General features: G+C 41.1%; 2 protein-coding genes and 1 long non-coding RNA gene across 3 annotated transcripts; 1 reads left to right on the forward strand and 2 right to left on the reverse strand.

Annotated features, from left to right (window-relative positions):
- Positions 1-21,414: 21,414 nt before the first annotated feature.
- Positions 21,415-22,765, reverse strand: LOC130545430 (amine sulfotransferase-like). The gene is made up of 4 exons (XM_057319917.1): positions 22,477-22,765; positions 22,175-22,266; positions 21,834-21,905; positions 21,415-21,640 (listed from the first exon to the last, which is right to left on the reverse strand). Exons 1-4 carry the CDS (start codon positions 22,700-22,702, stop codon positions 21,611-21,613), a joined length of 420 nt encoding a protein of 139 aa, XP_057175900.1. The 5' UTR covers positions 22,703-22,765; the 3' UTR covers positions 21,415-21,610.
- Positions 22,766-31,090: 8,325 nt separating this feature from the next.
- Positions 31,091-31,446, forward strand: LOC130571906 (uncharacterized). Its single transcript, XR_008965135.1, has 3 exons — positions 31,091-31,136; positions 31,212-31,277; positions 31,366-31,446. It is a non-coding gene; the product is annotated as an uncharacterized LOC130571906 (long non-coding RNA).
- Positions 31,447-43,761: 12,315 nt separating this feature from the next.
- LOC130571829 (60 kDa lysophospholipase-like) lies at positions 43,762-46,518 on the reverse strand. Its single transcript, XM_057363074.1, has 4 exons — positions 46,295-46,518; positions 45,994-46,181; positions 45,436-45,519; positions 43,762-43,816 (listed from the first exon to the last, which is right to left on the reverse strand). Exons 2-4 carry the CDS (start codon positions 46,179-46,181, stop codon positions 43,762-43,764), a joined length of 327 nt encoding a protein of 108 aa, XP_057219057.1. The 5' UTR covers positions 46,295-46,518.
- Between the last annotated feature and the right edge of the window lie 19,408 nt (positions 46,519-65,926).

A 65,926-nucleotide genomic window follows, 5' to 3' on the forward strand; every position in this document is an offset into this window, starting at 1 on the left:
TCATATGTTCAGTCACAAAACGCCATCAGGGTCCGGTGTCGCTCCTCGCTGTGGCCCCTCGACACACATGACAAGAGTGTCCCATATGGTACGTGCATTGCTTTTACCCAGAGCAACGTGATGCAGGAGCTTCACGTCCAAAGTCAATCGAGTTGTCACTTAAGATTCCACACGTTTACTTGCAGTGTTAATTGCATTTTCAATAAGCCAGTGTGCATGTGTGCTGTGCTGCGTCTTTTTGCGCTTTCCTGTAGTTTCTTGAAAAGCGTTATCCTCCCTTAGTGTTGAGCAATTGTCAAAATTAGTCCTTAGCCCGGGGCATGAAAAATCTCTCTGCCCAAATGTTTTTTTTTGGGTTGTTAGTTTGCAATCACGTTAACGTCTCAGACATGGGCAATTTGTTCTGCTGTTCTCTCCATCTACGTGGTTCATCATTCCACAAGTACAACCCTACTCCTGCACGTAAACATGGATGAACTTCACTCGTGCTTCATTGACAGCCCAAACAAACCCGGTTTCGAGCGGTTGCCTTTCGGTATGTCACTTGGGGGACCGCGACGCAAGTGCCTGTGAGGTTTCAGGCCCGTCGGACCCTCCAGCGGCCTTGCGGGAAAGTTCCTCAACCAATTTATATGTATAGGCCACGTGTATTAAGTTGGTGAACAACCCACGTATTAGCAAAACTGTGCCTTTATATTCATTTAAATGCATCAACAACCACGTTATTCAGTTAGTGCACTTCATTAGACACACATATGTTAGCAACAACATGTAGAATGCTCAGTTTGTCCTCGAATGCTTATTTGAATGGATTTTCCATATCGGTTTCATGGATGTGGCCCCGACAGGGTCAACCGATCCGAAACCGGGACGCATGCGATCGTCTATTGCCCACCAGTCGTGCGGAAAAGTCGGGTGACTTTACGGCTTTGTTTAGGGGTCAAAAGCTCAAATTAGGGAGAGCAGTTCACAAATAGTTTAATGAAAACGCATTGGCATAGATGGTAGGGGGAAGCCCTTCCGTAGGGAAACGATAGGCCATAGGGTCTCGATATTCTAGATTATTTTTGTCTAGAAGCCCCCGAGAAAGAGACATTATTTTGGAAGAATTTGAGGCTCTCAGTCCCTGGGGGCCACATGGCTTTTCTCACTTTGGTGAACAGTCCTGTCCTCCCTCAAGAACCTCCTTTGAAGTCTAGTGGAGAGTATCCAAATCTGTCCTGGTTTAGATGAAGGTGTTGTGAATAGGACATTTGGCCAGACTTGTTGGTGCCTGGTCGTAGTCCTGCTGAGAGGTTACTGTGTTTTACGATCACAGATGGTAAACTTTGATCCTACCATACACCACAACGCAGTGCTGTCCGCAAATGTCCGACATAAAATTCTGAACTCGTCTGGTCGAATACCACGTATCCGAGCTGTTGGTTATTAGAAAGTTTTTGATGGTGCGGGGAAAACGTTCATCGTCGGGCGGATTCCCGAAAGTGTCGAAAAAACACGCGGATCCCTCTCGACCTAAATAAACAGCTAACCAGTGATCGCCCGGTAGCTCCGAAGCGTGAGTGTTGATTATAGCCATCGCCGGTAAGGTCCATATCGGTCTTTCGGGTAGTTGATCGCATGCGAGAATGCCGAGAAAATGAGCGTTACGCAAAATTTTGTCCATGATTGTCGTGAGCTGTAAAGTGTTCATTTTATAGATCAATAATGATCGACCAGGATCTGTCTGCGATTTGAAACTTGAATGATCGAATCGAACACCGCGTAAACGATTAGCATAATGGTGTTCGCTAGCGCCTTTTTGAACCGCACTTCTAGTCTTAGGTTCCCGGACTTGACGAGCGACAGGTGCTGTCCACACTCTTCTTCGGGTGTTAGGTTAAATGCGAACAGGCTGTAGCCATTCAGAAACTCGCCTCTATCGAATGCGATCCCGTGGTTTTTCAGATGTCTCCCTGTAGACATCACCAGCTGGTAATATTTGCGTGCCGCGGCTCCTGAATCTAAATCCGGTTGTAGCGGCTTGGCGGGCACTTGTTGACCGTCGACGTAGATGGCCAGGAACTCCATGTCGTAATGATTGAAAGTGAATGGGTTTTTATCGTACGCTCCGCTAAAGGCGTCATTATAGACCATCCCCAGAATGATTGATTTCGGCAGCGTTCCTAAAAAAAAGTTTTATTGATTCGAAACACGGGATCATGTAGGTATAGGCAGGGTTTTGAGGCATACTCTGTCTATAGGGTACTTTGCAGTAGCGGTGAGCAGAGCCTGGGCATGCCCCAGCCTCACTGACGGCGACACGCTGACTTTCTTGACAAATAGGGATGCCGAGACGATTTTTACTTTGTAGGCCACATCGTCGCTTCTCATCAGACAGAATTTGTTTTTGGCTCTGATCAAACGTATTTTAACGTCGACACCGTTTAACAGTAATTTTTCTTGAAAGAAAATGTCGCTGTGAATAGGTGCTAGTAGATCTACCACCTTGCCACCCCTAGTGTAGCTCGCCCTTTTCATCAGACCCATGTTTTCGGCTAACGGGTCATCGTCGTCCATGTTTCCGGCCATGTCCTTGTGAAACAGGCCTGATGTGAAAATCGTTTCCAACGCATCTTTACTGTAGTTCATAAGACACTCGATGATGCAGCGATAAGGTTAGGTGCTCGAACTCTGTGATATCAAACGGTCTCTAAGACTCACGTCGACTTGTGAAAATATGGAGGCTCCGGGATAGTTTATCAGACCTACCAACACGTGGTCAGGTATGTTGCCGCCGTTAGGTTTTGTTATTTTAAGTCTGAGAAAAAGTTACGTATTATTTAAGTCCAACTAATCTTCTCCGGTCCCTGCGATAAAAAACTCCAATGGCGCAGAGTCTGATATAGCGGAAAAAGGCGGTACTTCTAAAAAGGTGTTTTTTTCGAGAGCAGTCTGCGTCGGTGGAACTGTAAATAAATCCTCCTCGGACTTGATACATTCCCCGGACATGCTGTGTAGTAATGCCATGTTAGAATATGGTCTTTACGGATCTCTTAGCCGACTTGCTTCGCTTAACAGGTTTATAATGCTTTCTTCGTGCTACTGAACGTTTCTTCAGGCCGCTATTTGTTTTCTTTATAGAATAACCAAGCCTCCTTACCCCCAGCAGTTTAGTCATGCGTTTACGAGCCATGACCATCAGACCCGATCCATCATGAGCTCTCGACAGGGCAGTGGTAACAACATCTGACACGATGTTTTTAGCAGCCATTTTTAGGTGAGGCTTAGCGATGCTGAATCCTTTTTTTAACAGGGGTACGGCCATTCTGAACAGACCTCTGAAAAGACCTCCTAGGCCTGCACTGTACATAACCCCTCCTCCTGCATATCCTGGCATTCCTCCGACTGCCTGATTACGGTAATAGTCGATGTAATCGTTCGTATTCATCGCGTGGTGGTTACAATAATTCATTTTTAAAATTTCAGTGCAGAAATTTCAAGGTATCGGTCGTCGTTCAATTCTATGTCGACGTCTGTGAAGACCGGCACGTAATGACGATGTCGGTAACCAACATGTGCTTATGTTAGTTCATTTTCAGAGAACGGATTGTTTCGACGGCTTAAAATGTAATTTTACAATGACTTTTCCGTGTGAAAATGGTACTTCGAGGTTTTGGTCATCCTTCAATATCACGTCGATGTCCGTGATGACAGACTTGTTGACAGGCACGTAATGAGGCTTCTCATAACGAATCATAATCGCTTCCTTATCTTTACCCGAAACATGAACACATCTCAAAAGGGGGACATACGAATCGCCCACCATNATGTCAACGCAGAAAATTCAAGGGATCGGTCGTCGTTCAATTCTATGTCGACGTCTGTGAAGACCGGAGCGTAATGAGGATGTCGGTAACCAACACGTGCTTATGTTAGTTCATTTTCAGAGAACGGATTGTTTCGACGGCTTAAAGTGTAATTTTACAATGACCTTTCCGTGCGTAAATGGTACTTCGAGGTTTTGGTCATCCTTCAATAGCACGTCGATGTCCGTGATGACAGACTTGTTGACAGCCACGTAATGAGGCTTCTCATAACGAATAGTAATCGATTCCTTATCTTTACCAGAAACATGAACACACCTCAAAAGGGGGACATACGAATCGCCCACCGTTTGGTATTCGATAATGTTGGTGTAAACATAGACCATATAGAATCCTGCGTGGATATCGGCTTGATGAGGGGCGTACGTGACAACATCTCTTTCAAAATCAGCTTTTTCATTGTAGTTGATTAGTCCCAAAGCATCGTCAGGTCGCACTCTAAGATATTGGCTAGCTTGCCGTAGAACGATATTGAAATGTTAGGCTTCGCTCTCAGAAAGACTTTGTTTGTCAAGCGGTCGTGGCCCAAGGCCACCGACGGGGCTAGTACTTCGTTCATCACTTGAATCACAGCCTGAACATTAGCGTAGTACCAGGGGTTTATACTGAACGCCTTTGAAACAAATAAGCTGGATAAGTAACCACTTTTTGCATGGCGGTTGGGATTCGGGGTAAAGTCTTTATTAAAAAAGGGGTAAAAATCTTTTTTCCGTCGGCAGCGCTGGTGGGCTGGATGTGTAACGTAAAACCACCATCTTCCCGATTAAAGCTGTACCAGCTCCTAGGATATTCGATCTCGCACAATCCTACGTGCCATCGGCCTTTCAAGTTGATAGAAGAGGCTAGTTTGGTTCTGTAACTAGATATCCGATTTTCAGGGTAGACAGACAAAGAAGCATTGCACGGGAGTGTAACGTAGAACTCCTCGTCGTCCATGTTAGTCGTTGACTCGAATGACATAGGAAATGATTCTAGGAGGGTTTTAAGGTGCTTGCAAGTCCACCAGAACTTTTTTGTCTACATAGCTGTTAAATTTCGAGGGCCACACCACCCATTTGACTAAAACGAGCGTATTTCGGCCCTGTTTTTTCTGTCCTAAAATATTTTCCACTTTAAACGTCTTTGCTCGCGATTATTTTTTGTAACTCTTCCTCGTAAAAAACTCTGACAATGATTTCTCCGTCGTAATCGGACAGTCTGTAGACCGGTGGCTGTTGTGGTATGCAGACCGCTACGGTGAAAAATTCTTCCGTGTAGTTCTGCTCGTAACCTTTGGCGAACACCCCTCTCACTTTAGAAATCCTCACAACGTCACCGACTTTAAATTTAAATGATCGCGCATCGTTCTTTGTACCGCCTTGTACCAAAGCCTCATTTTCTCTGCACACGTCGATCGGCCGCATTCTAATACTCCGGTGAAAACTGCTGTTGTAACCTTGCGTGATGTCTTGTAAAACATCTATGTATCGTCGCGAATTAGTGGCCGTTAAAAATCTCCACATGCGACTTTTTAACGTTCTGTTAAAACGCTCGACAACGCTCGCTTTCAAATCGGTAGCCGTAGCAAAATGATAAATGTTGTGCTTTTTCATCAAATCTTGAAAATGTTTATTAAAGAATTATTTCCCCAAATCTGTCTGTAATTTGCGCGGTACGCGTACCTCGTCGAGTATAGATTCAAAGGATTTAGTAACCTCAGGCCCGCTCTTATTCTTTAGCATGCGCGTCCAAGTGTACTTGCTAAATACATCTATGCACGTTAGTAAAAATATATGATTATCGTTTTCCGCGGAATAGGCGACATGTCGACAAGATCCGCCTGGAACTGAGTATCCATACCGTACACTACGACTCTATTCCGTTTGTATTTTATAGGAGCCGTTCTATGCAGCGTGTAAGCGTCCTCGCCCGATAGCCATTCCGTAACCTGTTGTTCGCTCAGGCGGACACCGGTGTCCTTTAGAACGGCGTCTTTTAATCGTTTTTTACCCCCTAACGCTCCAGGGTTGGACGGTGTGTAATAAGCTTCCTTCATGAGCTCTGCCATGTTAGCGTTGTCTCTCTCCATAAAAGAATGAATAGCAAAATGTATACGTTTTAAGATTTTATTTAAAAAATGAATAGCGATACATGACATAGAAGAGGATAAACAATCGGTTACTAAAATAAGGCATAATAAAACAATGGTTACATAGGTGCTAAAATAAATCATAATAAAACAATGGTTACATAGGTGCTAAAATAAGTCATAATAAAACAATAGTTACATAGACGCTAAAATAAGTCATGATTAAAAATGGTTACATAGGTACTAAAATAAGTCATGATTACATGATATGAACACACATGATTACATGATGATCACACATGTGATAAAGCCTTATATATTATCCAGCGAGCACAGAAAATATACGCAGGACATTAGGCTCTTGTCGAGAATGTAGTCGACCAGGGTTTCAACAATTTTACCAATGTTGTGTTTCTCATTTTTCGAAATCAGGGCCACGCACAGCTCTGTTACGTACGTGCACATGCACATGATCTCTTTAACATCTAGCTCGTCGCTGCATTCAGACACTACGTCCAAAACTTTTCTGACGCTCACGCAGATAGGCTCTTGACCAATCATGCAGAAGCCGATCATTTCGCCCCACGAATTTGACAGTCCTTTCACCATGATCATATTTTTCTTGAGATTTGACAGACGAACGCTATCCGCAGAGCAGTCGTTTTCTGAATCGCAAGAAGCGTTGATTAACTTAAGCATCAGGTCCACCATCTGTCTTTTGTAATGCTGTTTAAAAATGGGAGCTATGATCTTTTGGCCGCTGCAGCCGCTTCCCATCTTGTCTTGTTCAGGCTTTGCTTGCATCTGTGCTGACGTTTCGGGCGGTATGCCTGGAGGCACCGGCGTCTTTGTCCGATTCCGTTTGGGAATACCAGGTATTGACGACGTCGCAGAAAACCTTGTCGGTGTCGCTGTTCAGAAGACTCTGTCGGATCTCTTCTAGCTTTGCGACGATGTATGGCTCGTCTTTCAGTTCGTAGTAAATAGCACTCGCTGCTCCTTGTATCGCGCGAGTATCTGCCTTAAGCCCGCAGCGTTGTAGTGCGGATGCGGCGAGGTGGTAAAGTTTGTCTTTAAACAGCTTGTGGCTGAACTCTAAAAAGTGCGAGGCAAAATAGTACGATGTAGGTTCAAACAGACAGGAATGCTGCATCTGGCTCGGGTGATCTATTTCGCACCCCAGACACTCTTCTTTGAGCTTGACATTGATGATGTGCTGTAGTACCACGGTGACCACGCCTTTAATGACGTTGTAGCCGAGGTCCATGAAGAATCCATCTGTGATATCGATCGGAGTATCGCCCACTTCCATTAGGGAACCGGACGATTCTGCAGGATCGTCCGTCTGTATGTGGTGTACCGCATTGTCATCGCGAGCGTCAGGAACGGTGTGGAGAGAATAGTCGCTGATGTTTTCTGAAGCGTAGTCTTGAGACATTATTGAGGGAGAGGCTCTGTCTACTGATTTTTATAATGGCTATAGTAAATGGGAGAGGACGGTCCGACGGCCCACTGGCTGCGCGCGCACTTCTCGGGGTGGAACAGCTGTACTTTAACTCTGGAATCAGTGCTCGAATTGAGGGGGGACTGGGGGGATCCCAGGGTCATTTATCTCGCCGTCAATCTGTAATAAAATATCAATAAATGCATCTAATCTGAATGACACACAGTCATTTGATGCATGGTTATCGACTTCATTGGCTAAATGCTGTAACTCTCTAGCTAATTGTGCGCCCGCCATAGTTACTTTAGATTCGATTTAGATTCAATTTTATTGTCATTGCACATGTACGAAGGTACAAGGCAACGAAATGTGACCTCTGCATTTAACCCATCCAGAGAGTAGTGAACACACGTACCCCCGGAGCAGTGGGCGGCTATCACTGCAGCGCCCGGGGAGCAAGTAGGGGTAAGGTGCCTTGCTCAAGGGCACCTCAGTTGTTACCCGCCGGCCCTGGGAATCGAACCGGCAACCTTCTGGTCACGAGTCCAACTCTCTAACCATTAGGCCACAACTGCCCCTAAAAACTTAGAAGTTAGTCCAAAACAAGTCAAGAGTAATCAATCAAACGCTTCAATCTACGCTGAACCAATAGTAGGCAAGACCAACCCATCTAATTATCATACAAGACACAGAAAAGTAAGAATAAATTCAAGAATAAATAAATAAAAGTGGAAATAAATACATGCGATAATAAATAAATATAAAAATAAATAAACGTATAAATAAATAAATGTAAAAATAAAAGGAAATGATAAATAAAATAATCTAAAAATAAAATAATAATAATAATTAAAAATAATTAAAAAATGGACACAAAAAATAATAAATCAATTTAAAAAATGAAAAGAAAAGTTAAAGCTAAGATCAATAATAGCTACAAACGAATTATTTTGTTTTATCAAACCATTCATTCCTTAACGAAACCCGATTCCAAAAAAGTTGGGACACTGTACAAATTGTGAATAAAAACAGAATGCAATGATGTGGAAGTTTCAAATTTCAATATTTTATTCAGAATACAACATAGATGACATATCAAATGTTTAAACTGAGAGAATGTATCATTTTAAGGGAAAAATAAGTTGATTTTAAATTTCATGGCATCAACACATCTCAAAAAAGTTGGGACAAGGCCATGTTTACCACTGTGTGGCATCCCCTCTTCTTTTTATAACAGTCTGCAAACGTCTGGGGACTGAGGAGACAAGTTGCTCAAGTTTAGGAATAGGAATGTTGTCCCATTCTTGTCTAATACAGGCTTCTAGTTGCTCGACTGTCTTAGGTCTTCTTTGTCGCATCTTCCTCTTTATGATGCGCCAAATGTTTTCTATGGGTGAAAGATCTGGACTGCAGGCTGGCCATTTCAGTACCCGGATCCTTCTTCTACGCAGCCTGATGTTGTAATTGATGCAGTATGTGGTCTGGCATTGTCATGTTGGAAAATGCAAGGTCTTCCCTGAAAGAGACGACGTCTGGATGGGAGCATATGTTGTTCTAGAACTTGGATATACCTTTCAGCATTGATGGTGCCTTTCCAGATGTGTAAGCTGCCCATGCCACACGCACTCATGCAACCCCATACCATCAGAGATGCAGGCTTCTGAACTGAGCGCTGATAACAACTTGGGTTGTCCTTGTCCTCTTTAGTCCGGATGACATGGCGTCCCAGTTTTCCAAAAAGAACTTCAAATTTTGATTCGTCTGACCACAGAACAGTTTTCCACTTTGCCACAGTCCATTTTAAATGAGCCTTGGCCCAGAGAAAACGCCTGCGCTTCTGGATCATGTTTAGATATGGCTTCTTTTTTGACCTATAGAGTTTAAGCCGGCAACGGCGAATGGCACGGTGGATTGTGTTCACCGACAATGTTTTCTGGAAGTATTCCTGAGCCCATGTTGTGATTTACCATTACAGTAGCATTCCTGTATGTGATGCAGTGCCGTCTAAGGGCCCGAAGATCACGGGCATCCAGTATGGTTTTCCGGCCTTGACCCTTACGCACAGAGATTGTTCCAGATTCTCTGAATCTTTGGATGATATTATGCACTGTAGATGATGATAACTTCAAACTCTTTGCAATTTTTCTCTGAGAAACTCCTTTCTGATATTGCTCCATATTTTTCGCCGCAGCATTGGGGGAATTGGTGATCCTCTGCCCATCTTGACTTCTGAGAGACACTGCCACTCTGAGAGGCTCTTTTTATACCCAATCATGTTGCCAATTGACCTAATAAGTTGCAAATTGGTCCTCCAGCTGTTCCTTATATGTACATTTAACTTTTCCGGCCTCTTATTGCTACCTGTCCCAACTTTTTTGGAATGTGTAGCTCTCATAAAATCCAAAATGAGCCAATATTTGGCATGACATTTCAAAATGTCTCACTTTCAACATTTGATATGTTATCTATATTCTATTGTGAATAAAATATAAGTTTATGAGATTCGTAAATTATTGCAATTCCTTTTTTATTCACAATTTGTACAGTGTCCCAACTTTTTTGGAATCGGGTTTGTATTTATTTTCATATTATTACATTTATTCTTTTATATATTCATTTATTTATACATTTATTTATTTATAATTTTTGCAGGTTTAGTCCTCCATACTCTTCGCCATCTTTCAACGTTTGATAATGTCTCTGACGAGATATGCTATTACTTAACGTGACAAGATTCGGCTTTCAGATGTAATCTAATCATGCATTAGCAAACAATACAATACTGAATCATACCTTAACGACACACGATTTTAAGGAATTACGTGAAAATATTGAATGACTGATTTTCGAACTATATTGCGCACCACCCGTGTTAAGCGAAGAGCCCCCTATCGGTCTTTGTCAGACACGTGGGTTAATTTTGTGCATCACCCTGAAGTAGAATGAGTCTGTCGAAACAGAGAGTTTTCTTTTAAAATCTGTCTAAACTTGTAAAAAACGTTGCGTATAAGAGACATTTCATGGGCTTATAAATAAAAAACTCTGCTTTGAATTGTCCTGATATTGCATGTGGGACATTATGAGGTGGTGCTTTATCACCCTGAAGTAGAATGAGTCTGTGGAAACAGAGAGATTTCTTTTCAAATCTTTCTAAACTTGTAAAAAACCTAGCGTATAAGAGACATTTCATGACCTTATAAATAAAAAACTCTGCTTTATATTGTCCTGATATTGAATGTGGGACATTATGAGGGGGTGCTTTATCGCCCAGAAGTTGAATGAGTCTGTGGAAACAGAGAGATTTCTTTTAAAATCTGTCTAAACTTGTAAAAAACGTAGCGTATAAGACATTTCATGGGCTTATAAATAAAAAAACTCTGCTTTGAATTGTGCTGATATTGCATGTGGGACATTATGAGGCTGCTTTATCACCCTGAAGTAGAATGAGTCTGTGGAAACAGAGAGATTTCTTTTAAAATCTGCCCAAACTTGTAAAAAAATGTAGCGTATAAGACATTTCATGGGCTTATAAATAAAAAACTCTGCTTTATATTGTCCTGATATTGAATGTGGGACATTATGAGGTGGTGCTTTATCACCCTGAAGTAGAATGACTCTGGAAACAGGGATTTGCTTTTAGCATATGTCTAATAGAATTTATAGACACACAGCATACAAGATATTTTAAAGCAACTGGACAGCAAGACTTAAGCAACCACCAGAATAGTTAGCAACAGTTTAAAAATCACCCATAACTCCATAGCAACAGTTTACAAATCACCCATAACTCCATAGGAACAGGTAATAACAATTTAGCAAACACCTAAAATATACAAACTGGTGATTGAAAGAGAAACCGCGTTCGCCGGAAGAACGCTTTTATTTTGAAATCACAATCTCACGCTTTTACCGTAATGCCTAGTATTTGCGCGCACAACAAAACCGCGTGAGGGCCGACTTGACCGTCGTTTTCACAGTGGAGGCTGGCCTGACTGCAGTCTTTTACGAGAGGCTACTCGCTGCAGAGCAAATGGGTGGAGTTTATTCGTAGCTCCTCCTCGCTAGACGTCCAACGAGGAGGAGCACATGTCCAGCGAGGAGGAGCTACATCGCAGCACTTGCGTGCTGCTGCTTCGCACAACTTGGAAAGATGGCGGACAGTCACAGACAATTTGAGGTAATGGCAGAATGCAAACACTGAACTTTCAAACATAAAATGAATGTGAATGTGCTTGAATGTGTAATCGTGCATAAGTTGACGCTAGCGTCAAACACCTAAATACATGTAGGCTAATTTGTGGTTCAGAGAAGCATTTTTAAGTTTTGTTTCCTCTACTGTTAACAGTGTATATTATAACCGATTCATTTCATATTATTTGCATTAACACGTGGACACCACTTATTTTAGCAATGCTTGTTTTAACGTAAGGGGTAATTCAGGTCTAAGTGTGCATACAATTATTTTAATGCATGACATGGAGATGGAGAACCACCCGAAGCGAAGCGCACAGATGTGAAAACAGGAGTGTTTAATGCACACCTAGGCACGTATTACCCTGCTTATATCATGGTCTTGCCACAGTTAATAAGGTTAAAACTGTCATTGATTTTGGAAAGACACTGTGAGTATCTATGCAAACTGACTGGAACTACATGTGCAGTAAACGGTTTTAATGCACACCACCTTCCAGCCAATAAGAATCCAGTATTGAGACTGGCCATGGTATAATACAGTATGATCCATTTTTTGTTGTGACCGCCCCAGATTTATTGTTGTATAAAAATTGAATTTATGTTTTATTATAGAAACAGCAGAGAAATGTCATCATATAATACATTCATAGTACACTATATAGCCCACTGTATGTACAATATGATCTTATTCCACTCTTAAATAACAGGGTGCACCACTTCAGCTTCAAGGGAATGACTGTGGAATATTCATGTTGATGGTAAGTGTTGCTATACCATTGTTTCTGATCTTATATTAACAAATGCAGTGTTTAGCACACACAGAGTTTTGATTTTGTATTTTAGTACGCCATGTATGTGACCCTTGGAAAGCCCTTAAATTTTTCGGCAGTGAGTTTGATCAATTTTTGGTTATTTGTTAACCAAAATGGACTGAAAAGACAATTTAGTATGAGTGACAATTATTAAAATACTATTATTAATGACAATTAATGAGAATTAAGATTTTTTTACTTGACATATTTTATTAATTAGTTTGACATGCCTGAATCAGGAGGTGGTGGTGCCATCAGTTACTACAGGCATTTCCTCTGGCAAGGTATGATATTGCTAACTATACTTTGAATGAAGATATTCATTGTGTGCATTTCTCAGTATACAGGTCATTTGTTATAAATAATGCACAGTGGAATAGAGTGTACTGTTTTGTCACTTTTTCTATAAAGCCAACAGTCAGTCACCAAACCAATGATCCAACTGGATATAAACGTTATGGAGGTCACCCCATCTGTGCCAGACGTCATGGAGATCACCCCAGCTACGAGAATCCATGTATGTACAGGGAATGTTTATGTATGTCATGGTTCTGCTTCTTTTAGTCTTGGATTTCCTGGTCCTGAGGCAGAGCCATGACAAAGTCTTTGGTTATGTGTGGAGAGAAACATATTATTGTCCTTTTGACAATAATATGCGTTCTCTCCAGTGTCTTGTCATTGGCCCCGCCCCTCTCGTTTCATGTATTGCTTTCCTGCCGTGTTTGATTACCCTCACCTGCCCTGTGTCGTTATCCTTCGTTTGTCTTCCCTATTTCATGCCCTCATGTTTCTTTGTCCTGTGCTCGTGGATTGTGTATATGTACGTGTACCCTGTACCTGTGCATGTTTAGGTGCTTGTTTGCCTGTTCCCTGTTTATGACGTTGTGTCATCTCACGCTTGTGGATTTGTTCCAGTCTAGTCAGTCTTTGTAAGTGTTTAATGTTCTAGTTTATGTCTAGTATGTTCTTGTTTAGTCCATGTTCTGTCGTGTTTAAGTTATATTATCCTGTTATTTTTATGCCCCATCGTGGGTCTTTGTTTTATATATATATTTATATATATTCTTAGTTTTGTTTTTTCCCCATCGAGGGAGTTTTGTTTTGTTATTTGTTTGTAAAATAAAATACCCCTGTTAACCCCTTACCTGCCGTTGCCTGCATTTGGGTTCTGTCCTCCATCCTTGACAATGTATTGCTTGACTTGTTTATGCAATTACCTTTCCTGTTTCATAAGTGTTTGAGCAACACTTGACATTATTATTCATTATCTTTATTTATTTGATTATATTATCTTTTTGCACAAAGGACTCTGCTGTGATGAAACAGATTCTGCTCACTGTGACTGGGTGGAGGAGTACCGAACCCACTTTGCTGGGAAAGTTCACCTACCACAGGTCACAAGAATGAACGAGGATGATCATTGACCAATAACTGTCTGTCTGTCTGTCTAAAAAAAATAATAATAATATCTTGTTGTTCATTCTCTCCTTTGCTTACTCCAGCTTTAATCCTAGTAGAATGGCCTTGTAAACTAACGGTACTGTTTAGCGTGTTGACAAAATGTTTATACTGTACGCTCTCCTACTTGTAAGTCGCTTTGGATAAAAGCATCTGCCAAATTAATAAATGCAAATGTAAATTATTCCTTGTTGGCTATAACAATGCGGGACCTATTTATTGACACCATTTTCTATGATGGTGGCATGGATCAGGACAAAATCCAGGCTCCTTTTCACCTTTGAGAGAGTGCAGGACATGTAGTTTTTCATGCAGGAAGTATATGATAAAAGAAATATTTGTGTCTTGCCTGCACAATCCTGACCTTTAAAAAGCTAACTGGTGGTGTAGATCTGTGTTAATTCTGTAAATGGTTTTGTATTGTCATGGAGTTTTAGGTGTTGTAAAATGTCTTGTTTTTGACCAATTAAAGTTTTGTGGGGAAAAAAGGTTACTTTATCCATGTGATTGTCTTAATCAAAAGGTAATGAGTCCATCCAAGATTATATTCCTTATACATTATATTCACAACTATACTGCTGTACATGCATTCATTTTTATTTGGCAGCGGCTATTTGCACTAAGTGAAAATAGTGACAGATGATATTTAGACTTAAGTTTAAATAGCTGTAGGTTCTGTTTACACTAAGTGAATATGGAAGCATTTCTTAGCGATATGCTATTTACAATAACCAAAAATAGCTGTATTTTCTTTTGATTAACTGTAAATAGGAGTTAGATGCTAAATTGATACTTATAAATAGTGGCAGATACTATTTGCACCTCAGTATTCTTGTGCATTAAACATGAAATAATAACCGTGTAAATCATATTTATCCAAATAATTAAAAGGATGGTAACTTATTGAGATAATAAAGCCCAATACCCAACGTACCCTTAACCTATTGAATAAAAGGTAATTTTAAGTTTAAATTGATTTGATTGAAAACAAATGCCTCCCTGATCTGATATGTAATGGAATTAGGTAAAAGAGCATTTTTGGCTAAAGGTGAATAAGAACCGCCTATCTCCAGCGTCAATCCTCTACACACCATACCTTACGCCACTGTGGCCGCTGTTTGAAATTACGTCGACAACAAGGTTACCTATTTGTACTCAAATTGACACCCCGTTTTTATTTTTTGAAGTGGAGCTCCTAAGTCTACATTTAAAAGGAATAAACGAGATGAGACAAGCTAATAGGTGATCATTTTATTTATTTTTTATCACACCTGTAAGGGCAAAGCAAAAACCATCTCAGCGTTTTTTTTACATTAATGAATTATATATGTTATATGATTCTCAAATCGCATTATGGTAGGGGGACGAAAGCAGGGGTGCAGATAGTGTAAGTCATACTGTTTCTCATAGAAACAATATCATGAAAACTTAAAGAGAGGAAATTAAAGTACGACCCATAGAGGTGAACCTTACATAGCTCCTCCTCGCTGGACGTGACGTGAAGCTCCTCCTCTCTGGATGTGATCTGCAGCTCCTCCTCGCTGGATCTGTAGCTCCTCCTCGTTGGACGTCTAACGTCCGCCCATTTGCTCTGCAGCGAGCGCCACTTGTCTTTTTTTGCGACCTTAAATAAAAACAAAGGTTTTCCTTATCATAACCCTTAAGCATGTTTTTTATATTTTTGTAAAAGGGTAGCAACCTTATTTTCTTCGTGTATTGATAACTATTGGCAAAACCACGGTTTTACTACAGTATCAATGGTTTCACTGTTTTTTAAAACCATGGTTATTCCGTGGTAACCATGGTTTTACTACAGTAAACATTTTTTTTAGTTTTAACTGCAATAAAACCATGGTTAATTTTCGTAAAGGACATCATTGATTGTAAGTTTTTAATGTTTACTAATGAATGAATGAGTGAATGAGTGAATGAATGAATGAATGAATGAATGAATGAATGAATGAATGAATGAATAGAGTTTTTTTCTGAAATGTAAAATATTGGAATGCTTATTACAACACAAAAGTTCACAACACTATTTGTACTGCATATGAAAACCCATGTGATTGTCATCTTTTACAGTTAAACTTAAGAATGCAAATGTAAATCTTTAAATTTTAAAAACTGCCCTTCATGTCTCACAGGTCATCATGAAGAAAAAGGTAATTTCTTTTTCCCTGGAAGGGTTCAGGTCACGTTCCGTAAGGGACCGCTGGGATATCTTCTGCAGGATCCAACTGACCAGGCCAGGGCGATAAAAAACAACCCATCTTTGCAGGACAAGTTGGCACCAATTAAGGAGGAGCTTGTCAGACAAAATGCTCTGAATGTGGTCTGTCAAAGAGGAGGTGATGCATCAGACCAAAAAGAAGATTTTAGAGAGTACATCCTGCAGTTTGGAAAATACAAGGGGAAGTCCTTCCAGTGGCTCCTTGAAAATGATGTGGGGTAAGCCATCTTCCCAATAAAGAACCTTCAGCAGGATGAGGCTGCAGGAGTTACGATGACTGAGGGACAACACAAGCAAGAGCAGCCTGGTCTCTTTTGTGAAGTACGCCCACAGCTTTGAGGAAATCCAGTCTCTTTTAAGCTATGTGTCTAAAACTCCAGCTGCACCAGTGGCCTCATAGGAGGACGACCAGCTGCTTGGTTTCGGCGCTCGTGCCAAGAGCACATGGAGGGAGATTTGGGACAGCAGAGCTGATGGTTACGCTTCCTTTATAATGGGGGCAAAATGTGTCCGAGGGACGCGGATGTATAAACTGCAACAATACCCGTTGAAGCAGCAGCAGTCTGCCCGTCCGCGTGTGCCTGCCTCAAGTGCCACATCTGAGCCCACAGGTCAGTTGTTTATTTTCCCTCATTTGCCCTTCAGAAGAGAATCTTTACAATTATGTCAATAAGTATATGTACCTTATTCTTTGTATAGCACAGTTACATTAGAAAAAAATCCAAGTGCAGCATAAAAGCAACCTTTAACTCTTCTTTGTCAACCATATAGAGATGGATGAAGATGCTGAGCTGGAGAGTGCAATGCTGAACATCACCCCCTCTAAGCTACTGGTGCAATGTAAGTGTTTTTTTTTTTCTTAAATGACACCTTGTATTAAATTAGCTGATATATTTAATAAATGTTCCATTTTTTTACTTTTTGTTAGCGCCAGCACAATCTTCATCAGTGTGCTCAGCTGCTGAAGTGATACCCTCCATGGAAACAGCAACAGCTTTTTAAACATTTTAGATTCAGCACTGTCGTATTGATGAATTATGATATGAAATGTTGTCCAAAACTCAATATGAATTATTTTTGTCTTAATGTGTCAGTGTGTTGGCTGTGTGTCACTAACAAATCTGTGTGCTGTTGGCATTATACTAACTGTTCAAGGGGCTATGAATTGATTCCCCCACCACGATGAACTGATAAATCCCCGTTCTGGGTAAGTGCTCACTTTTACTGTAAACTTGTAAATATTTCTGTTTATTAATACAAGACGACGTGCATGTTCTTGCATTTAAATGTTTTACATTCCCTGTTTAGTTTGTAATGTTTGTGACATTCTTTGAGAAGGCATAATGCATCCTTTTCATTCATTCTATTTCAGTAAGCAGATCTCTTAAGAGTCTTAAGATTTGTAAGATGTCTTGCAGAACCATCTACTGTCCTTTCAAAACCACTGACTGGCACTATAAAGGAACTGCATCTGTCTCCTGTGGATGGTAAAGACATTGCATTTCCGCCTCTCTGATCAAATAATTGTCTTCCATATAACTTGGTAATATTTTGGTTTCTTTGTTTTTTGTGTCTTCCTTTTTAAAGCACCAGCCCTGAAAACGCCTGTGCCCCTTCCTAAAGAGCTGATGTTTCTTATGCAGGAACCATCGGCTTCTACACAAACAAAGAAAAGTGTTTCAGCCGCAGGTGTGTTTTTAATGTCAAGTTTATGGATAAAATGATAATTCAGTGTAAAAACATGCATTTATAATCTATCACCTCTTTTACAATGCGTCTCTTCAGCAGAGAGCAGTATCTCTCGAGCGTGCAGGAAACTTTCTTTTGAGGAATGTAACAAATACGGTAAGAATGTTTTGCACTACATATATATGCGTTGAATCATTTCTGCTTGGAATTGTGAATTATTTTTTTTATGTTAATTTTATACACTTCAGAGACCTCATCCCATTGCGTCCCACACAAAGCTGAGGCATCGCATGGTAAGTTTGTTTGTTTGGTTTAACTTTGTTTAGAACAACTTTAATTATTGTTTTTGTGCTTTCAGAACCATGTTCCTCTGCTCCTGCTTCTTCAGTGTGCAGCCCACCACCTTTGCGACAGACAGCGCAAAGTAAGAGAGTATTTTGTGGATAGAATTACCATATTTAATATCGGTGGCTATACTTCATTCGTTTCTTCTAATTTTCAATCACACCCAGGCACACAACTCTTCCTAGAACTACTGCTCCACAGCTTCCTGGATACGATCATGACATACATCAGTGGAAGTGTTCTCATCAACAGAGGATCTGGATGAAGACCGAGCTGGAATCCATGGGTCTGTGGCCAGGTTCTCCTCCTGTGAGCAACCCCATGAAGACCGTGTCACTGTGGCGTTTACCTTCTTAGCCTGAGCTGATAGACATAGTCTCTGATCTGCCTAAGGTCTTTTCCATTTACAGAGAGCAGGGTATGGAGAAGGAGATGACATGGAAAGAGTTTCTGAAGTCTCAATTTTACAACATGGAAAGACAGAGATGGGTTTCAGAAAAAAGTAAATGAGAAATTTCCCCATGTCAATATATCTTGCTTGTGTTTGTTCTGCCTGTTAAAGTGTTGAGAAAACAATAAAAACTACTAAGAAACACTGATTTATCTTGTACTCTGTTTTTTATATTTATAAATATATAAATAAATAGCAAATATATTCAACCTGACGTAAAATATATTTGAATTATAAATGTAATAACTACATACATTTCATTGTACAATTGTTTCTTACCTTTGTATTGTAATTAGTTTAGATACAAATACTCTTCATAAATGTATGCACATTTGGTGCCATTTACCTTATTATTTTACCTATGTTTAATAAGTTAAGTCATTTACATTTAGTCATTAAGTAAATTTTACAAAAAATTAATAACATAGTGATAATATAACATATAGTGATGAAAAGGATAACAAAAAAACGTTCTACACTGACATTAAGGCTATTTTGTCAAAACATACAAATTTACATTGCAATTACCTGTTTATTGTTATGAAGTAATGTTAAATGTAAATAAACATTTAGTGTTGATAAATAAAACGTTCATTTTATTAATGTATTCTATATGCTTATCAACATTTTCATTAAACACAACTTCATTTAAAATCATTTTAATTCTAATGCATTGTCATTATTTCTACATTTTAAAAGCTTGCTTAAATGTCATAAATAACGCACAAATTACTGTAAAACAATGTTTCAGAGTTGCTTACAGTAGGATTCGAAACCACGTCCAAGCGAACATAAAAAAAGATGTGAAAAACTCTGATTGGCTGTGACATCATTTGCAGGAGGCTGAAATGCTTCAATCTTATTGGCTGTCAGTGTATTCCACCTATTCACGACCGGCCCCCGCGAACGAGAGGTGGATTAGAACCCCGATCTCCTGTGCTAGGCTATAGACCTTACACCATACGCCACTGAGCAGCCTTTCAGTTGGATGTGTTAATAGACACTGGTTTAAGACCACTGGGTCAGACGCTCAAAGCTCAAGACGTTCGATTAGACGATCGGTCGGTCGATCGGACGGTACGTTTTGGCACGGGGTACCCGCCATACAAGACGTTCGATTAGACGGTCGGTCGGACGTTAGGTTTTGGCACGAAGTACCCGTCATACTCGACGTTAACGACGTTAGTCACGCGTTAGTTAGTTAGTTAGTCAGTGTTAATGTCAGTTGTGGCTCACGTCAAAGTACACGACTGTCTGTCAGTACACGATCCGTTTTGCGCATGCGTGTAATTACGTAGTAGAAAACTTCACGGTTTCCCTACACTATTGGTATCACGCATGCAATGAAACACTTGACGGCCAGGCGGCACAACTGGCGGCATATTTTTGTAGGCTACATTGTGTTTTTCATTTAACAGTTCATGGCGGGTCTATTTTGATGTTTTTAAATGTAGCTTACGCTATGCATTACGATATCTTTACGTGGTTGCCAATCCAAAATAATAAAGGAGTTGTTACATGAACACACGATTTTGGTTACATGTGGAATAAATTCTGAGTCGGCTTGTTCGACTTGATGCGGCGCCGCAAGATCCGACAGGCGGATGACATCAAAGTACCGCGAGAGCGATTCGAAAGCAAACTTTTTATCGTTTTTCGAATCGCTCTCGCGGTACTTTGATGTCATCCGCCGGATGTCATCTGTCGGATCTTCGGCGCCGCATCAAGTCGAACAAGCCCATTCTGTCACTGCAAACCTTCAGTTTCCTCCATACTCCCCTTTGCGATTCATTGCTGTATGGCCTTAGGCCTACTTAACTTGCTGTGTTTCGATCTGAGGTCAGTAGTATTGTCAAAGACGGTTTGTGTCGTTTTTTTATTAAAAGCTGCTAATATTAGTTAACTTTAAATTGAGTAATTTTGTATTAGTATGGGTCTATATAGGCTAATATATCTCTATATAATCTAAATGAGGAAAATAATCCCTTCAATGGTGTTTACAGAAGACAATAAGGAATATAATATCCCAGCAAACACAGAACGTTCCCCTATGGTTCCCATTTGGTTTTTCGTTGGGAACCATAGGGGAACGTTCCCAGAACGTTCCCTGTAGGTTATATTTTTCCTAACCAAAAGCTAACGTTCCCAGAACGTTCCCTGCAGGTTTTTTTTCTAACCAACAGCTAACGTTCCCGAAACATTCCCTACAGGTTAGTTTTTTTCTAACCAACAGCTAACGTTCCAGGAACGTTCCCTGCAGGTTCGTTTTTCTAACCAATAGCTAACGTTCCCGGAACGTTCCCTGCAGGTTAGTTTTTTTTATAACCAACAGCTAACGTTCCCGGAACGTTCCCTGCAGGTTAGTTTTTTCTAACCAACAGCTAACGTTCCCGGAACGTTCCCTGCAGGTTAGTTTTTCTAACCAACAGCTAACGTTCCCAGAACGTTCCCTTACGCGGCAGTCGCATCTGTCCAGTTCATTTTCAAAGGGAAACATGTTCCCCGGTGTAGGCGTGGCCTAAATGGGCTCCGTCTCTGTACTAAATCATGCGTCGACACAAACAACAGCACGAGATGATATAGAAACCACCCCTTCCCCTCGACATGTGTGCCATGATCATGACGGCGGGCGTTTCACACCGACTTACCTCCTCTGTTTCGAGCCTGCTGGAAGGAGATAATGGAACGGCTTAAAATAGCGGGTGGTCAATGAGATTTTATAACACACGACCAGCCTGTAGTAAAAGATAACCTGGATATCATTTTCAAGAATGGCTAACACAGCTGTCAATCAACCTCGAGTCAAATCAAGTATTTTAAACACATTTTATTTATTTATATTTATCATTGTGGGCAGAGCTACGTCCGGCAAGGATTGTCCATTGGTTACACCGCTGAATGAGCTTGTAGACAGATTTACGTAAAATTACTACACTGTTTGCTGCTAGTTGTAGATTCATAAGCACATTGTTTTTATTCAGTTGTGTAACTTAAGCGGAAGGCCCTTCATTTTGTCCTGTAGACGTGGTCAAATCCTTCATTTTGAGCTACAGTTAATGAGTTCTTCCAATCTCCAGCTGTCCCTGTAACACAGTTATGTTCAAATGAATGTTAAAGATGAACTTTTAGATCAAAGTCTAATGTGACAACAGGAATGGATACTGCATTAATAATGACTGGGTTCATATCAATATTTTATCCTGAAGACCAAGTTCAGATTTTTTTATAGATTATGCCTTCACTTGCAATGGATGATAATTCCATGTTTAACCTAACCTTAAGTAATGCCATTAAAACAGCGACGTCTGCTGACGGACACCATGCTGCGTTGTCTCGGGAACATGCCAGCTGAAGATAATGAGGAAATTACATTTGCCAAGTGCATTCCAAACATCTCCATAATTTCACGCAAATGCCCTGTTCACTTCAAAGTCTAAACTCCAAGGGCTCTGCCCTTCGAAGGTAGTAGGGCATAGGAATGATGACTATTTGGAATTTTCCCCTCGACAGCTCGTGACGGTTCGGTACGAATACGCGTACCGTTACACCCTTAATTCAAGCATATATAGTTTAGCAACACATTGAAGTTTGATCAGAAACTGCTCACACATTCTCACCTTGATCATGTCTTCGTAAGTCAGGAACAAGATGTATCTGTCTTTGTTTGAGATCCATCCTCTGATGTGGTCGAACCAACATCCACCAGGCACTAAGAACCAAACAGAGCATTTTTTCAAGCCCAAGGACACACAAATGCATTTAATAGCAAACATGTTATCAAGACAGCTCGATTGGTTAAAATATATACAGTATATATATAATCTGTTTGTGTTCAATTTAAGAAAGAAAGTTATGAGGATGTGTAAATTATGAAAGCAATTTAGATTTTTGTGTGAACTATTTCTTAACTCATACATACTTTTCCTTTCTCTTGCAGTCCTCTGTACCCGTGTAGATAGGAGGAGAAGAGTCTCGCTGCAATCACTTCTGCAGACTCTCGGCCCTATAAACATGCAAATAGTTCTGTTCTTTTTTCTTTTTATGTTCTTTTTTCTTTTTATGTTCTTTTTTCTTTTTATGTTCTTTTTTCTTTTTATGTTCTTTTTTCTTTTTATGTTCCTTTTCTTTTCGTGTTCTTTTTTCATATACTAAATAAGATTTGTTTTTATTAGCTTTATACTGTATATGTGTTTGAATAAACTTTATAAACTAACATGCGATATCATTTTGTTTTGCATTCTCATCACCGTTTTAGACTTCATAGTTTTATTGCTCACTGTCAATACAGCAAAGTCACATGTATTAAAAACACACTCGCACTTGTAAGTTATAACCATTTACCAACGAAATTTCGGAAGGGTTTCTTTACACACTGTACCTATTTAGGGTACAAGTAGCTGATCACTGGGGTGGTACCCTGAGGGTTACTATTTTGTACCTTTAATTCAGACCTTTACTAAACTTTGTACATTTTAGGGGACAATTTTGCACCCAGGGACCAAGTTGTGCATTACTGCAACGAAAGCGGCAAATTGGTAACCTTATTGTATAAAGGCTCTTCAAGGCAGCGGTGCTCTTTGATGCTATGAAGCTCCCAAAAATCAGAAAATTGGCCTTAAATCTGACAATTATGATTAATTATACAAACTTTTACAAAACGAAAGATATGTCCTGAAATTATTACATCTCATAACAGCAACAGATAGGTTCAATAAAAAGGACAATCAGTAGCTCATTGATATATTTCAATCAGCCTTAGTTTGACAGAATGGCAAGAGAAAACATCAAATTAGGTTTCAATTTTTTAAGGGTATTCAGGTTATTGGCATTATTGCAGCAAAGTTTTGAAACACAATAAGAACATAGTATAGTTGATGTCTGCTTTTGTTGTTAGAATAGCGCTGCAGCTATGTGGAACAAGAATAAGGCTCTAAGTAAAATGTTTTTGATTGAGCGCAGTACGCGTGCAGGGATGCTGGCTGCATTTGTTACATAATAGGACTCTTCGCAGCCGAGGGCATCGAAGCAGTGATCAGTCGGTTGGGATTCTCGTCTGAGTGAGCTGATTGTAGTATCACCGGTGGTTACGTGCTATTCGCAGGGATTATTGACAGAAGGATGAATACACAAAAAATTAAAAATACACAAGGATGAAGAAATTTAGTTAAACGCCGGAAACGTTATCAGACATTACTCACTATCAACTTCACATAATCAGGAAAATATACAATAGCTATGGTCAGTCCTTTAAAACAGAACCATTTAAACTGTAGACTCATTACAAATCAAATTAGACAAATATAATAATTGTTCAACTTTTTTATAGGCTGTAGTATGTACTGCACATTGAGGTTTAAAGCATATGGCAGTTGTTCAGCATGAATACCTAGTGCTAATAAATAACTTGTCATCAACATTGTAGGTGTCTAGTGCCTGGTAATCAACCTCTTCACCTGGTGAGAGGACAGTCCATTCATTCTGATATTTCACAGAATATGAATAATAATGACGCCAAAAAGATTCAGGAATTAAAAGCTTTACACACAATAACCAGTTTGTGTCCATGTTAAGAATGTACTTAATCTGAAAAAACAATGGAACATCTTCAGCATGCAGGTGACCGACAGAAAACACATCTTTAACACAATAACTGACATCATTAACCTTTACTTTTGTTACTCGTTGAATCTGTTTACCTTCAAAATGGACATGGCTGTACTTCTTGTTTACACTAATTGAATGCTGTAGAGCCGAAGGTAAAGACTGAACCACAGAGTTAAAATTACTCTCATAACACGACATCATTGGTTGTAAGTGTTTAATGTTTACTGAAGAATGAATGAATGAATGAATGAATGGAGTTTTTTCTGAAATGTAAAATATTGGAATGCTTATTAGAACACAAAAGTTCACAACACTATTTGTACTGCATATATGAAAACCCTTGTGATTGTCATCTTCTACAGTTAAACTTAAGAATGCAAATGTAAATCTTTAAATTTTAAAAACTGCCCTTCATGTCTCACAGGTCATCATGCAGAAAAAGGTCTTTTTTTTCCCTGGAAGGGTTCAGGTAACGTTCCGTAAGGGACCGCTGGGATATCTTCTGCAGGATCCAACTGACCAGGCCAGGGCGATAAAAAACAACCCATCTTTGCAGGACAAGTCGGCACCAATTAAGGTGGAGCTTGTCAGACAAAATGCTCTGAATGTGGTCCATCAAAGAGGAGGTGATGCATCAGACCAAAAATAAGTTTTTGGAGAGTACATCCTGCAGTTTGGAAAATACAAGGGGGAGTCCTTCCGGTGGCTCCTTGAAAATGATGTGGAGCCATCTTCCCAATAAAGAACCAAGAAAAGGTATCGCTGCTCTGTTGTTTTTCCTGGGTGGTATCATGTCATCGCTGCTTGCGCGTTGTCGTCATCAGAGTGGTCGCTTCACCATGTTGGTTTAATATTAGTGTATTTTATTGTCGTTGCTAACTTATCCTGATATCTCAATAACCCTGTTCCTTGTTATTACTTGGAAGATCTAAACCAAAAGTGATAGTTAACTTAACGCCGTTAGCATAGCAATAGCGTGTTAGCTTGCTTTCTGTTCACACTGTAGAATATCATCTTGCCTCTGGTTTGTCTTGTGTGCTAACTGTTTCTCTTTTTAAGCGAGTATACTACGATCCATCGAGCAACCTTGGTAAGTTGGAATTGCACTTCAAATCCGGTGAGTTATGGCTTCTATTCCTATTATTGTTACTTGCACCTCATGTCATATGTTTAGCTTAGCCTTCTCTGTCAGCTGCGAGGGTTTATATGCGATAAATGCAGGGAAATAGTTAGGCTGACAGAGAAGATCTTAGAATTAGAGTCTCGCATCCAATCTTTATTCTGAGGATAGTAAGGTTTAACGACGATAGAAAACACTTTGGATGCGAGCAACATTAGTGCACACAGCTCGGTTCCGGTTGAAAATCCTCCGCAGCTGGGAAACTTCGTGACTGTGAGACGGCGTAGTCGCAGGACAAAACATCACTCGACCGTTCCGATTACAGTCTCGAACAGGTTTGCCCCGCTCAGTGACGCACCGACTGAGAAACCTGCTGAAAGTGCCCTAGTTATCGGTGATTCTATTGTTCGGAACGTTAACATAGAGGCACCAGCCACCATAGTCAAATGTTTACCGGGAGCCAGAGCGCCTGACATCAAGTCAAATTTAAATGTGCTGGCTAAGGCTAATCGTAAATTCAGTAAGATTGTCATTCACGTCGGCACAAATGATGTTCGACTCCGTCAATCGGAGATCACAAAAGATAACATTAAAGAGGTGTGTGAGCTCGCAAGATCGATGTCAGACACTGTAATATTCTCTGGCCCCCTCACTGCTTATCGTGGTGATGAGATTTATAGCAGATTATCATCACTAAATGGCTGGTTGTCTGAGTGGTGCCTGCAGAATGATATAGTTTTTATAAATAACTGGAAGAGTTTTGAGGGCAGACCTGACCTGTTGAAACGAGATGGTCTCCATCCCTCCTGGGCTGGGACTTCCATCCTGTCTAGAAATATGGCAAAAAGTCTTAATGCTAATGCTAAAACTTGACTCGCTGGGGCCCAGGTCAGGGAGCAGACAGTATGGCTTAACCAACTGTCTGCTTGCCGTCTCACTCGCAGAATACACAAAATGTACAACATGTAGTAATCCGTTCTCCCAAACATCACAAAATAGAGACTGTGTCTGTCTGTCCCCGGATTAGCAAACATAAAATAATGCGTAAACCTCTTGAAAGTAATTTAATAAACGTTAAACAAACTAAACATGAACAAAATACAGATAATCAACTGTTACGACTCGGATTGCTAAATATTAGATCTCTCTCTAATAAAGCACTTTTTGTTAACGATATGATAACAGATCATAAAATAGACATGCTCTGTTTGACAGAAACATGGCTAAAACCAGATGATTATATTGCTTTAAATGAATCTGTCCCCCAAGATTATTATTATAAACACGAGCCTCGTCTAAAAGGCAGAGGGGGAGGTGTCGCAGCACTTTACAATAACTCTCTTAGCATTTCCCAGAAGTCGAACTCTAAATATAATTCTTTTGAAGTCATGGTTCTTCATGTTTCAACACCTAATACTAAAGATAAAACTCTTTTTAAATTGATTCTAGCTATTGTATATAGGCCTCCAGGGCACCACACAGATTTTATTAAAGAATTTGGTGGGTTCTTATCAGAACTAGTACTGGCCGCAGATAGACTCCTTGTCGTTGGTGACTTTAACATCCACGTAGATAACGTTACAGATGCCTTAGGAATGGCTTTCAAAGACACTCTTAACTCCATGGGCATTAGTCAACATGTGTCAGGACCCACTCACCTTCGTAATCATACTTTAGATTTAATACTGTCTTACGGTATAAATGTGGACGACGTTAAAATCCTTCAGCAGAGTGAAGACATTTCGGATCATTATCTGGTATTATGTTTGCTTCACTGGCCTACGGCTGCAAATAAAACTCATTGTTACAAATATGGTAGAACAATAACTTCAACTACCAAAGATGCGTTTCTCGATAATCTGCCCGAATTGTCTCAAATCATGAGAAATAACGTTGAAGATCTTGACATTACCACTGAAAATTTTAATTCCACCTTCTCGGTAACGCTAGACAAAGTTGCTCCACTACGTTTAAAGAAGATTAAAAATGGCAGCCCCACACCGTGGTATAATGAACACACTCAGGCTCTAAAGAAAGCGGCCCGAAAAATGGAGCGCAACTTTAAGAAAACTAAATTAGAGGTATTTCGTACAGCATGGAAGGATAGTATTCGAAAATACAGGAAAGCCCTAAAAACTTCTAGATCCGCCTACTTTTCATCACTAATAGAAGAAAACCAGCACAACCCTAGGTTTTTATTAACACAGTGGCTAAATAACAAAATATCGTCAGTGACTTCTGATCCTGTATATCAGCATAGCAGTGATGAATTTATGAACTACTTCACATATAAAATCCAAGATATTAGAAAAAAATTATAACAATGCAATCAGAAGTGAAACCCGCTGAACAAACTAACTACAGCGCCCTTAAGGAGAAAATGCAATTATTTTATCCGTAGATCAAGATGAGCTGTCTAAAATTATTAGATCATCTAAATCAACAACATGCATCTAGACCCTATACCTACAAATCTACTGAAAGAGATGCTCCCAGAAATTATAGATCCTCTTCTTGGATTATTAACTCATCTCTGACATTAGGACATGTGCCTAAAGCATATAAGGTGGCTGTTATAAGGCCCCTTGTCAAAAAACCCCAACTCGACCCTAGAGAACTAAGGAACTACAGGCCTATATCGAATCTACCTTTCATATCTAAAGTTCTGGAAAAAGTAGTTTCAACTCAATTATGCTCCTTCCTCCAAAGGAATGACATCAATGAAGAATTCCAGTCTGGATTTAGAGCATGTCACAGTACAGAGACTGCTTTGATCAGAGTTACAAATGATCTGCTATTGGCGTCTGACCGAGGTTGTATCTCGTTATTGGTGCTGCTAGACCTTAGTGCTGCATTCGATACCATTGACCACAGCACACTCCTACATAGACTCGAAAATTATGTCGGCATTAAGGGAATAGCTTTGAAATGGTTTAAATCTTATTTATCCGACCGTTTTCAATTTGTAGCAATAAACAATGAGGTGTCACGCAAATCGCAAGTCCAGTACGGTGTACCACAGGGCTCAGTCTTAGGGCCTCTGCTCTTCGCATTATCATGCTACCTCTAGGAGATATAATAAAGCACACGGAGTTAGCTTTCACTGTTATGCTGATGATACTCAACTTTATATTTCCTCGAAGCCTCATGAAACACAGCAGTTCCATCGAATAATGGAATGCATAGTCGATATAAAAAACTGGATGAGTAACAACTTTTTATTACTGAACTCGGACAAAACGGAAGTGTTACTTATTGGACCGAAAACTGCTATAAGTAACAACCAAGAATACTGTTTAACTATTGACGGATGTTCCATAAAACCCTCGTCGTCAGCAAAGAATGTCAGGGATGATATCGGAGTCAAAAGCAGTTTTACCAAATTTATTTCCACAACAATTCACACCCAGAAGTGGCACCAACTTAACTCCATACAAGACGGAATTTAGGAGAAACCGGGGCTGGGAAAAAATGGCTCGAGCGCTCGGCCGAAAACAGTGGAAAAGGAGGTAAGTGTAGTCCGTATGTCACAATAGGTGGTACTAGTGAGGCGTCTCCTAAGGGAGAGGCGTGAGACAAAAAGTTCCGTACAAGAGGGTGAGGAAGAGTCTGCAACAAGTGGCGTTAATCCAAAAGTCCCGTTTGCCGGTAATAAGTAGAGAATCCTCCACGGAGATGAAGATCGATCAACCGAAGCTGAATGTCCGAACCCGTACCCACGGCGGAAGAAGATAGCACAGCCACCCAGGTGTCTTTGACTCTTGGTGAAGAGAAGTCCAGCAGGGATAACTCCCCTATGGCAGAGAGCTTGCAACAGTCCTCCAAGAATGCTCTGGGTGAGGTCAAGCAGCCGTGGTCGCTGGGTAAACAAGGCAGAAAATGCAGACACCCGGTAGTGGTAACGGCACTGGAGCCAGACAGGTCAATGGTGAGTACTAAGTAACAAAACAAGATTCAAGATTACAAGACAAGATAACACGACTAGACTGGAATGCTCGTAGAGCAAACACTAACGATCCGACACAAACTAAGAGAAGCACGAGAAATAAGAAGAGGAAACAATCAGTGTGGAACAAGAAACAGCTGGAGAGAGAGAGTGACACCAGGTGATGCGAAGAGAGCCAAAAGTGTTTAATGATTAGTAGACACGAGGGACTGGGTCAAAAAACACTAAGCTGAGCACATGGTGAACTGTCAACTGTATAAATAAAGTTGAGTTGAGTTGAGTAAAGAACCTTCAGCAGGAAGAGGCTCAGGAGTTACGATGACTGAGGGACAACAGCAAGAGCAGCCTGGTTCTTTTGTGAAGTACGCCACAGCTTTGAGGAAATCAGTCTCTTTTAAGCTATGTGTCTAAAACTCCAGCTGCACCAGTGGCCTCATCGGAGGACGACCAGCTGCTTGGTTTCGGCGCTCGTGCCAAGAGTACATGGAGGGAGATTTGGGACAGCAGAGCTGATGGTTACGCTTCCTTTATAATGGGGGCAAAATGTGTCCGAGGGACGCGGGTGTATAAACTGCAACAATACCTGCTGAAGCAGCAGCAGTCTGCCCGTCCGCGTGTGCCTGCCTCAAGTGCCACATCTGAGCCCACAGGTCAGTTGTTTATTTTCCCTCATTTGCCCTTCAGAAGAGAATCTTTACAATTATGTCAATAAGTATATATGTACCTTATTCTTTGTATAGCACAGTTACATTAGAAAAAAATCCAAGTGCAGCATAAAAGCAACCTTTAACTCTTCTTTGTAACCATACAGAGATGGATGAAGATGCTGAGCTGGAGAGTGCAATGCTGAACATCACCCCCTCAAGCTACTGGTGCAATGTAAGTGTTTGTTTTTTTCTTAAATGACACCTTGTATTAAATTAGTTGATATATTTAATAAATGTTCCATTTTTTTTACTTTTTGTTAGCGCCAGCACAATCTTCATCAGTGGCAGTGAAGTATACCCTCAGAACAGTGATTAGAATTGAGATATGATTGCCAAAACTCAGAATTATTTTTGTCTTAATGTGTCAGTGTGTTGGCTGTGTGTCACTAACAAATCTGTGCTGTTGCATTATACTAACTGTTCAAGGGGCTATGAATTGATTCCCCCACCACTGATATAAATCATGTACTTTTACTGTTTATTAATACAAGACGACGTGCATGTTCTTGCATTTAAATGTTTTACATTCCCTGTTTAGTTTGTAATGTTTGTGACATTCTTTGAGAAGGCATAATGCATCCTTTTCATTCATTCTATTTGAGTAAGCAGATCTCTTAAGAGTCTTAAGATTTTATGTCTTGCAGAACCATCTACTGTCCTTTCAAAACCACTGACTGGCACTATAAAGAACTGCATCTGTCTCCTGTGGATGGTAAAGAATTGCATTTCCGCCTCTCTGATCAAATAATTGTCTTCCATATAACTTGGTAATATTTTGGTTTTTTGTTTTTTGTGTCTTCCTTTTTAAAGCACCAGCCCTGAAAACGCCTGTGCCCCTTCCTAAAGAGCTGATGTTTCTTGTGCAGGAACCATCGGCTTCTACACAAACAAAGAAAAGTGTTTCAGCCACAGGTGTGTTTTTAATGTCAAGTTTATGGATACACTGAATTATCGTTTTAAAAACATGCATTTATAATCTATCACCTCTTTTACAATGCGTCTCTTCAGCAGAGAGCAGTATCTCTCGAGCGTGCAGGACACTTTCTTTTGAGGAATTTAACAAAGGTAAGAATGTTTTGCACTACATATATATGCGTTGAATCATTTCTGTTTGAATTGTGAATTATTTTTTTTAATATTAATTTTATACACTTCAGAAACCTCATCCCATAGCGTCCCACACAAAGCTGAGGCATCGCATGGTAAGTTTGTATTTATTTGTTTGTTTTGTTTTACTTTGTTTAGAACAGCTTTAATTATTGTTTTTGTGCTTTCAGAACCATGTTCCTCTGCTCCTGCTTCTTCAGTGTGCAGCCCACCACCTTTGCGACAGACAGCGCAAAGTAAGAGAGTATTTTGTGGATAGAATTACCATATTTAATATCGGTGGCTATACTTTATTCGTTTCTTCTAATTTTCAATCACACCCAGGCACACAACTCTTCCTAGAGCTCCTGCTCCACAGCTTCCTGGATACGATCATGACATACATCAGTGGAAGTGTTCTCATCAACAGAGATCTGGATGAAGACCGAGCTGGAATCCATGGTCTGTGGCAGGCTCTCCTCCTGTGAGCAACCCCATGAAGACCGTGTCACTGTGGGTTTACCTCCTCAGCCTGAGCTGATAGACACAGTCTCTGATCTGCCTAAGTCTTTTCATTTACAGAGAGCAGGGTATGGAGAAGGAGATGACATGGAAAGAGTTTCAGAAGTCTCAATTTTACAACATGGAAAGACAGAGATGGGTTTCAGAAAAAAGTAAATGAGAAATTTCCCCATGTCATTATATTTTGCTTGTGTTTGTTCTGCCTGTTAAAGTGTGAGAAAACAATAAAAACTACTAAGAAACACTGATTTATCTTGTACTTTGTTTTTTATATTTATAAATATATAAATAAATAGCAAATATATTCAACCTGACGTAAATATATTTGAATTATAAATGTAATAACTATTACATTTCATTGTACAATTGTTTCTTACCTTTGTATTGTAATTAGTTTAGATACAAATACTCTTCATAAATGTATGCACATTTGGTGCCATTTACCTTATTATTTTACCTATGTTTAATAAGTTAAGTCATTACATTTATCATTAAGTAAATTTTACAAAAAAATCCTATAACATATATAAGGATAATAACATATAGTGATGAAAACGATAACAAAAAAACTTTCTACACTGACATTAAGACTATTTTGTCAAAACATACAAATTTACATTGCAATTACCTGTTTATTGTTACGAAGTAATGTTAAATGTAAATAAACATTTAGTGTTGATAAATAAAACGTTCATTTTATTAATGTATTCTATATGCTTATCAACATTTTCATTAAACACAACTTCATTTAAATCATTTTAATTCTAATGCATTGTCATTATTTCTACATTTTAAAAGCTTGCTTAAATGTCATAAATAACGCACAAATTACTGTAAAACAATGTTTCAGAGTTGCTTACAGTAGGATTCGAACCACGTCCAAGCGAACATAAAAAAAGATGTGAAAAACTCTGATTGGCTGTGACATCATTTGCAGGGGCTGAAATGCTTCAATCTTATTGGCTGCATTGTATTACAGCTATTCGCAACGGCCCCCGCGTGGGGGAGGGGAGTAGTCGAGCTGATCTGAGGAGAGAAGAGAAGGCGCCATTTTGTCATCAGAAACGGATTCATTAAAGATAGTTTTTGGTAAGTAGAACGTAAAATTGAATATCCTTAATTGTGTTTTTGTATTACAATTATAAAAGGTTTAGATAGAACGTTTTGTCTTGTTTTGGAAGGTAACGTTAAATTTAATCAGAAATACGTTTTTAGCCACGAAAGTTTTCTGAGGGAAGATTCCCAAGTTCCCAACGGCTTTTTTTCATTTAACGTTAGGCCTAACGGCACGACGTGTTTTGAGTCGGTTTTATTGTGTCATCTTTACAAAACTGGCAACCAAGCATTAGATTTTAAAGCCTCCACACTACTTTCCATAGTAACGTTAGTTTAATTGATGTGATTGGCAAACACATTTACTTTTTTCCCATTCATCCAATTGTCCATTTCAGTAAAGACAATAAATAAACGTGTAATACATATATTTTGTTGACAATGTTGTATATAGTTGTACGTTTTTTTTGCTCCCGTTTCTAAATTTACCTTAACGTTATGTGCGTCCGCCTAATACTTGTAATGGTTTTATTGACCCCATGATTAGATCTCATGTTCTTTACATCTCATGTTAATTTCACATTTAAAATATTAGTTGTATTCGTGTAGCAGTATAACTCGAGTGAGTTGGTGTGATATAGCTCAGCATGGCTGTGAGCAGTTCAGAGGCACGAGGCCGCATTGTACTGCTGGGGGGAGGGGTCCTATTTTTTGTATGGATATAACGTTAGCGAGATAGGAAAGGGTAAAGTTAGCACAAATCGACGTCAGCTGGATGCACGTCACATTTCGTGCAACTTTGCTCTTTCTTGCAATGTAGGGTGAATTTGGGTAAACAATTGTTGTGGTGCAACCTGTTTTCAATTCTGTAGAAAACGTTTGATAATTACTGTGCGCACATGTTCCTGAGGCTGATCGCGATCGCTCACCCTCATCCAATACGACATATCTCTTCAGATTGGTTAATATTAGCGGTCACTCACTCCCTGTCATTAATCTGATCTCTATGATCCGTCTGTCCATAAGGTTTATCTCTGCATGTTTATGCATATTCTTACCTCTAGCGTTATCATATGTCTGTCTTTATGTACTCCACAGTCTTACATTAAAGGGGTCATATGGGCGAAACGTGTTTTTTGTGTCTTTGGTGTGTTATAAGTTCCCATGCATGTATTAGACACGTAAAATTGCTAAAATTAAAGTGTCGGAACAAAAGATGCATTCTATCTAAAAGCGAATGCACCCAGACCTGCCTGAAACGCCTCGTGTAACCACACCCCACAGAATGTACGTCACTTCGTAACATGATTTGACTTAAGACCGCCCAAATCTAAACGCAAGTGAGGTGGGCGTACTTGTAAATCTCATTGTATCGTCACCGCCGCAGCCATGTCGCGGAGACGCTGTGTGTTTCGTTGCGAAAAAAAGACTCTTTGTTTGCCCTGCCAAAAGATGAGACAACTAAAAACAAATGGTTACATTTTATTTACAACACTGTTACAGAAAAGTACAATCCGAATGTTCAAGTTTGTGCAGCGCATTTCACCGACGATTGCTTCACGAACGTGGGAGAGAGATTAAGACCTGTAAGTATACATGGATTAAAGTTCTCCGTCGCTACGACGGATTTCCGTAATTGGCAGCGAGTCTACGACGGATTTCCGTCAATTGCAGGGTTCCAGCCTGTCCTTAATGTCTTAATTCACTTTTCATAATGTTGTTAACCCTTTGACGCTACAGTGATTAGAATCAGCGCTTTGGCTGGCCTGAGCCAGAGACAGACTCACGTCACATATCACAACTAGCAGTGCTTTCAACCACATAATGTTTAATTTAGCCTTCAGACATATACACGTGCCTACAAGCACAAAATACATTTAGAGATTGCATAATACACACTGATGTCTATGGAAGCGGCAATAACAATCTCCTCAAATGTAATTTGACGGATGTGTTTTATTCACATCAGACACAGTATCTGCAATGTAAGCAATTGTTAAGATCACTCAATTCTTCTACCAGGTCACAAGGCACTTACGTTTGTGCTTTTTAAGAGAAGTGGATGAATTCATGTATTGTAAATCCGACAGATCTCAGACCGCGGCAGAAACAAACATGGCGGCGCCCGTTTCTAGATCAACTAACGCTATCATTATAAACGTGTTTAAACAACAAAACACATTCACATGCACATATCTAACATTCCGATTGTCAGATNTAGGTTATTAACTAATAGCATTAAAAATAGACTTAATTAACATTAAGACTTACCGTGACCCTACATTAAAAATGTTAATTTTTAAAGCACCATACAAACACAGATGAAAACTAACACTATTTACTCTTTAAATATCTAAATATAAATGACCAAATGTGATCCTTATAAGCCTGACAAAACATTACCATTATCAGGCAATGCGGGGCGCATACACAAGTTTTTTCTGTCTTACCATTTTCTGAAGTCTGCATTCAGGTCTTAAGCAAATTACGAATCAGGTCAGAAGATTAGGGAAAGTGTAGAACTGGGACCACTTTTACTTTCAGGAGCAATTACAAGCACATTATCAATATCACAAACTGTATAAATCCCATGTGTGGCATCAGTGTTTTTTGTATGATTTATCGATACTTATTGACAGTTTTACAGTGTTGAATCATGGATTTTGCCATCTGATAAGTGTAACATGAGTTCAGTTATTGTAAGACAGTTCATAAGTACAGAATACTGCCCTGTTAAAAGGAAGGACTTAACACTACACTAGTGACAACATTAGAGGCAAACACTTCTGTACTCTGCTTAATGGAAAAATAGGCAGTAGATGTTTTTTAAATATTTTGGGGGTTTACCATTACATAGACATTGCTGGCCTATCATCTTTCAGGCAAGCCTAAACAAACAGTAAACTACACATCACTACAATTACAAGAGGCTTTAACAGTTTTATTAAATTGGGAAAAATCAAAATATGGAAAAGAGAATGACTGGGCAAATAATAAGCTTATGCAGAATCAAAACAGGGAAAATAAAGCACTCATTCACTCCCAACATCAGGGGAATTGTTGCAAGACAATTAAAACAATGCTTGTCAGGGATGGAGTGTGTCCATTTGAATTATTCTGAAGTTGGGGAAACATTTTTTAATTCACCCCATCTGTGTCTTTCCTGTAAAGCTGACACTTGGTCCTAACAGATGAACACCTGCAAAAATAATAGTAGATTAATAGCAGCAGCAGCAAAAACAGCAAGGGTTATTCCTTATCATATATATATATATATATATAGGAATTATATCATAATAGCATTACGATACAGGGGGACACTGTCACTGCATGTTACACATTTCATGACATAGTTAACAGTTTGTGAATTTTTTTGAGTAAAAAAGAAAAATTGTGCAAAAGCAATGCATCAGTCATTCAGCTGCTGTGGTTCTGCGGTGTGTCACATGATGCGCAGTGCCGCGTCGCCATGGAAATGTTAAAGTGATAGGCTACCTTCTTAACGGTCGCCTTGGAAAAGCTAGTCAAACATTGTAACTAGTCACTGTAGCTAGTCAAACACTGAAACGGGTGTCAGGTGTGGCAAAGCTTCAGGAATATGGTTTCACAGCCAAAAGGCAGAAAGAGTGAAAAGCACTCTTTTAAGCACTCCGTAATTGTTCTGCTCAAGGAAAAACATCACCTACATTTTGGATGGCCTGGGGGTGAGTAAATAAACAGGAAATTTGATATTTTGGGGTGAACTATCCCTTTAACCACTCCTCAAGCCCCAGGTGGCTTGCTTTGGCCCAAGGTATTCGGTGGAGATATATGAAGATATAAGAACACTACATACACTCCCACTCGAGCAATATTGCATGTATACAACAGTTCAACAGCACAAGTGTGTAGATAAATCAGAAAGAACATCAGAGTGTCTTAAAAACCCTCTGGTTTTTAAAGGAAATGGGGAACTACTTACTTCCGCCAGGAATCCAAGACCATTATAACAGTTAAACAACCTCCGCTACTCATTCCAAACCGTCACTTTTAAATTTGCGCTGTGCTGCTTCAGTGAAGTTATTAGTGAGAAATAACAAGGCAAGGAAATGTGTTTGAATGAAACTCGCTCGAGACTTGCAAAGCAATGACTTTGTCCCACATCTGTGATTAGGAATTATTACTTAAGCCTGTTTGCTGAGGATTTATTATTAACTGACCAATGCTTGTGCATGTTTGTTTTTTTGTTGTCTCTGACTAGACACTCGATGAAGATGATGTCGTAAAAGGGACGGATGTTGTACTCTTGAAAGTCTCGGAGGAAAATCCTGGAGACCTTCTGCCAAAGGAAATGATTGATGTGGCGATTGTTCTGGAGGAGCAGATTGTCCTTGATGATTTAAAGGATGTCTCCTCGGGCGTTGCTCATCTTATGGGTCTTCTCTATGTGCTAAATATCAGTTACCCAAAGGAGCTGAAATACACGTTTGAGGTTGTGCAAAAGTCATCATGAAGATTGGTGGGGACACTTGTTCTTCAAGAGTTCATGCGGTGCGGAAGAAACTGCTACTTAAGAATCAGTAAGAACTGTGATTTGCTTTTTCTTGTAATTGCCATGTAAATCCCATCTTCATCGAGTTTGTATGTGCATCGTATTCTTAATTTTACATACATATTTTCCATATTTTTACACTACAGCTGTAAATGCTCTTAACACGGTTTGTGTTTGTCAACTTGGTTTACTGTGGTTCACTGTACTTCACTGTACAGGTTGATTGACAGCTGTGTTAGCCAATTGGAAATGATCCAGGCTATCTTTACTAATGCTGTCGTGTTTGAAAATCTCTCATTGACCAACAGCGATCTTTAAGCGTTCCATATCTCCTTCCATCAGGCTCGAAACTGAGGAGGTACGTCAGTGTGAAACGCCCGCCGTGGCGATCATGGCACACATGTCTAGGGGGCGGGGTGGTTGCTATCCCATTTCGTGCTGTTGTTTGTCGATGCATGATTTAGTATAGCGACAACGTGCATTTAGGCCACGCAGACACCGGGGGGAAACAATCCAACCCGCTCCATTGAATTTCTATTGCGAGAAGCTGCTGCCTTGTCATTTCTGACATTTGCTCAAAGGTCATGTTGGTGTTTTGGACTTTAGTGATCCTGATGTGAAAACGTCTCGGTTACGTTTGTAACCTCGGTTCCCTGATGGAGGGAACGAGACGTTGTGTCGAACTGACAGATGGGGTTCGTCCTTGAGAACAATCACTTCCGACTTCTTAGAAAAGGCCAATGAAAATTGGCGAATGAAATTTGCATGCCGGACTCCGCCCCCGGATATCCGGGAATAAAAGGGAGACGGCGTGCCTCATTCATTCACCTTAGTTCTGAGGAGCCTGAGACCTCTCACGACTGCTGCAGTGGACAGCACGTGTTGTGGCAAGAGGACACAACGTCTCGTTCCCTCCATCAGGGAACCGAGGTTACAAACGTAACCGAGACGTTCCCTTTCTGTCGGTCTCTCGACGTTGTGTCGAACCGACAGATGGGGTTCCAATGGAAAACGCCATAACACTGTGCCCTGTCACAATCTCAACGAAGCGACGGTGACAGGCCTGGGCGTGTCAGCCGTGAACGCTACCGCGAAATTGTAACCTACCAGTGGGTAGGTAGGGGGTCCCAGAGCTTTCTTGAAAGGTGGGAAGGCCCCTACCTTCGGCCTCACAGGCGGCGGCCTTGTTTCTCTAACAGCGAGAAGCCGCCCGGAACCGTAAGGCCACTGGGTAAGCGCTACTTCCTTCAAGCGGGGGATGCGCTACAGGACCACTTCCTACCACAGGGAGGAGACTAGTGGAGATACCAACATGGTCTCACCGATGGGGGAGAACTCATGGGAAGAAAGTGCGGACTGAAGGAGTTAACCGCGAGGTGGAGGTCCACCTAAGGAGGTCATGGGTTACCAAGGTGGGAACCAGCATGAGGATACATCAGACGGAACCGCCCTGCTGGGGGGTTGCAACGTCTGGTAGCACTAGGTCCAGTTAGAGCTATGTTGCTAATAACTCAGGTGATACCCGGCCTAAGGGGCAGGGCTGCTCTGCCCAGCCCGCCCACAGGAGGTGCTTGCTAGTGATGGATGAGAGTGCCTGTTCTTCACCCAGTGGGGGAAGAAGGGAGGCTAGTAGTACGCTGACCCCCTAGGGTCAGATACTGTCATAGGCGTACACCCTACCGGTCGCCGGTCTTGCCTGATGCCCGCAAGACTCGCCGACCGGTTTTACGCGAAGGCTGTAGGACCTCGCGAAGGTGATGGGTGTAGCCCAACCCGCAGCTCTGCAGATGTCTGCCAGAGAGCGCCAGCCAGTGCCCACGAGGAGGCTGTACTCCGTGTGGAGAGAGCTCTCACCCAGTGGGCGAGGCGAACTAGGACAGGTACGCCATAGTGACGGCGTCCATGATCCAATGCGCCAAACTCTGTTTGAGACAGCCCTCCCAGCTGATCTCCAAAACAGACAAAGAGCTGCTCAGAGCTACTGCGGTCGTCGGTCCAAGCAGAGGCAGCAATGCGCGTACTGGACACAACACAGATGGGGTTGGTCTTCCTCCCCGGTGGGGCTGTGCTCCACCTGGTGTCTCGGGGGAGTAGGTGGGAACTTTGGGCACGTAGCCGGGCCGGGGTCTCAGGATAGCTGAGAATAACCGGGCCCGAGTTCTCGGCAATCTGTGGACACGGAGAATGCTGTAGGTCCGCTACCCTCTTGGCGTCCTCCCGAGAGCCGTCTTCATCGTGAAGTGAGAAACAGCGCATCTCCGAGGGGCTCCAGGACCGCATCAAGGTCTAAGCAGGGTGCGGAGCTGTGGGCGAGGTGGTAGCCTTCCCGCGCCCCTAGGAACCAAATGATCAGGTTGTGCTGTCCTAGAGACTACCAGCAACTGGGTCTGATGAGCGGCAACAGCGGCTACATACACGTTCAGTGTGGAAGGGGAGAGATTATTCTCGAGTCTCTGGAAGGACCGCACCACTTGATAAGCAACTCCGCGGGTCTTCTCATCGAGAAGAGCACCAGAATGAGAAGAGGCACCACTAGGCGAATTGTCACCTAGTGGCCATGGCCCTAGCCTGAGTGTTGGTCTTAACCGCCGCAGGGGTTAGGCCACTCAGGATCTCCTCGTCGCGTCCAGGGGCCAGACATGGAGGTTCCAGAGGTTGGCCCGTGATGCCATAATGTGCCCTTCCCCTGGGAAAGCAGGTCCTTCGTTCAGGGGAATCGGCCAGGGGGAGCTGTCTCAAGAGCATTAGCTCCGAGAACCAAAGTCCGGTTGGGCCAGTATGGCGCTAACTAGTACACTTGATGCTCCTCTTCCCTGACCTTGCACAGGGTCTGTGCAATGAGGCTTACTGGGGGAAGACGTACTTCCTGCTTGTCCCACGGCCAGCTGTGCGCTAGAGCCTCCGTGCCGTCGGCAGGGAGTACCTTTAGCGGCAATGGGTGGTGTCCAGGAGAGGCGAAGGGGTCTACCTGAGCCCGCCCTGACTGTCCCCAATGAGCTGGCTATGCGGGGGTGGAGTCGCCACTCTCCGCGAGGCGTCAACTGATGAGAGAGCACATCGGCTGTCTGGTTCAGGTCACCTGGGATATGTGTGGCCCTGCGGACTCCACAGGAGGAGGCGTCGGGCGAGTCGTGTTAGCTGCCATAAGCGAACGCCACTCCTGGCGGTTAAACGCTAGGCAGTTGTGCAGTCCGACTGGACCAGCACGTGCTTGTTCGCACGAGAGGTAGTAACCCCTTCAGTGCGGGTAGCACATCCAACAACTCTAGGCAATTGATATGCCTGCGCAGGCGGGGGCCCGTCCATCGCCCTGCACTGCGATGCCCGTTGCACACGGCACCCCAACCCTGCAGGGAGGCGTCTGTCGACCTGACTCGACTCGCCTGCCCGAGAGGGACCCCCGTCCGTAGAAAAGGTCATTGAAGACCAAGGGGTTAGGGTGCGTCGGCAGAAAAGCGTAATCACCATTCGCCTGCTGCCGGTGTGCCACGCCTCCAGGGAACTCAGACTCTGTAGCCAGTGTTGGAGCGGTCCATGTGCATCAACCTGAGGGGTATCACCACCGTCGAGGATGCCATGTACCCAGGAGCCTCCTCCCGCTGACTGCTTGAAATATTCCATGGCATTTCAACACTGACTGAGCGCAGTGGCGCTGTAATGGAGGATTCAGTTCCATACCAAAAAAGAGTATGCTCTGCACAGAGGAGAGCCTGCTCCTTTTTCGGTTGACCCGGGTCCCTCGATCTAGGTGCCGAAGCACTAGGTCCTGTGTGTACATAACAGATCTCACGAGTGTGTCAAATGAGCCAGTCTCGAGATAGTTTAGTACCCGCACACCTCTCTCCCTGAGGGGAGTGAGGGCGGCTTCCACGATCTTCGTGAAGACTCGTGGGGACAGGGACAGACCGAAGGGGAGGACTCTGTACTAATATGCCGACCCTCGAAAGCGAACCGTAGGAACGGGCGATGAACGAGGGGAAGAGACATGAGAGTAAGCGTCCTTCAGGTCGATTGCCATGAATCCATCTTGACATCTGACAGATGCCAGGATGCGCTTCCGCGTGAGCATCCTGAATGGCAGCTTGAGTAGGTGCCTGTTCAGGGTACGCAGATCTAGCGACCCCCGCTCTTTTAGGGACGATGAAGTACGGGCTGTAAACCCTTGAACATCTCGGCTAGAGGGACGAGCACGATCGCTTCCTCACAGAGGGGTGGCGACCTCGGCCCGAAGCACGGACATCCTAGCCTCAGCTGAGGTAAGAGGATGCCCCGAAACTTGGGCGGGCGTCCGGGGAGTTGGATCGCGTAGCCGAGACGGACCGTATCCCGTAGTCACCGTGACGGTTTGGGAAGCTCTTGTCAGGCTCCCAGGGACCGACAGGGAGGCTAGGGGTACGTTCTGCTTCATCGACCTCCCGGGGGTGGTTCGATGGCTGGCAGTAGGATCCCTCGCCTGGGGGGGACCCCCGGGGAGGAGATCGGCTCTGCAGTTTTCCTGTCTGGCGAAGATGTAGCACAACGCACCATCGAATGAGAGTGCTTAGGCTAATGATTATCCCTGACATTGGGTCTTGCCGCAACGTCAAGTTGCCGAACACCGTCGTGTAGAGGGTGAGAGCGGCTGTGATAATACCCAGACGATGATGTGGCCAACCCGTTGAGGTGCTACGGTGTGTCTCATGTCCGGGGTCTGGAACGGTAGATGAGAGGTCGAGTCGGGTACTACTGTTCTGCTGAACGTCACTGAGTTCGCGCGAATCATCTCGTGTACGTGCAGGAGCTGTCAAAAGGCATGGGGCTACTTGTGCAGGAGGTCGAAGCCAGAGAGGAGAACTTTAGATAAGCGCTCGGTCGGTCTTACCCTCTGGAGCTCTCTCCGCGCATTGGCCTGCAGGAAGGCCATAGCATGGAGAGAGGGGACAGCTTGCCCGCAGCAGAGTAAGCTCTCGACACCTCAGATGCCGAAAAGCCTACGTGCTTTGGCGGGAGTCTAGGTCGAGCCCCGGGGGACATCGACGTATCCTCTAGCTGCCCCACCATCGAGGGAAGAAAGGGTGATGGAACTAGTTGACGTGTACGCGCCGAAGGGGGCGTTCCAGGTCGTACTAGGTTCCTCATGCACTTCCGGGGGAACACGGCACTGGGGCGAGTGCGGCTTGGAGCCGCTCTCAAGCCCGATGTACCGTGTATCCAGCCGCGAGGTTGGGAGAGGCAGTCGGTGCACCGCAACCCAATGCCGGCGGCCCGGGAAAGCATGGCTGACATTTCGACTCCGCTTCTTCCTGATCTCGACCCCCCGAGGGAGGGAGCTTCAAGGAATCGTCGGAGTCTGATGCCAGTAAGTCACCCTCCGATGCTGCAACAGACATCTCATCATCACGTACCGTGTCCGATACGTGATTGAGGAATAAGACGGCGGACCGTCTTATGGGGAACGGTCAGACGAGCAAGCGAGGTGCGAACGGTCCGCGAGCCAGTGGCTGACGGATTAGCGCTCACAGTAATCCTCATATCACCCTCGCTGCTCGCCGTAGCGGGCGGCAGGGCCGTAGTCCTGCCGTCACGGAACGGGAAGCAGACAAGGTGGTGGCTGAGTCCCCGTGGGAACACAGCCACCCGTGACGCAACGTCTGAATCGTCAGCCGCCCGCAGTGGGGCAGGACGTATCCACAACTCTGCCCCAGCGTACTGGAAGCAGACATCGTGTCCGTCCCCCTCCTCGATGAGTGTGTTGCACCCAAGAGAACAGCGGGACATGCCACGCTGGAGAAATTTGCTCTTTTAGAGAAAAAAACTCAACACTTCTGGAACCGCCGAGACGCCCAGGGGAAGTCGCTGCAGGAAGGGACAGTCCGCTGCACCACGTCGTAGAGCCGGCAGTCTTGTAGCGAAGTCTGTTGATCAGAGCGAAGGCTCCGAAGAACAAAAGGTGAATGAATGAGGCACGCCGTCTCCCTTTTATACCCGGTATCCGGGGGCGGAGTCCGGCATGCAAATTTCATTCGCCAATTTTCATTGGCCTTTTCTAAGAAGTCGGAAGATTGGTTCTCAGGACGAACCCCATCTGTCGGTTCGACACAACGTCGAGAGACGACAGAAAGGGAACTGTATACAAACTGAGGTGTCACATTACATTTTTTTTAACTTTTTAAAAAAAATTCTGTGGCACTTATATGAACTTCGAGTATTGATTGAAAAATACAAATATTTTTCTGTTACTTTTAATCGTTTCTCAGTTTTATTGTTAAAGAAATGCAATATAACATACAAAACTGTGTCTTTAGATGTGTATAAAAACCTTACGTAATGAAAAGTTATGTTTTTATTACCTTAGAATAAACCAGTTGTATCTACATAGGGAGCGGGCCTATCTACATGGAATTTGTTATGTTGCGCAGCCATGTTTTGTACAGTAAGCTCTAACGGACAAACAGCTCTACAGAGCGCTTTCGTATATGTTGGTCTTCGTGTGTTTTTTTAGACGCAGCTTGCGTCATCACTGAGTTGAAGACGCACAAAGTAGTAAGTCGTAGTACGGAGAGAAGGAGTAGTCGTCGTCTAGCTGAAGCAATTGATTGTTCTGTCTTAGACAGCTCATCCATTGCTGTCTGTACTGTAGTCAGTGTGAGTCCATGTCACACCTGACGAAAACAGGCATGCAGTAGTGGATAATCTCTCTTCTGTACTGCTCTGTAGAGTGACAGTTGAAACAAACCTTTGTGGCTCATAGATATGTAAGTAAATATCTAAGAAAAATGCTTATCGTCTTAATATACATACACAGTGGCTAAAAGGTCTACGCACACTTGTAAATTGCAGTTTTTGTCATGTAAAAATGAAATATAGATGAATAAATGTAAAATTGCAACCCATATATTTAAGTGAATAACAATAAGAATCATTTAAATGAAAAGTTAAAAATGTGCAATAACCAGGTTGCGTGAGTGTGCACACCATTTTATAACGGGGATTGTGGCAGTGTTCAAAATCAACCAATCGTATTCAGACTTAAGTTAAATATGAATTTGTATACACCCGCCATCGATTCAAGCCACCGATTAACCCTTAAAAACGTACAACTGTTCCCAAAGGATTTTTTCTGGCATCAATTTGGTAACGTCCCACGCTGAGAGCTTACAGCAGCCAATTCAGGACCTTATTGTTGAAAAATATAAATCGGGAGAGGGTTACGAACAAATTCCAGGACATTGAATATACCATGGAACAATGTAAAGAGAGTAATCAACAAAGTGAGCAATATAAGCCACAACAGTGACATTAGTATGACCAGGACATCCCACTAAAACTGGTAAGGGCGACTGCCAAGAGGCCTGCAGCAAAATGGCTACAATTTCTGGCAAGTACCGGTTGCTCCTTACATGGGACAACCACCTTCCCAATTCTTCATATGTCTGGGCTATGAGGGATGGCAACCTTTCATAGCCAAAACAAACATCAAGCCTGGCTAAAATGAGCAAGAAATACATGAAATCTCCCAAAACCTCACAATGTGGAATAATGTTATGATGCGAAATCAAACCTTTTGGCCATTACACCAAAATATGTGTTTGGTGCAAAATACACACAGCACATCACCAAAATGACACCATACCCTCAGCAAAGCATGGAGGTGGCAGCATCATGCTTTGGGGCTCATTTTCTTCAGCTGGAACCGAGGCTTTAATCAGGGTGGAATAGCTCCAAATACCAGTCAATTTTGGCCCAAAGCTTAAGGCTTCTGTTAAAACACTTAAGAAGAATTTCAGCTTTCAGCATGACAATGACCTGACCTCCAAATCAACAAAGGAATGGCTTTACCCAAACAAGATCAAGGTTTTTGAATGGCCCAGCCTGAGTTCAGATCTAAATCCCATTGAAAATCTGTGGCCTGAAGAGGGCTATGCACAGGTGACGCTCAAACCAATTAGTTAAAATGCATTTGCAAGGAAGAACGGCATCGCAAGTCAAGATGTGCAAAACCGATTGACTCTTACCCACAAAGACTGCATGCTGTGGTCAAATTTAGAGGTGCTTCAACTAAGTGTTAGTTTAGGGGTGTGTACCCTTATGCAACCTGGTTATTGTACATTTTTTGCTTTTCATTTTTACATTTTAAATGATTGTTATTGTTATTCACTTTGATATATAGTTTGCAATTTTACAATTAAGGTGGAACAGGTTCCGATATGATTCATCTTGATTTCATTTTTTACATTACAAAAACCTGCAATTTTATCAAGGGCGTGTAGACTTTTTAAAACCACTGTATTAGTGAAAAAAACAAAAGAATTGACTGAATTACTGCTTACTGGATCATTTCCATGGCAATTCTCACTGGCAGTAGGTTCACAGTGAATCCTTTCAACCGCAGGAGCTTGATTACTGTAAAATGCCTACAAGACACAGCAGTCTATACGTGATCAATCTGGGAGCAGGTCAGACCAAAATAAATATTTTTAGCAATTTAACGATTCATTTCCACGCACCCATTCCGGTTGCCAGCCCATCACAATTACATGTATGGGCAATTGAGCATCTCTAATTCAACAGGGCAATTATAGTTTTGTGATATGCCACCTTAGAAAACAGTTTTTGACATTGACAACTGAACAGTTGATAAGTTTTTTGTTCATGGAAGTGATGGAAACACCCACTTTCAATAGGTGTGGTGTTAGACTGGCTGATGCTTGTTTGGAAAGAAACTGAACTATGAATTTGGCCTGAAACTATGGGATGCTTCCAAGGTAAGATGTGGCAACATAAATGAATAAATGGCTCTTTAGTAGTTCAATGTCAATTCAGCTAAATAAACAAATCATTGGAACTCATTGAGTTCACATCCTGTTTAAATAAAGGCTTGGGTTTACCTGTTCTTAATGGCCGAGTACATTGGGCATTGTCCAGACTGAGGTCCTTTGTCCTTTGACATTGTCCTGTCCTCGGACTGAGATGAAGCCCCATTGTCCAGTAGGAACATTACCATTTCCCCATTTCCCACCTGACAGGCTGTATGGAGAGGGGTTTTTTTATCGTAGCCTCCAGAATTGACATCCATCTTCAAATGATTATCAAAAATGAAAAAGAAATGTCCAAATATAAATTTCACACTTTGCTGTGTTGGTTACGGCATATTTTTACATTAAAAATTGTAACAGTTAGTTAGATTACTTGTTCTAGGAGGACTTGAAGAGAGATGAAATCGTTGTTTTCCACAGCACCAGAAGCAATCGAGGGAAGGGTCTTTACAAGCAATTCTTTCTTCTCCTGAGAAATAGATGTTATAATAAAAAATAACTGACGACCAAAGTGCAGATCTAACTCTCAAAAATGTACTCACAAACTGTACTTAAAATGTGTAAAGCTGCTTCTAAATGTTTTTACATTTAATTGTACAGTGCAGTGGTTCTCAAACTGTGGTACTTGAAGAGACCCCCAGTGCAGATTAAGCTTCTTATGTATTTCTGAGCTTGAACCGCTGTTTAAAGCTGTTGTTATTGCTGTAAAGCGCTAATTCAACACGCGTCTGCATCTACTCGAGGTTAAATCAATGAAGCGCGCCATGTGATTTAGTTTTGACGCACCGCATTGACGAGCTGCTGCAGTAAAGTGTATGTCTGTTATATACAGCTGCTCTCTTGATGTTCAAGTATACGTATTGTAACGAGTGGTGTGAGGTGTGGCCCCTTTAAGAGCAATTTGCCTTCGCTTCCTTTTTACCTTTTGTGGATGTGCGCATGCGGCAGATTTACATGCGCTTCGACTGCACCCCGCATGCGGTGGGACTCTGATGCTCCATTTCCTTTTATTTGTGTTTTCTTACATAATCTAAGTGTTTTGTTAAGTAACATGTTTCCCACGGAGGTTGTTCCATCCCTTTTTGAGGGACACATTTGTGAGTTTTCCTGTTATTTGCAACTAGGTTACTTTAAGTTGGTGAGCTATCCCTTTTTCTCACAAAGACGTGTTACAGTATATTTATCTTCTGTGTTCAATATTCTTTCCACATTGTCTGTGTTTAATATAGGTTTGTAGTCTTTCTGCAAGTCCCACAAAGTTAATAAATCCCCCATAAAAGTCATTTACAGAGCCCTGTTTACTGTGCATTACAGAAACGTGTTTGTGTCCACTATCACTGCTGATTAACTGAAAACAGCTGGTAAATAAAAAAGTGTTTGTATTATTAACAATTAGTTTAAGTGTTTATTCATGTGATTTTTCTATGGCGGTCATTACTTGGAACAACTCATTTTATTAAAGGTGGTACTTGATCTGAAAAGTTTGAGAACCACTGGTATAGTGTATATAAAAATGTGCATGTAAAGCACAACTGACACAGCTCACAATTACTGTACAACTACACATACCGGCTGGGTTTTGCCATGAAGCAAGTTGAGTTCCATCACGTCGTCCAGAATATTCAGGAACTTCTCGTTGCGGACTACAGCTCTACTGAGGTCTGTCTCCTCTAAATCCGGTCTCTGCATGATAAAACCGTGACATGGACAGAATAGAAGCATACACTCAACAAACAAAAACAAGAATGTGAATGAAAGATTTCTTCCCTTTAAATTCACTCTATAAACTTTTCAAGCCTGGGTGATGATCAGGGCCAGTTGTATAGTTAAACAGTCTCAACAACTATTCTCACAGACTAGCAATTATTTAGGACTAATCAGTCTTATTTTTCATATTTCAATTAGACCAATCTGCCTTTTTATGTAACGGACTTGAAGTTATGAGCAGTCTTAAAGAAAAAATTAGATGACTAACGTGTAAGACTAGTCTAAGCAGTTTATGCAACTGGCACAAGATCAGATGTCTATTTTCTGAAGCCTTCACCTTTTCATCAGCCCAGATCTATGACGTCCCCAGTGGATAACTGACATAATACACATTCACACGTCTACAAATTCAGGTCAGTTTTTCTTGCATACGTTTTAGGGATGGTTACAAAATTTAGATCTAAAAATATATATCGTAGACATAAATGGTCCTGCGTTGTCACAAACACATTTAAATAAAATATGGTACAAAACGTTTTTTTTCTTTCGTTTTCCACTTTTTGGATGAATACAGCACCTCATACTGCGTGAACAATTGACCATCATAATGTAACCGAGCGTTTGTGTAGGTTCGCCTGAAACTTGCGTTAAATAAAATAAGAAACGGATGCTCTGGGTCTGGTCCAAAACTCTTCTCTTTTATTAGTAGAGCCCACATGTCATCCAACAGCACTCTAGTTCTTAGTGCGCATGCCCACCCCGCCAGCTACGGCGAGCCCCGAGGGGAAAACGGTATTGCACACACACACATACTACAATGCAAATGCACTCAGTATTACCAAATAAAACACTCAAATAAAATCTGTTACAGTAATATAACGTTAGCCTGCATCGTAAACAGAAACCTTCAAGGCGGTTTACGTTATGTGTGTTCTGGGTGAGGTAAACTTGCTATGAAACAAAACAAATAGCTTAACCTACCAGATGGAACAAACCTTAAAACCAGAAGAAATGTCTCTACAATACAGGATGCAAACTGTTGTGTCAGGAATGACTGCTAACCTGCTGCGAATTTACTAAGTACAGAAGCTTGTGAATGTTTATAGGTCGCGCGGTTGTTGCCTAGGTAACCTGTAGTCTCTTCTTCGTTTTTACCGCGGCTGGCAAACAACGTAAGGCCGGATTCACATTTCGCGTCTTTTCCGCGCGCATATTCGTTGTTTTAAATGCAGCCGCGCGGAAATAGGGGAAGACGCGGTCGCGACGCTCATGCGGTGCGACGCGCTCTTGTTTTCAGGTGCGTCGGCGCCGCATCGAGATGAAAAAATCTCAACTTTTCAGAAAGGCGCAAACGCACCGCAGGTCATGTGACAAGAACCAACCAGCCAATATAGACAAGCTTAATGAAGATGGAGACACAGATGATCACAGCATAACTAAATCTAGTAGCAGAGTTATTGCAAGGTATTTTCAGTGCATATAATCCAAATACCCTTTGTTTATACCACCTCGTCTCAACGGCTATCGTGGCCCATGGTTGCTTAGCAACGGCAGACGCTCTGCGTGCGCAACTGCCGGAGCGCTTTGTAAAAAAGGAGAAAGCAGCGCGTCTCGCGTTTTGCGCGCAGTTTTAGACGCGAAATGTGAATCGAGCCTAATAGGCGCGTTACCGCTACCACCTGCTATTTTCTGTTTATCTACCCTGGGTGCTTATCAATTCTTATTTGTGCATCCTCTCGTCTTAGCTCCACCCCTTCAGGATGCGAAGGAAGGGAGCAAGGAAAAGACACGAGGACGGAGATAATTAAAACAAGTGAAATGGCATATCCTCGCTCTCTTTAGCGTCATTTCAAAGCGCCGTCAGTTAATGATGACTGTACACATTGCACATTGAAATGATAAAAATAAAGTTAAATACATGCTTTAGGCAAATTATATAATCCTACAATAAAATAAAGTTAAACGTGTTAAAAAAATAGGTATAAAAAAGTGGGTCAGAAACGTATATGAAATATGTCAAATATATTTGATTAATAAATATGAACTATATAAATATATTAACTATGTGATTATTACCTATACTGTCTGAAATAGGTCTACATTTACAATAATATAATGCTTAATTATCACATTAATGCGTTTAAATTTTTTTAATGAACTTCAAAGAAATACAAGAATACATGTACACATACAGGTAAAACTTAAGTAAACATTTTCATATGCAAAGTATACAATGCATACAGGATGTAAAAAGTATGTTCCATATCATCACCATAGAACATAAAAAAGATTGAAATGTACAAAAGTAAAAGAAAAGTAAAAAAAATAAATAAATAAAAATTAAAACAAACCAAACATGAGGGTAAGAAATTAAATTATACATCAGTTGCAGTATATAAATTAAAGTGTTTACAAACTGAAATCGTCTTAATGGCTTTCTTATTTAAAGAAGGTGAAATTGAATCCAGGTATAACTTAAGATCTTTTCGGAAGACCAGAATTAATGGGCTGTTTCTTTGCCAACTTTACAAAATGAACATCTTGTATCAATATCACTTTTATATTTCAACAAGAAGTGCTTGACGGGGTAAAATGTATTAATTATTTTGAATGACACCTTTGCTTTATTAGTAAGAAAATATTTATGTTGCAAAGACCAAATCTTTTTCTGATCTTGTTAGCAAGATGAAGGCAACCACCTCGTCACTCGATGTTTTTCCATCAGATATGATAAAAGCAGCATTCCCAGTAATCGGCCCAAGTGTCTAGCTGTTGATGAACTCATCTTTGTGCACTGGTTTGGTTCCGAACTGCTTTAAGCATGCAGTTGTTCAGCCTTTGGTAAAGCAGCAAGGTTTGCATGAAAGCTGCTTTAATGACTTTTGACCTGTATCCAAGTTATGTTTTCTCTCAAAACTTTTAGAAAGTCATGCTGTCACAATTGACCCCATTTTTAAGTACAGCTAATTTGTTAGAACCTTTTTAATCTGGATTTTGTCTGCTTTGTTGAAAGTGTTCAATATAGTGTTGCACGATAGACCGGGATTTTGACATTGGTGGGAATATAAAATTGGTCTGCAGAGCCGCATTGTCACTAAAGTTTAGTGCCGTTTACTTGACTTACAGTATTAAACAATATAATAAATTAATAATACTTAAAATAAGTTTGATTTGAAATGGTTTTCTACACGTTGTTGTCACTCTCATTGCTACACTGTCTATTGCTGTCTACAACAAGATCAGTTTCCTCAGAAATACACCAGAATATACAATAAGCCACTCTGTATTAACTACTGTACTGTATGTTTAACGGCATCTAAAGTCTGGATAAAACTACTTTTTATGGAGTCTTTACACAGGCGAGTTAAGGCGTCTCTGTGGCGGATTAAATTTCTGTGTAGACGCAATGCCGCACGAAAGCCGCTCTAAACTACGTCATTGTCATGTCAGCAGAAAGTGAGAGAGTGAAGATGAAGCCCAAAACACAGCCACATTTGTTTTAGGCTAATAATAACAACACATGTTTTTTAAATAATTCAAACAAATTTTTCGTTTCATTTCTTCATAAAATGATTTAATGAGGAAAAATGTTTGGAGTATTTTTGTTTAGTCAGGCAGGCTGTGGCACAGTTTGAATGCAGGATGTAAATTTTGAGACCGTTTTCAGCCATTAAAATAGTTTAGATTAGTTTTTAATGGCAAATTACATTTATTTCGTTTCGTTTCTTTTTAAAGTTAATTTAGAAAAATGTTTGGAGTATGATTGTTTGTGACTCAGGCCGGGCATGCAGATTTTTTTATTTGAACTCGTGACATTGTTTAAATTCCTCCTTAATCTCCTCTCCTTCGTGGAAAAAAAACTTCCGGTACGTGTGACACGATCACATGCAGACATGTTTTACTGTGCGTCTCAAACTGCTTCAAATATTCGGTTTGTCGGACATTATGCAGTGTCGCAGAGTTATTTGAAAAGCTCTCGTGTTACTTAAGCAGATGGGTCTCCGCAACACACGCATGAAGTCGAACACATAATAAATCACAAATTTAACATCGTGTTGTGATGAGAGTGTGTGTGCTTTTCTTACCGTTTACCTCAAAACAGTCGCATCATAATGATGTAAGTGTGCTTCGGTCCAGATCGTAAAGTGAGGACAGTAGCGCTTGTGCACAGATGCTCGGCCCTAGGAGCGTAAATTATTTGGGTCTTGTCGGGCTAGGATTGAAATGCAGGATTTTGTCGTTATATTTCCAGACGCATCTCATTGAGGACAGTATTTCATACACGAAAACGATCTGGTAACATTTGCTGTAACATCGGAACTGTTCATTTAGCTGGTCGACAGTGACTTTGTGGCTCTTTAAAACAACTTTTGGTGTTTGTTAGCTAGGAAAATCATTGAAAATGTTGCATTTATAGCCTATTATTGCTTTTATCCTAAAGTATGCATTGCATTAGTGTCAGTATATATATATTTTGAGTTTATATCGTTTAATTTAAGATATTATTTCATCAGCATATTGTTAGAACTGTGCTTTTGTGGTTATGTTCAGAATTATTTCGCATTATTTTAATTCCTGTGTAAATGCATTTATGCCGCTTTAGAGCTACATTAACGCTCTGTGTAAATACTCATTTTGTGGTTTTAAGCCGCTTCAGATTCGGTTTCTGTGCCGCCTTTGCTGTGTAAAGACGACATTATATACATAAATATTTATGCTTACATTTTTAAAACTACTGCATGTATGACTGAGTGCTTAATAGACCTCTATAACAGTGCAACCCTGTTGTAACTTTAATATAATGCACAACAAATAACATAATCATGTTTTAAAAGCCTAATCACCTGTGACCCTGACTCTCCACAGCATGACAGGACTGCTTCTGTCACCTGACCTGACACAATAATGTATTAATGCATTCCATATGAGCACATTTATGGCTCAGATACAGCTTGCTATAATCATGACAAATGCCATAAACAAAAGCAATTGAGAAAATGTGCTTATTTTGGTTTGTTTTACATTTATATCCTGTTCATGATATACATTCTATATTGCTTCACAAAGCAGAACTAATCACCGTTAGACAGAAACATAATTTGAATCATAATTTAATTTTTAGGTCATTTTAATTTTAATTTTAACAAATGCATGTAAACAGTGGCTTTTCATGATATTCAACTAAAGTTCAGTTCAAGATTCTGTTGTTTGGTTTTAAAGTTTTTAATGAACTTATTTGAAAGATCTTCTTATCCCTTTGTCATCTTCCAGACTTTTAAGATCCACTGACAAGGTATTGTTATTTGTCCCTCGGTATCGGTTAAAATCTAAGGGTGATGGAGCTTTCTCTCTCATTGCCCGTGGTTTGTGGAACCAATTCCTTCTGGACACCCATCCTACATCTTCCATTACTATTTTTAAATAGAGGTATTATTTTCAGTTGTCCAAACAAATATAAATTCAAAACAAGAGTTAATTTCATATCCAACCTTAATCTTACTAGGCATATTTCATGGTTGAACAACTGAAGCCAGAGAAACCGGATCTTCACACTCTGGAAAAATATTTCAGTGCTTAATTTATATCACCAAAATAAACCGCTATATCAACTTAATAAAATCTTTTAAAACCATTAAAGTGATTTTTCCAGTGGGAGTAAGTAAGTCACATTTCCCCATAGCAGAGCTATCCAAAGTGGTGTTCAATGTAAAATAAAATACCAATTAACAAACGGACAAAACAGACAGCAATAAAATAAAAAATATAAAATGTCAATGAGAAAAGATACGTTTTCAACAATTTAAAATACAAAGTACTGTTTACTGGAAAAGCTTATTGAAGAATAAAACTAAAGCAGTTGATTGTTGGATAAAATCTCTCGCAACGTTTTACTTGATATTTGATGTTTCACACCCTTTTACTCATTCCACTCCGGATTTGGTTTTACAGGATTTTCACGGTGAACAAAATCCTGGGTAAATATTAGACAGAACACACAGGTTAAAAATAGATACACTGTATGTTGGGATGTATAAACGCAAATGAAAAGCTTTGAAAAGCATTCAAGCGACATATTATTATGCTATAAAGAAAAGGAAATAAGAGTGAGAATGGTAAGTATCATAATTATGTATTACAATCATCAGAGATTTTTTATTTACTTATGAATGCACTAGATGCAATTGGAAACCCCCTTGAAGTAAAATAACCTGGAAAATCAGACAAAAACTGATTATTTGCAGAAAACAAATTGTCTATTTTGGCATATAACCCCTTCAAAGTAGGGCTGAAACGATTCCTCGAGTAACTCGAGTTATTCGAATACAAAAAATCATCGAGGCAATTTGTGTTGCCTCGAAGCCTCGTTTAATCCATTTAACTACAGTACACACGGAGCGCTGCGTTTCCCCACGGACCCTTATTACTGACGCACAGCCCGCTAAACTCTATTAATGTTTCAGGGCTCTCAAGTCTCACGCATTCACCGCGAGACACACGCATTTTAGTCTGTTCACACGCATGTCTCATGCTGATAAATAAGTGATCGCTTATTGAAATGGTGAACTGCTATTTTACTTGGTTTTAGTCTATTTTGCGAGTGAAACTTGTTTTCCGGCTGCATTGAGTCCATCAAACTACATGCGGACGCCGTTTACCTTTGAAATTATTCTTTCTATTTTTATTAATGTTTCTTATGTATACATTTGTATCAGGCCTATATTGCATTTTGAATGTAATATGGCAATGGAATGTTGTAAATGGGTTTAGTTTTCACAGATATGAATTTATGCAATTTCAGTAATAAATATGTAAATTTTTCTAAAAAGGAAACAAATTAGTTGTGCATTTTAAGAGACCCGTCTTATTTTCTCTTGTATATATAGTATTGCCTTTAATAAAGAACACATACTTATTATCCGAATACCCGATTAATCGATGGAAAATCAGTAGAATACTCGATTACTAAAATAATCGATAGCTGCAGCCCTACTTCAAAGTCATTTCAATTAAACTGAACTACAATCAACTTTGATGATAATATCACTGTAACTATGTGTGTGCACTTGGTGCCTGTGTATATGTATTTGTTGTTAAACATTTCCAGACAATGAGAGAGGGTGACTACATGAATGATTTTTGTTGTCAAAATATAATTGCATCAATAATAGTTCAAGCCACAGTAAGCAGATAAAACTTCAAGCAGGCCTAGATTTATGACATGGCCCTGATGGCCTTATGATCTTAGGGGGAAAAAAAAGAAGGACGTACGAAGCCATGATACTGAATGTATGAGTTGTGCAGGGTGCCAATTTTCTTTCACTCTATATTTTGTTGAATGTTTGAATAATATGGGAGAAAGTGCAGGATATTCTTTTTTATTTTTTTGGGAAGATCTTTTGATATTTTGACAACCCCCATTCTAAAAGCAAAAGGTGTTATTCATTGAAAAGTAAATAATGTTATGTTTTATAAGCCCTTGACATGATCACAGCTGTTGTAGAGTTTGAACAAGTGTTGCCAGATTTGAAAACATTGAGTACCAGCAAGCATTCTTTTGCACCAACTACGGCAGCTTGAAGAAGTGCACAGCAGAACAATAAGGAGGATTATTAAACAGTCTTAATGAGTAAAACTAGGAGGAATTCTGCAGCTAGAAGACTTCCACAGATCATCATATTTGGAAAAACTAAGACAACTCTCAAATATACAGAGCAAAAAGAGAACTGACTGTTAAAAGTGCTAAGTTTGAAAGCGACATCTGAGGATACTCCACAGTTTTTACCCTTTGAACTAAAACAAAATTGCAGATATGGAGCAACAGAGACAGCCATGACATCTTATGAGACTTCTAGGACTTTGTAGCTTATGGATCACTACATGTGTGTTGATATTTTGACTTAATTGATTTGCCATTAATTGGGAGAAAAGACATTGCTAATGAACGCTTTGCCAATACCACTTCAACTGATACCACATTGACCAGCCTCGTTAAGTCACACCAGGAGAGACATCCCAGCGACGACCATATCAACGTGATTGCAGATGCATGGATAAGGATATATGACTGAAAGAACTGTTATGTGTGTGCTCAGTTCCCTGACAATGTCACAGGAGGGGACTGGTGGCCACATCAAGACCACAGTACTTCATTCAAAATGACTTTGTTTGCTGTAGCAGCAGCAATGTTTAAAGACAATGACACAGCAGGACAGCGGGAACCAACCATTTGGGCAAGATGCCGAGAAAGTAATGTTCTACGATCTACGGGAGAAAGACACTAATTTCATGGCATGGAAGTGCTGCCTGGGATGCCCCCATTGCACGCTCCATGAGTCTTTGGAATGTTGCAGGCGCTCCACTGACTCCTTGTGGCATCCTTTCAAACTCGTAGAATCCCAAGGGACATATGAAAGCAGTCTTCTCCTTATCCTCATCAGACATGGCAATTTGGTAGTAGCCGCTTCTAAGATCTAGGACGGAAAACCACTTGCTGCCAGCCAGGCAATCAAGGGCATCATCTATACGTGGGGTAGTGTACTGATCTGGAAGAGTTCGGCTGTTGAGTGTACGATTGTCGATACACATGCGTATGGCTCCGCTCCTTTTCCGGACAATCACAATTGGAGAAGCGTAGGGACTGCGTGACTCCTTAATAATCCCTGCAGCTAACAGGTCTTTGAGGTGGCGACGGACATCATCGATGTCAGCTGGCGCAATCCGCCGCGATCTCTCCCGAAACGGTCTGGAGTCACTCAGACGGATGGGATGCTTAACGTCCTTGGCCAGTCCCACATCCCATTCTTCCAGGGAAAACACATTGCCTCTCTCAGAAAGCTTTTGGCGAAGACGATCCTCCCACTCTTTTGGAATGGCTGACTTGCTGAAGTCAAACAACTGTGGGTCAACGCTCTTGGGTTTTGTTGGTATATCAGTTGCTGCAGTTACAATATCTGTAGGAAACACATGAGCTATAACTGTTCCAGCAGGTATAGCGATCTCTTTGCCCGTTTCGTTCTTAATCAGCACTTTGCATTTGTTCTCCTCCACAGCCGAAAGGGTAAATACAACAGGAGGAATGAACAATCCTGCAGGAAGCGTGTCATCTGAAACTGTTTCTAGAACAAAAATGTCTTTCTCCAGCGGATTTTCTGTCTCCACGGCACAGATTGCACACATTTCACGTTTTGATGGGATCTTGCATGGACCTGGACCCGCCCACTTTACATCTCCAGTAGGTATGTCAACAGTCTTTTCATCCGCAGACCTTTTAGGTGTCTTTAACTCAAAATTATGAAACTGGATTCTTAGCGCATGCGCTACCTCCGTCTCATGACCAGTTGTACTAAATCCAAGCAGCCGCTGAAAAAATCTTGCATTTGTCCCTATGATCACAGGCACTTGTTCGGGACCCTCAGGTTCAGGACACACCAAAGCAAGGATTGGCACAGTTTCCTCTACACCCATAACAGAAGCAGGAAAGGAGACATCTACAAGCACATATCCTGTGTAAGGGCAACTGGCTGTGCTGAGGCCCCAGATGGACAAACCAGAAAGAGGCTGAATTGGTACAGAAAACAGGTTCTCGGAATACCAGGACTCAAAGATGATAGTGACCTGAGATCCACTATCTAGCAAGGCTTTACTGGACTGTCCATTGATCTTCACAGGGATTGTCAGAGCTGGACCCACTAACCCTCTGGGAATGTTACTCTTCTCAACCATGGTTGTCTGACTTTTCCGGGAAAAACTGGCCTTGCCACCAGTGGGCTTTCCACTGTTCTGATCTGGTTTTTCAGCTCTAGCCTTTCGCAATGAATGCACAAGTTTCTGTATCACCAGACTGAAGTTCTCAGGAGCTTGGCATCTTGGTGCGATGTGTCCATCCTCTCCACATCTGTAACAGAAGTAGTCTTCTTTAGCTTTTCCAGCTCGGGGTTTCACATAGGATTCAAGGTGTTCTTGCAATTTGGTGTTCTTTGTCATTTGCGGCGATTGTCTGACACCCAGTGAAGTTAGCTGCTCCTCTAATCTCTGAACCTGTTTCTTTAAGACGAGTACTTCTGGTGTGATCTCGCTCTCCCTCTTGTTCGTCACGGCTTTTGACTCTCTGTCCACCACTGGCGCTTTCAAAGGACTCTCAGCTACCTGCGTCCGCAACTCCTGGATCTCAGCCTGTAACTCTCTCACAGCGAGACGGATTAACCTCTTCTTTGCACTCACATAGCACCAACAGGAAATCTGGCGATATTCCTTCTTTTTGATCTCGAACTCGTACTCTCCCCAGAGCTTTGATTGTTTGGATGGTTTCTTCAATACGAGCCACGCCCGCATCTGCAGGCACACCCACCAGTAACACTGCATGTTTCGGCTCAAGTGCTTCTTTTTGGCACCAACTGCTAAGTTCAGCTTGAAGGAAAGAATTATCAACTTCCATAATTGCTCAGTCTTCAACACTTTAGTCTTCACGTAAACAGATTTTGTCCCTAGCACTCTTCTGAACAGTGTAGCAGGAAAGAATCGATCCCGGATGATCCCCCACTTTATGTAGCGCCCCCCTCTGGTCTCAGGTGTACCAACCTACTTGGAACAAAGGGCGCTAGATCCCAGATTCTTTCCCTTGTGTCTCTCGACGTTATTTTATGATTAAAATAGGATGACCCCTTAACTGTACACTGGTTCTCGGCTCTTTCCTTAAGACTGAGTGCTATTTGAACATTAGAAATGACCAGTAAATGTTAGAACTTGTTATTCAACTAATACACGTGGAACCATTATACAGGTGACATAACACAAAGTATTTATTAACAGAATAGAGAAACAAAGAAATTGTGGCAATAATAGTAATTAAATAAATTCAATGAAAAGGAATAAAGTCAATCCACTTAAACCTGGAATAAAGGGATATCGTACACTATGGCTGTTGTTTGAGTCTTTTGTTCACCTCCAATATAAACCCAAAAAATGAGCTTTGAACTCTGACACTCACTTACTTCCGTAAGCACGAACAAATATATTACAGTAACGTTCACCCAAACCAAACGTAATACCATATGCGCAAAACTTTAGCATTTCGACACAGCAAAAAGGAGAAATCTGTAATTCAAATCAGAACACTGTGTAATAACAGACTATGGTTTCACACTGAACACCAATATAGCATGTGAATAGTTAAAGTATCCATCAAATGAAACACAACCAGTTTGGGGGCCCACAACACACACACACACGCAGTCCACAAACCCCCCTCGTTGCAGGCCTGAAGCGTTGCTTGTGCACGTAGAGGCCGAATAAAATACAAACTGGCCGCTTCGCTTTGTAAAGCACAAATTAAACAGACTGTACCTCAGAGATCCTGATGTTAGCAAGAGCCTCTCATTACCCGATAGCACCCGACCACGTGCGGCGACGATCAGTCAGCCATATCCATGCTGTCCCAGTGTCGGCGAAACATTAGCATCTTAGCATAACCATCTGGAAACCTCTTTGCAGCTCTGCCACACGCGACTTTGACGATTTAACAGTCCGCCGCAATCTGTTAGATTGCCTATAGATATCGTCCTCCTGGCTAACGCACCAGGTATCCGCAGATAAAGTCCTCGGTGAGCCGCATGAACAGTCTGAATCACTCGCAGTAGTGCTCACGTGCTGAAAACAACAGTTCGTCCGTCTCACGTCTTGTTGACTTTTCTTGTGCAGTCGTTTTGACTTTACAGAAAGACAGGAACATACTGTTTACCACTTGCTCAACACACTTATACTGCAATCCGTAGAAAACAAAGAAACGCCTGTTAAAACGGGCTCACAACGATACCATCGCCCCTCTCGTCTTCTCCGCCATTACCTCCTCCTCTTTCTTTAGACCAATCACAGCGCCTAACTCACCTGAGGCAGGACTTAACCCTCATTTAACCAATAACATTGCTCAAACTTGCAGATACAAAAGATAGTATACATTCAATATTGCACATTCATGAAAATGAAACTTTTAACCCAATATAAACAAACATATTAAACATGCATTTAACTGAATCAAAACCAGGAAGAAACTCGACCCTGGGTTACATTATAATGACAACATTAAGATAGTTTTGGCCAATGAAATTGTTAGCATTGTGGCCTACCTAACTGTAAAGTTGATTCCTGCATTGCAAGCCCTTTTTTCTCTCCAAGCTTGTGCTGCAGCATCCTGTAGAGCGGTATTAGTTTTGGGGCGGACACTCTCTTCTCCTCTGACAACTCTGTTGTTGCAAGTTTAAACGGTTGCAGTAATGACAGTGATTCTTGAATGATGTCGAACTCAAAACTAGTCATTGGAGCAGTGTCACTGTTTAAATTGGAAAGCGCAGCAGCCACCGGCTCTCGTTGCTCATACAGGCGTTGCAGCATGTCAAAAGGGTTGTTCCATCTTGTTTCAACCTCCTGTATCATTTTTAGAGTTGGTCTCCCCATCATGCCCTGCATCTCCACAAGCTTGTCTTCTGATTTGCAGCTGCATCTGAACAACCCTACTATTTTTCTAAATTCTGACGTATTTTATTGATTTAGGTTTGATCTAGGGCCTTTTTCACAACCAAATTTAGATTGTGTGCAAAGCATGGGATATGGCGCAGGTTGAGTAGCGGGGCACTTGGCACCATGTTGGATGCTGTGGCAAGGGGTGTGTGATTTAGCAAGGTCTGCAGCGGGAGAGAAGGCTGAGAGAAGAGTGGTGAGTAAATGGGGTGCGAAGTGCAAATGATGATCAGCTGTCCTCTATTCCAGTGATTGGTGTGGGGATGCATATAAACAGCTCGGAGACAGGAGCCGGGTGTGTGAGAGCCAGCGGAGTCTACTAGAGAGAGAGAGAGAGAGAGAGACAGAGCCAGTAAGAGGACTGCTTCACGAGAGGATCGTCAGCTCCAGTGGAATACGGAGGCTGGAAACAGAGACGCGCAGCGTCAGCATTAGACTGAGATATAATTTTGTGAATAAACATATTTCTTCTCTCCAGTAGACAACCTGACCCCGATCTCTTCCTTCTCACCTACACGAACATTACTACAGATGCATTGTCGGTCACCATACATTAAACCATGGAGGTTATTCCCTATTCCGACATGAGCAAGTATTTATTCTCCATGAGATGCTGGGCTGTTTGTGGGTTTGCTAAAACCTCCTAACACCCAATACAACAGCTGTCATCTTTGCTTCTGGTGTAATGTAGTGGCAAGTTACACCAAGGTATCCGTCCATATTACAGTTTTTTTTTCAACTGCTTACACACATTTTCAAAAAGTTGCCTCTTTTTTTCAAAACTTTACGCACAAATCCAAGAATTGCACACACAAAATGCAAAATGCCTCACTACGGTGGCCTACTAGTGCACATGACAACGAAATTTAAAAAGCAAATATAAGTTCACAACACAAACGCAATCAAGCCACAACACAATGGAATCGAGTCACAACACAACGGAATAGAGCCACAACACAACGGAATCGAGTCACAACACAACGGAAATGCTCCCGACCACTAGGGGGCACTTTCGGCATGATAAATTAGGTCATGCCGGGTAGGAGGTGCTCGTTTTGCTGGGGGTTGTTTTAGTGGTTTTGGTAGCCTGTTTTGCTTGTGTAAAGCATTTAAAAGGAAAGTGTGCTCTACTGTGGAAAAACTGAATGTCAATGGCAAACAATCTCATATGAACAAATTTGCACAGCGCTTTTGAATGCTTGATTTTGATTGGCTAGTCATGACATTCTAATGTATGTTATGGCCCTTTCACCAGACTTGGCAGTTGGACAGAGTTGCTGCGTTGCTGCTGTCTCTCATAGTGAACATGTCTCTGGGGGGACGTTCAAGGTCACTAACCAGCCTGAAGTTGATGTATATTAATTTTTGCGGTAATGACTAATACTAATGACGCTCATTTTAGGCACAGTTTACTATGACATTTTGCGCGTATAGTGTATTTTAACTTGCAAATCAACCCACTCTGTATTCTTTATTTAAATCTCTGTATTTGTCTTCTTTTTGTTAGGTCATATAACTTCGGGAATTCCATTATTAAAACTATGTTCTCCGTGTTTTGAGCTCACTAAAATGTTGATAGGTTAAAGCCAGCGTGGATGCCGTTCACAAAAAGAGCGCTTGCGAAGAGTCGTGCCAGTGGAAGGATTTTGGGCACCGCTTAAGCACCACCTCCGTGCCGCCAACGAAACCCTCGCGTTTTGCAGCTTACCGCATGTCTCCCACTGGAAATGAGCTATAGACATTCACGACTGCCGCTCAAAACTAATAACAGAGGATAATCCCGGTGCTTCGAATCACCTTTACACAAACATCATATATACTGTAAATACACCATAAGATTATATTTGCATTGCATTGTCGCCTCTTTGCATTGACATTTTGCCTTAACAACCAGCATATGAGTTAACCTCCGCTGCTTCAATATAGCTAGCCTACATAATTTGGATTGAAAGAATGAATTCCAAAACCTCCACTGACATACCCGGGTATCGTAGACTCGTAGAGTTTTTTTTAACTGTGCATATGTGTTTAAATTATTTTAAATGCTACAAACTGTATTGTGAGCTATACATTGGTCGTATTTACAATAGGCTAAGCGTGTAAATGAAATGATTTCTTTAACGTTGAAATTAAAGAATTAAATGAAAATATGTTTTTCATGCTTTGCTTCTATTGTGTGTATATGAATTGAAATAATCAAGACTTTAAATGACTACGGCCAAAAACGATTTAATCAAAAATTAAATGATGAGCATTGAAAGGAAAATATTTAGTTTTTTTATTTTATTGTATTACTTATTTTCTTTGGTAAATGCAGAACAACAAACAGCAATGATGTGCATTAAACACAAATTCCTTGATTGCACCATCTTTAGCTAAATATTGTCAAACGGAATACGGAAATAAATGGCTGTGTCCACATTTATTTATGATTGTATGCATTATTTAACCTTTGGTTAAATAATTTATATTTACCATGCCATTTATATTTGCCTTAATTTATATTTACCATGGCCACCTGCCACTGACATTATGAATGCACTTGAAACGATGAGGAACAAGACAGGAAAAATTTGAGAAAATCTGACAAAATACAACTGAATAAGCTATTATTGGGTTATTATTATATAGATGTTTTTAAATGACAAACACGGCTGTTTTCAAGGAAAATACACGTTTTATTATTTACAAATGCAAATTATTTACAAAAAACACACAGCAGCAGGTGCAATTACAAGAAACGTTTTCCTTCATGAAAAAGGATAGCCATCTTAAATTGGGCTGGACTCTCTGTACAGTCTCTCTTGTTGTTACAGTAAACCGTGCTTTATCACATGATCAATGACTGTGGCCCTAATCTCATTCCAGACCACACTTCTTGTTCCTCGTCCTCCTCCTCTTCCGACGACTCCTCTAATTTGAGCTCTGCCTCGTCCTCTGGCTCTCTCTCCAACTCCCCTTACTCTGTCTTTGTTTGCATCCATTGTTCAAAACCTATAACTTGACCCTTGGCCTATTTATAGGCCTCTTCTAAAGTCATGATTGGTTGGTGTTAAGTAAAGCAATGAGTGTTTGCACATGTGAGGAGTTAGTGTGAGGCACTGAGGAATTAGTGTGGCATTTTGATTGGTTGTGTTTGAAAAATGAAATCAATATACTTCCTGAAAGATTTTTGTGTGTTACATAGAGAATTGTGTGTTGCAAAAAGTGTTTTGTGAAACTGAAAACTAGAGTCAAAGGTCGAGAATTAGTGTAATGTTTTGCCAATTTGGTGTGTGGTTCTGGTGTTTGAGTGTCAGGGTTCAGAAATTGTGTGACAAGTAAACATTTTGTGTGTAAGCAGTTGAAAAAAACTGTAATAGAGGTTCACACATCAGCTGTAAAGCTAACAAATTCTGCCTTTTGTAGGTCCACATTGCCTTATCCTTGATGATGTTGTACCTTTCAATGACCATCATTTTCATTGCGTTGCGGGATGGGAGGACATAGCTTGGATCAAGCTTGTTCACAAACGCCCTGAAACCCATATCCTCCACGATGGTGAAGGGCTGAAAATCCTTGACCATAATGTTTACAAGAGCCGCATCCAATTCATTTTGCCTATTTTAAACTATTGATTTTCTATACAGTGTCTCAACACTTGTGATTTGAGTTACATTCTAAACAATGCATACCCGTACTTTACGAACAAGCTGCACATAAAACATAATCTCAGCCTTTCACGATTTCACAATCGCGATAGCTGATTCAATCGTGATTTGAATGCAGCCTTAGTCTTTAGTCTAGATTTATACTGACAGAGTGTGTCTGCCTCCCGGACAGTGCAGGGAAGACTATTCCAAAGTTTAGGCGCTAGATAGGAAAAGGATCTACCACCTGCACTTGATTTTGAAATTCTAGGTATTACCAACTGACAGGACGCCTGAGAGCGTAATGCACGTGAAGGTCTGTAATACAAGAGGAGTTCACTCAAGTATTGAGGAGCTAAACCGTGTAGGGCTTTATAGGTAATAAGCAAGATTTTAAAGTTAACGCGATGCTTAATAGGTAACCAGTGCAAGGTTGACAGAACCGGGCTAATATGTTCATACTTTTTTGTACGTGTAAGAACTCGAGCTGCCGCGTTTTGACCAGTTGGAGTTTTTGTAATAAGCCTGCAGGGCAACCACCTAACAGTGCATTACAGTAATCTAGTCTTGATGTCATGAATGCATGAATTAACTTCTCTGCATCTGACATTGACAGCATATGACGTAGTTTAGATATATTCTTAAAATGGAAAAACGCAATTTTACAGGTGTTGGCGACGTGGCATCGTTTCAAATTTATTGATTCCGATTCCAAATTCGATTCTGCTTATCGATACCGATTCCTAACGATTCTTAGTTTCGATTCCAAAGCAGTGAAAAAGCAATAAAAGTCAAGCAAGATCAAAAATATTTATTTTGTGCCATTAGTTACAGTTGAACACACAAAAAAGTGTCCTGTGTGAGCCTTCCTTTCGAAGCGAGGGAGAAGGGGGTCTCACGTGTAGCATCTGTCGAGGCAAATCGTCTTTCCAACGAAGGAAGAAATCTCTGAGGCAGGGTTCCAGGTTTCAAGTAATTCAATCTTTATTTGTTCGAACAAGTAAAGTGAGATATTCAGAGTTCATCTGAAGTGATCTAACAAATACACATCTGATTCCAATATTTATATAGTGATCATAAGTTGTTTTTCACATTGTTCACCAATCAGAAATCACATGATGTCATGACTTGCATTAGTCCTTCCCCTCCTCATCTGCTACAATCATATTTTAGTCCTGCCTATCCTCTTTACATTTTGCCACGATTATATCTCATTGGTTGTTCATTTAAATTTAATTGTGCCAAGCACCTCCTAGAATATTAAAAAATATGTCATGGCTTTAACTTATTGCATTCACATGATGTATCCTGCACATGCAGCTTTGTCAATTTAACCTATTGGATTCACATGATACAACCTGTACATATGCAACTTTGCAACTTTTGGAACAATGTACTCTGTATATGGAACCCATGTGAGTAGCCCCCGCTCTTAAGCACGAGGCCTGTGAGACTACTAATACAATGTATGATATCATAACTAAGCTTGTGATATTAAACACGAGGCCTGTTGCTGACAATTGTTGCAGACTCTAACTAAATGTGTAACATAAGTAGGGCTGGGTATCGAGTTCGATATTTTTTAGGCACCGACTGAATTGGCTTGATACTATCGAGTATCATAAAATGTCTTGTCGTTCGATACCCAATTTCGATACCTAAGAGGTTAATCTCGTCAACGCGGCAACGCCGGTGAGCCAAAGGCATGCCGGAAAAACAGTACGTTAGTTTACGCCAGTTACGCCCCCAGAAACGTGACTCATAGTCACACCTGTCGCGGATTTCGCGGAGCTGTAGTGTGTGTGTTTAAGATTCCCAACTCGGATACATTTTCAAGATGTAGAAAAGGTCAAAAGTATGGCTACATTTCACCAGGATCGATCTCAACAGCGTGCGATGTAAAACTTGCAACAAGACCATCACGACCAAGACCGGCAATATTTAATAGTTCACAGAATAAACTTGAGAGCAGAAAGTTGCTCCGTCTTCGACTGCAAGAAGACCGAGGCCGAGCGGGGGCAGTCATCCTCATCCTCTCAGCATACAGCGGCAGAGCCTCTTTCAACATGCCCGCCACACGAGTCCTCTAAAGCAGCAGACAAAGGCAGCGGCGTTATGACCAGAACTCCGTCACGTAAGGTTAACGTTTAACAAAT

The sequence above is a fragment of the Triplophysa rosa genome, linkage group LG21, assembly GCF_024868665.1.
Source record: "Triplophysa rosa linkage group LG21, Trosa_1v2, whole genome shotgun sequence".
In the NCBI taxonomy this organism is placed as follows: Eukaryota; Metazoa; Chordata; class Actinopteri; order Cypriniformes; family Nemacheilidae; genus Triplophysa; species Triplophysa rosa.

Bases quoted from the DNA above. Each gene is read 5' to 3' on its own strand.
- LOC130545430 (XM_057319917.1), bottom strand. From the start codon at position 22,702: ATGAAAAAAGAACACGAAAAGAAAAGGAACATAAAAAGAAAAAAGAAC. The intron at 21,906-22,174 runs GTGAGAATGTGT...CATTATCTTCAG, and splicing joins CTTACGAAGACATGATCAAG to CTGGCATGTTCCCGAGACAA. The intron at 21,641-21,833 runs GTTAGGTTAAAC...ACTGTGTTACAG, and splicing joins TTTTAATGGCATTACTTAAG to GGACAGCTGGAGATTGGAAG.
- LOC130571829 (XM_057363074.1), bottom strand. From the start codon at position 46,181: ATGGATGTCAATTCTGGAGGCTACGATAAAAAAACCCCTCTCCATACA. The intron at 45,520-45,993 runs GTAAACCCAAGC...TGTGTCTTGTAG, and splicing joins TACTCGGCCATTAAGAACAG to GCATTTTACAGTAATCAAGC. The intron at 43,817-45,435 runs GTAAGCAGTAAT...GTCACTCTACAG, and splicing joins ATTGCCATGGAAATGATCCA to AGCAGTACAGAAGAGAGATT.